The following is a 72,089-nucleotide window of genomic DNA, read 5'->3' as shown; positions in this document are numbered from 1 at the left end:
CATTTTGGGCATGGCATGGCTTTAGGTGGTACGGGCATGAGCTTGATCCGATTTTTTATTTTTTTTTGGCACAAACAAGATTTTTTGAACCAAGACTTTTGATCTCAGTTTTGCATTGGGCTTCCTAGCATTTGAGTTGAATTTATTTGGGTATCGACAATGAAATAGAACCCACTTTACTAAATATAGAAGAAATACTATTGGAAGTAGTAATACTCTTATTGGGAGAATTGTGAGATAAGGTATCGAATTATTTAGGTGTCAAATTGGGAGAATTGTGAGAATTATAATACTCCCTTATCAAGCAACGTTACTATGTCTTAAGAGAGACTTGTGAGATAAGGTGTCGAATTATCTAGGTGTCAAATTGGGAGAATTGTGAGCATTATAATACTCTTATCAAGCAACATTACTATGTCTTAAGAGAGATATTCTCCAGAAATGACGTCAATATCTTAAAAGTATTTACTTAAAACAACATAACAGATCCACATACCAAATTCATGTCACGACAACTAGATCGTCATCTTGAGGGGTTTTGAATATGATTGGTAGTCAATTGGCATTTGTGTCAGTGTGAGATTGTTAGATATATACCCTAAGGCCAATCCTTGGGTTGCATATATAATGTACTTTGTATGTATATATTTATCAATCAAGGGTAAACTTGTCTTTTGTGTCACATCCTCCGTATTCCTAATATATAAAAGAGGTCCATGATTTTAACTTAAGGATATAATAGCCTAAAGAGGTTATGAGTAGAAGACTTGTATCCTTTAGTACTTAAACCCTAAAACGTTTCTGGTCGTAGAATTGATATATGGACAATATGAATCCTGAGAGACCAGCATGATCTATCTTTGTTTAAGGTTTAGGATAATTGGTCTTCGATTATAAGTGTACGTCACACTAGGATCGAGAATATCATGGGTGTTGTCTTATGTTTCATTGAACTTGACCATAATATGAATACCTGTAATGGAGTTTTACTCACTTGTCAACAAGAATTCATAAAGTCTTGATAATTAATATAACTGATCTTTAGACTTGAGACACCACATTTGTTCTGTACCTTTGGTCGTTATGCTTTAACTGTACATACGATTAGGCTCGACCCACAAGTTTAACTAAAGATGTTGCTTAGGTATAGACTGTATAGTCACTAGCGTATGAGGGTAGGTATTTGTGCAATAAAGGATTTGTCACTCCTAGTAATAAGGGAGATGTTATACAAGGTAACCAATGTTCAAATTCAAGAATCTCTGGCCAAAGTACGTGATCAAGTCATAAGCTTCCTTGATCTATTAGAATCTTCACATAAGGGGTGAGCCTGCAAAGAATCATAATAAGGCTTGACGGATTTCCATACTCGATTGTATGACAGAGAGACTGTATATTATTGTTATCAAGGCTAAAAGGTTCTTTTTACTTCTGATTAATCTGGGTAGCGATGATATGCTACTAGGCGTCAATCGTGACTTCTGGAGACCCAAAGACAATGTAATAACCTAGTTTTAAGACCAAATTATTTTAGAGTTTAACAAAAATGTTTATTTTATAATTATATGTTTATTAATAATAAGTCTTTTTAATTTTTTTTAATTATAGTTATATGTGGGTTTATAATAATTTTATTTACATTGTATTTATAATTATATTATGCAGATATATATACATATTGTGTGGTGTTGGCCGGAAGTGTAGAAGACTCAACACTAATACACTTAGAATTTTTTGATGAGTGTGTGGCTGTGGTGTATAGTTGGTAGTATCAGGTGGGTTAATTAAAAGAAGAGAGTGGTTTATGTTGTTAAACCAAACCGAAAACAGAAGGAGGAGAAAAAGAAGAAAGAAATGGAGAGAAGAGAAGAGAAAACGGGAAGAAACATAGAGAAGAGAAGAAGAGAAAAGAAAGGAAAATCAAAGAGACAGAGAAAAAGAAGGGGGGAAGAACATAGAGAAGGAAAGTGAAAGGAAGATCAAGGTGAGTTTGGATTTTTTGCATAAATTCTATGTTTTTACTTAGTTTTGAACTTGGTTTTTATTTCTGGTTTTGTGAGGTTAAGTGAGTGAGTAGAGAAGTTGTTAGGGTCACAAACGTCTAAGGAAGTGAAAGAGAATTCGGATGGGGTGTCCTTAGTAAATTTTAGGGTTTGAGTTCTTGAGTGGGATTTTGATTTCTAGCTTGGTTTGAAGTTGGGTGTTTAATTTGGAGACTTTAAACATGTTTTTAGAAGCTTAAGAAATTGATGTGGGGTGTTAGAATTGAAGGAAATTAAAGTGAGTTGAAGTTTGGAAAATCTGGAAATTTTTTAGGAAAAATAGCAGTTTTCGGATAGCATACTTTGAGGCAAATTATTTGGAGTTTTACTCGTCCAATTGGAATGCTCTTTATATGGTTGTAAGGAGGAAATGCATAGCTTTAAAATGAGTATACGATTGTTTGATTTGGTGAAGATTTGATGTGTCGACAAAGGTTAGGCCAAAGTTGGGATAAACACTGAAAATTCTGGAAAACATGGGCTAAAGGAGAAAGATGATGAACAGTGCTCGCCGACCTTCCTTACTCGCACCACAGGCGTGTGCCGCATCTCCAGTCGCCGGGAAAGTCCCTCCCCACTGTATTTTCGATTCCGAGTCTGATGGTGACATTCGTTTTACGATTCGAGATCTCTAACTTAGCGAGTGCACTACACACACTAGGATTAGAGAGAACCACTTTTGTGCACTATTTAATTGTGATTTTTTGTTACTTTCTTGTACGAGATTAGGTTTAGAGGATGACTTGAAGACATGACGCTATTTCTAGAGGCATAGTAAGTTCGTATTCAAGGTAAGGGAATTTGGGGAACCTTCTAACTGTGAATTGATTTGATTGAATCTTTGTTGAAAAAATATTATATGCGTGCTACATAAATTATATGAATTATGTGAATTGTATGAAGTATATGGAATTAGTTTATTATTTATATAATAGTTATATTAATTAGTAATGCATTATTTGAAGGTGCATGTATTTGAACTTGTAGTATGATTCATTGAGAGATGAAGATTTCGATAATGAGAAGGGATTGAGAGTAACTTTAAATTTCATAGTGTGCATGGGTAGTGAAGCCCCTTCCATTGCATGCGAATAAAACGATCTATTTTTCAAAGGCGCATTGGGACCTTCGGTTGCGTATCAAAGTTAGGATGTCCTGCACTTTAGTTGGGGATTAAAGTGAAGACGTGTTGCAATTTACTTTTCAAGTGATTATTAGGGAAGTGCAGCATAACATTTATGCATAAGTAGTAGTATTATATATATATATTATTTGTTACATGTTGTGTGTTTTCACCGAACTTCAATTTACTTTTCAAGGAATTATTAAGGAAGTGCAGCATAACATTCATGCACTAGTAATAATATTTATTATATATATTATTTGTTACATGTTGTGTGTTTTCACCGAGCTTCAACCCAAATTGTCCACCAAGTGCTTGGTAGGTACCACCGAGAGATTAGAGATACTTACCGAGCGCTCGACAGATGCATCTACAACTTAACTTGCATCTGAAAGCTCCATCGGCGACCTAAAACTTGCATTTACAACCTAGAACATGTCATTTGCAACCTAAAAAGATACATCTGTAATCTAATAAGTTTTTTAAAAAAAAAATACAAAAATGGTCCATGAACTTTACAGTTAATTTCAATTTGGTTCACTAATTATAAAAAGTGTCAATTTGGTTCACGAACTTTTCAAGTTGTACCAAATCAATACAAACGTTAACTTTCAACGAAAAATTTAACAGAAAATTGTCATGTGCACAACAAGTGACCACATTTTCATAAGCATTTTAGTCCGTTCATCACATTTTTATGTGACCAATTCTGTTAATTTTCGGATGAAAGTTAACGTTTGTATTGCTGTGGTACAACTTGGAAAATTTATGGATCAAATTGATATTTTTTATAGTTAATGAATCAAATTGAAAATCAGTGTAAAATTTGTGCACTATTTTTGTATTTAACTATTTTTTTTTTTTTTATAGGAAATTAACTCTAGATTTCTTGTTAATCATAATTTTGTAATTAATTTATAAAGATGATGTTTGAATGGTGATATAAAATTGAACGTGACTTGGATTCTTCGTACCCTAAAAAATGGGCTCGAAATGGGATTGGATTCGAGTTGGTGACTGATGTCGTATTTACTTCCCATTAATGCCATTTACGACAGCCCAGACAAAATTGTGAGAACATATTTTATCTGCCAGATCCCACCGACACCCAATTATAAAATTTCCTGCAATTCCAAAAACTACCTCATTCTCATTATTTAAATTCAATCTTACACAACAGGCCAACATAAAAGTCTATACTTAACTTAAGCCCTCGACTGCACACCATGGATTCCGATAACCCTACAAACAATAACCATACGAAGCATAACTATGAGATTATGCTCGCCTAGGAACTAATTAACCCCGCATCCAAACAACCAAACATGGCATTTTCTGGAATTAAAAAAAGAAAAAAGAAAACAACCTTTGACTTGTTAAACAGTTGAAACCAAATCATTCGAAACGGACCGAATCACTTGGTGACGACGCTCCTTCTCCTCAACGTTAATCGAGTTACAGTAGTTCCTTACCGCGGTGAGCTCGTACGGTGACGTATCGGTGGCCAACCACTGCTCGATCGTGAAGAGCTGCTGGCTGCAAGGGATGTGGGCCCCGACTGACGTCACCTCGACGTAATTACAGTACCAGCCGTGGTTCGGACCCAACCCGTCGGAGGTGATGTTAAGAGAGCAGACGGGGCCTTCGAGGCAGGGGCCGCGGCCGCTGAAAATGTCGAGATTGCCCCTCTCAAAGTAGTTGTAATCGGGGCCCATCAACCCGCCCCAGGCCTCCAGGTCCCGGATCCGGATCCCGTACCCGTACGCGTCGTAGACTGTGACGCTGATGGTGGAGTCCGTGCCGCCCTTTATGATGGATCCGGTCCTAACGTAGACCGTGTACACGCAATCCGGGTCCTGCTCCTGCATATTCAAATTATAAAAAAAAAACATAAAAAGAAGAAAACAATAAGGATATAAAGGGTATAATGGGGATTTACGTCAGAGAGAGCGAGGGCGAGGAGGAGGGAGAGGAGGAGGGAGAGGAGGAGAGTGTCGGTGTGAAACGCCATTTTGCCAAGAGTGAAGCTCGTTGGGTAGGATAGGGTGTGAGGGTATTATATACAGCTTTTTATAGTACAATTTGTGTATTGCACACACGTTAATGGGTTTTAGGGATGTTTTCGTCATTTGCTGTTTGTCTGCCACAGGGTGGGCCCATATATTCTTCCCTATTATCACCCCTTGCCACATTGTAATAAAATAAATGTAAACTATTCAAAACCCCCTAATTAGAGTTTAGTTATTTCAAAACCTCCACCCTTATTAAAAATAATTCAAAACCCCCTATTAGTCATTTAAACTCTTCCAAAACCCCCTGGTCAACTAACATCCACTTATGTTTGACCTACATTTTTTTAAATATTCCTATTATAACCTTGTTATTCAAATCAGTTTTTTTTTTTTTAATTTCTCTCATCCTCATCCTCACGCTCTCTCTCTCTCTCTCTCTCTCTCTCTCTCTCTCTCTCTCTCTCTCTCTCTCTCTCTCTCTCTCTCATTCCCGCACCTTCTCTGTTCTCTCTCCTCCTCGCGCGGCTGTCGTCGGCGCGTGTGGTGTCGTCCGGCAACGGTTGCCAGCAAGACCACCACCATCAGCTTCGTCTTTCTCTCCTCTTTCTCCCTCTGTCATCACTCGCCCCGAATCAAGCCCAACAGCCCAGATCGCCGCGACTACGATCGGTGGTGCTCGCCGGCGATCTGCCTCTTTCGCCGGAGTTGGAATGCCGAACCACCCAAGTCTTCTTCCTCTCGACGTCCTGAGCACGATGGTATGCTCGGATTCTCCATCCGATCAGCCACGGCGGCAGATCGATGCCACAAAGGCCACGGCTTATCCGCCGGCGATCTGCCTTTTTCGGCGGAGTTGGAATGCCAAACCACCCAAGCCTTCTTCCTCTTGACGTCCTGAGCACGATGGTGTGCTCGGATTTTCCATCTGATCAACCACGGCGACAGATCGAAGCCACAAAGGCCGCGGCTTCTCCGCCGGCGATCTGGCTTTTCCGACAGCCATTTTCGTCGAGTCAGGTACTAATATTCTTCTCCTCATTGTACTCTTCAATGCTATGTGTTTGGATTGGACCAATTGCTGATGAATCAAAAAACCCCAAATCGAACCTCATTGTGTGTTGTTGTAACTGTGTATAGGGAACTTTAAGCCTACATTTATTGATTAAACAGTTTCAGTTCGTGAAACAGTTTCAGCTCGTGAAACATGAGTTTTAAATGAATTTTGAATGAAATTATGGTTCTGAAATATGATGAATCAAATTTGCAGGTAGAAACAGATCGAGGCAGTGGCGACTGTCGTGTACTCGTCGCGCGTGAGATGATCGGACGACGTTGTATTGTTGGCTACTCCTCTCATCTCAATGGCTTATTGTATTGTTATTGTTTTTTTTTTATAAGGTTGCTGTGTTCTTTTTAGTGAAACGGAATTCAGTAAAGGTGTAACTATTTTAGTGAAGTGTAATTGTTTTAGTAAAGGTGTAATTGTTTTTTAATTAAGGTGTAATTGCATTTTAGTCGAGGTGTAATTGTTTCATCACTTAATTCAGTTTCAGTAACTGAATTCTTCAATTTAGTGTAACTGAATTTCTGAAATTCAGTTTCAGTGTAATTGAATTCTTGAAATTCAGTTTCAGTGTAACTGAATTCTTGAAATTCAGTTTCAGTGTAACTGAATTTTTGAAATTCAGTTTCAGTGTAACTGAATTTTTGAAATTCAGTTTTAGTGTAATGAAATTCAATTTCAGTGTTTGATTTTAGTTTTAGTGAAATATTGAGTTTTAGCAAAAACTTCAATTCAAAAAAAAAAAAAAAAAAAAAACAGTTTCACCAAAATACAGTTACAGTGACGTCAGCATGTGTCAGCATGCGTCAGCGCGCGTCAGAAGGGTAATTTAGGATTATAAGTTTTAGGGGGTTTAGAAAGAGTTTCTAGATGGGTGGGGGTTTAGACAAATTTTTTTGGTGAGTAGGGTGTTTAAAATTAGGCACTAACAAAATAAATCATAAAGATGATAACCATGTTAGACTTCGTCCTGGTTTGTAGAAACTCTTTTTTCATTTTTTTGTTTTTGGAAAATAGTTGGAAGAAACTTACACTTTTGGACAATATTAGCATTAAATTGATAAATTTCAATGCACAGCAAAAAAAATGCTACCATATAAACATATATATAATATAGCCCACTAAACCATATCACAACTAGTATTTGATCGTACATTTGGTTGGTTGTACTTGATGTGGATGGAAGGGAGCTTTGCACCCCTAACACTTCTTCAAGTAAACAATCTTTGGTTTCCTTATGCACATTTTTTTTAAAAGGTGAGTTATTAAACTATAAAGTAGAATGGTGCTTTCTCAATTACACACTAAAAATATTTTAACACCAGTTTTTAGTAAAAAAAAATTAGTACTAATTTAGATATCTACAGTGCGTTTGGATGAAGAAATTTTAAAATATTAAAAATTTCAAGATGATCAAATTTTAAAAAAAAATTATTGAGATTTAAAGTTATAGCATTTGTGCAAATTTCTTTTACAAATTACTTAATAAATTCATAGTTTATAGTTTTTTATGCATCAATCTGCAAATAAGTAGTGTGGATAGCAATCACAGCAGTAGTGGCCATGACATAAGAGATATGAGGGATGGTTAAGACATAGATAACGACAATTCTAACAGTAGTTGTGGTGATGAAAATGGTGGTTAGAATAGTCGGAATGACGCGGTGGTGGTAGGGTGGGGATGGTGGTCATAGCGACCAACTATGGAGGCAGCAGGGGTTGTGAAAAAGAATAAAAAACAACGTGCAAAATTTGTAGTGGGCTAAATGACTTAGGCCCCGTTTGGGATTGCGGTGGAGGACCCAAAAACTGTTGTGGGTGACAATTCTCAATCACCTACAGCAGTTTTGGTGTTTGGTAAAAAAATAAAAAACTGTTTTTTCCCACAATTCTCAACTCCCCACAAAAAAAACAGAAAGCAGGTTTTTAAGTACTTTTGAAAGCTGTAGTGACTCACAGCAACAATGAATATTTTATTTTACCTATAATACCCTAATTGATTTCTATGATTTTTATTTGTTTATTTTAAATTAAAAAATATGTCCATTGTTAGTTATATTTTATATTGTGATAATTAATTATGATATTTTATTTATAGGATTAAAATTATAATATACCTAAAAAAATAATAGGCATACTTATTTAATAATGTTGTTCTTAGAAAAATTAATGCTAATAAAAATTTGTAGTCAAAAATTTCAAAAACAAGTAAAAAAATATATTATTTTTACCAAACAAATAAGTGAAATGCACTTTCAGCATCATGTCCATTTTAGTAATTATACACAGTCACAGCATTTTTATATTAACATTTACCAAACACTTTGATACTATTTTTTGCACTCACAACACTTTTGAAAACATAGTTTACCAAACACTCAACTGCTTTACTTTACAGCTGACTTTACTTCACAACTGTTTTACTTCACAGCTGTTTTTTCTCACAATAATACCAAACTGGCCCTTAATGACTAGCTATTTAGGAGTTAAAAAATGTTCACTCTTGCTGAAATTACAGGATTGGCCACGACAACCTCTTAGTACAATAACAATCATAATGGCAGTAACGGGTGGGGGACAATTGTTATGCCTTTGGAACGTACAGCGCGCAGCTACGCGACGAGAGAGTGGGCTTTCCTCTCATATTTACGTTTTTGATCGCATCTTCTTTATTACAGCCTAAACGGCTAAACTCCGAAGGTTTTTTTTTTTTAGGAGAAAGCTGTAGAACTTTGAATAATCAAAAGCATATTCTAGTTATACGATAAAGCCAAATGATTAAAGGTGCCAAGTGACACACGTGGTGGGTAGAGTGGTCTATCAGAAATTTGCATCTTGACCCTTAACATGAATATGGTCAAATGATAATAATTTGAACGTAACATTGTGAGTCGTGTGACATTAGCAAAGTAGAAAGATATAACATATTTTTATGAGTTAATTATAATTATATATCTCAATTATATACTACTTTTTAACTTGGCACTTCAAGTTTAAAAAGTTGCATTAGAGTACCTCAACTACGAAATTGTGTCAACAAACTACCTCCGTTAATCTTGCCGTTAAAAAAACAGTTATCTAATGATGTGGCACATGCGGAGGTAGTTTGTGAACACTCCACAGGAACCTCATATGGTGGCTGCCAAACGTATCCTTCTCTATTTTAAGGGCTCTCTTGGTTTTGGCATCACTTTCTCCCGCACACAAGGTCCTCTCCACCTCAAGGCCTTGTCGGATGCGGACTGGGCTGGTTATCCCGACTCTCATCACTCCACCACCGGCTATATGATCTTTCTTGGTTCCAATTTGATTTCGTGGTGTTCCAAGAAACAATCGACTGTCTCGGGCTCTAATGCCGAGTCTAAATCCCGCCCTTTGTCCCACGCTTATGCCGAAATGGTATGGTTATCCTATCTTCTTCATGAGCTTGGCTTTCACATTTAGTTTCCTATATTACTCTATAGTGACAGTCTTAGTGCTACTTACATGGTTGCCAACCCCGTGTTCTATGCTCGCACTCGCCACATTGAGTTGAACTATCACTTTGTGTGTGAGCGAGTTGCCACTGGCAGTCATTGAGTGCTCTTTCTACCATCCGTGGACCAAGCCGCTGATCTTCTCACCAAGACTCTTTACAAACAACGTCATTTGTTGTTCCGATCCAAACTTGTCAGTCTAAAACCGCTTAGTTTGCGGGGGGTGTTAGATGATATTTTTGTTTAGGCTTAGTCCTATTGTATATGGATTTTCTATGTAATTACTTGAACCTTAAGCCTGGGGCTTTACTTAAACTTGTATAAATACCTTTGTCACACCCCCAATTCGTGATTAAGAGAAAATTAAGGATTAAGATGTGAATCACACTTTAATTATAGAATTAACTTCTATAACCAGAATGTGAGTGAGAATAATAAAATAAAAGAAAAAAATGCATACTATTAACATACGAGTTAATTACACTTACACCCCATGAGGTTTATAGTTTTTTCACATACACCCCATGGGGTTTCAATAATTACACATACACCCCCTAAGGTTTCAAAACTATTGCTTATAACCCCCTGTATGAGATGAAAAATGATGAGAAATTATGCAAAAAAACATGTTAAGGGGTGAAATGATCTAATAAGATTACTTAAGGTGTAAGGTCCAACCTCAATACAAAGATTTTCTTTTTTGTTTATTTATTTTTTTCTCTTATAGGGGGTTATATGCAATATTTTTGAAACCTCAAGAGATGTATGTGTAATTTTTGAAACCCCATGGAGTATATGTGAAAAGACGATAAACCTCAGGGGGTGTAATTGTAATTAACTCATTAACATACCAAACTAAATTCAAGCTTAGTTTACAACACACAACCTGTCTCAGTAACTTAAGTTTAACAGAACTTCCAAAACAAAACAAAACAAAACTTTAAAGCCTCGATCTTTACACTTATTTACACAAATTTCTTATTGCTACTTCTTCTAAGGGTTCTAATCTTCAGTGTTTGCAAAGCCTATAAGGGGGTGACCTCTAACCAACAGCTTAGTAGGGACATTCAACCATATTATATAAAATTAATTATAGTGAGTCTCAATGAAACATATAATATGGAGCAGATAATATAAAATATAATAATATTATTAATACATGAATCATATGCTGCACTTCCTCAATTTAAAACCCTTGAAAAGTAAATTGAAAATCATGCTAACTTTGGTCTCTATCGAAGGTCCCAGTACGCTTTGGGGAGGTTAGATCGTTTTATCAGTCTCTAATAAAGGGACTTCACTCCCCGCACTCTATGAATTTAAATTAACTCTCAATCCCTACTCATCTATGTAACTCCATTCTTAATTGAATCATGTTTCACTTTCAAATATATGCACATAATTATATATAATAATTTACTAATTTATATCATGCTCAAATATTTTAAATAATTCATATAAATCACATATTAGCACACATATTTCATTTTTCAACAAAGATTTCATATAATCAAATTTGCAGTTTAAGGTTCCCCAGATCCCCCTTCCTCGAATATGAACTTATCTCGCCGCTAGAAATAACCTCGTGTCTCCGAGTCATTCTCCGAACCTAATCCCGTACAATAAAACCACAATTAATTACGGAATAAAGTTGCTTACTTTCTAATTCTAGTGTGTGTAATGAAAACAATAAGTTAGGGGTCTCATATCTCAAAACAGAGGCCACCATCAGACTCGAAATCGAAAATGCAGTGGGGAGGGACTTTTCTCGGCGACCAGAGCTACCGCACGCGCCAGTGGTGCGAGTGGGGGTGGCTGCGGCATTGTTCATCGGCTTCAACCTCCAACCCAGATTTTCCTTATTTTTTTCTCAAATTTGGCTCTTTGTTTATCTTATCAAACATTCACCAAATTGAGCAAAATTATACTCATTTTAAAGCTCTGCAACTCCTCTTTACAACCATACAAAGATCACACAAAACGGAGCTCTACAACTCAAGATATGTAGCGTCAAAGGTTGGTACCCGAAACTATCCAAAAATTGCAGAAATTTTCAGATTTTCCCAAAATTCAACCAACTTTATTTCTTTCAATTCTCACCACCTAAATCAATTCCTATGGCTAAGAAATGATAAATTATAACTTATATTTCAATTAAAATCGAAGAAAACACAATCAAATGGATTTAAAAATCAAAAACTCAAAACTGAAAATTGCTTAGTACACCCAACCCGAAAACTCTTTTACTTTTCCTTCAACTTTTATGGTATTTGTGCTCCAATAACAACTCTAACAACTAATAAACATCACCAAAACAGACTTCACAAATCAAATTCGAAATCCAAGAAAAACAAAGGTTTTATAAAACTTTGAACTTAATTACCTTATTTTCCTCTCCTTTCCTTCTCTTTCTCCTCCTTCTTTCTCTGTCTCTCTGTCTCTCCTTCTCAGGTTCTCTCTCATTTTCCCTTTCTTTCTTCTTCTTTCTTTGGTTTCTCTTCTCTCGGGTTCCAAAACAAAACAAAAGAAAACTTTAAAGCCTCAATCTTTACACTTATTTACACAAATTTCTTCTTACTACTTCTTCTAAGGGTTCTAATCTTCAGTGTTTGCAAAGTCTATTAGGGGATGACCTCTAACCAACGGCTTAGTAGGACATTCAACCTTATTATGTAAAATTAATTATAGTGAGTCTCAATGAAACATATAATATGGAGCAGATAATTTAAAATATAATAATATTATTAATGCATGAATCATATGCTGCACTTCCTCAATTTAAAACCCTTGAAAAGTAAATTGCAAATCATCCTAACTTCGATATCTGTCGAAGGTCCCAATACGCTTTGGGGAGGTTAGATCGTTTTATCAGTCTCTACTAAAGGGACTTCACTCCCCGCACTCTATGAATTTAAATTAACTCTCAATCCATACTCATCTCTGTAACTCCATTCTCAAATGAATCATGTTTCACTTTCAAATATATGCACATAATTATATATAATAATTTACTAATTTATATCAAGCTCAAATATTTTAAATAATTCATATAAATCACATATTAGCACACATACTTTATTTTTCAACAAAGATTCCATATAATCAAATTTGCAGTTTAAAGTTCCCCAGATCCCCCTACCTCGAATATGAACTTATCTCGCCGCTAGAAATAACCTCGTGTCTCCGAGTCATTCTCCGAACCTAATCCCGTACAATAAAACCACAATTAATTACGGAATAAAAGTCGCTTACTTTCTAATTCTAGTGTGTGTAATGAAAACAATAAGTTAGGAGTCTCAGATCTCAAAACGGAGGCCACCATCAGACTTCGAATCGAAAATGCAGTGGGGAGGAACTTTCCTCGACGACCAGAGCTACCGCACGCGCCGATGGTGCGAGTGGGGGGGTGGCTGCGGCATTGTTCATCGGCTTCAACCTCCAACCCAGATTTTCCTTATTTTTTCTCAAATTTGGCTCTTTGTTTATCTTATCAAACCTTCACCAAATTGAGCAAAATTATACTCATTTTAAAGCTCTGCAACTCCTCTTTACAACCATATAAAGATCACACAAAACGGAGCTCTACAACTCAAGATATGTAGCCTCAAAGATTGGTACCCGAAACTATCCAAAAATTGCAGAAATTTTCAGATTTTCCCAAAATTCAACCAACTTTATTTCTTTCAATTCTCACCACCTAAATCAATTCCTATGGCTAAGAAATGATAAATTATAACTTATATTTCAGTTAAAATCGAAGAAAACACAATCAAATGGATTTAAAAATCAAAAACTCAAAACTGAAAATTGCTTAGTACACCCAACCCGAAAACTCTTTTACTTTTCCTTCAACTTTTATGGTATTTGTGCTCCAATAACAACTCTAACAACTAATAAACATCACCAAAACGGGACTTCACAACTCAAATTCGAAATCCAAGAAAAAAAGAGGTTTTATAAAACTTTGAACTTAATTTACCTTCTTTTCCTCTCCTTTCCTTCTCTTTCTCCTCCTTCTTTCTCTGTCTCTCTGTCTCTCCTTCTCAGGTTCTCTTCTCATCTTTCTCTCTCTCTCATTTTCCCTTTCTTTCTTCTTCTTTCTTTGGTTTCTCTTCTCTCGGGTTCTCTTTGTTTTCCTACTGGGTTTGGTTAACAAACCCAACTTAAAACAACAAACACACACACACCACCGCCACACTCACTGCTCACGTCCACCTTTTCTAAAACCAATCAAACTGAGTTTAAAGAAAAAAAAAAAAAAACAGTAGAGTGTAGAAGCTACTTTCTTCTATACGTAAAAATTTTATTTATTTTTTAAACTAAATATATATATCCCATATATATATATATATATATACAGGCTCCTTCTGTTGAGGTATACCTCAACTTATTTATGTTATATATATATATAACAATAGAAATAGAAATATAAAAAATATTATAATATAATATAATTAAAACTAATTTAACCAAAACTTTAATGAATAAAAACTGAGTTATAACAACCTTTGTGATTAATGAGAAGAGTACGCAATTACACAAAACTTACACATATCATGGTGGGACTGGTTTAGAGCCGGATGCAGTGTTGTAGGCGGCGCGCTGGTGCAGCTTTGGAAGATTTTTTGCAGGTTTGTGCCTCTCCTTCCCTTCCTTTGCAGCTCTCCATCCCATGTTGGCATCACCTTCTTTTTTAAAGTGAACTTTGATGGTGCTTGTGACAATCAAAGTGTTGTTAATGGTACTGGAGTACTAATTAGCTAGGAATCAACTTGGACAATTTATGGCAGCTGCCATGTCTGCATCAGTTCCAGGTTACCTTTCACTTCGAGCTGTGGAAGTTAAAGCTCTTGTGGCGGCTTGATGTCATTTTAATTAGCTGTTAATTGAGAAGAGGAAGACCTTGGCATGAAACTATGAAAGAAAATTTAATTGAGGAGGCCAAGACCTTGTTTTTGTCCATTAAATATGTAAAGTGTACTCATGTATACAGAGTTTGTAATTTAGTTGCTCACGGACTAGCTAGGCATGGTCTTTCTTTGCCGTCGGATTTGTATTTGCGTGAGGAAGGACCTTCTTGGTTAGTTTCTCTACTTGATGCTGATGTATCCCCCTTAATATACTAATGTTATTTTTAACCCAAGTAGAAACAATTAAGGCATCCCCTCACAAATGAGATGGTACATACCTCATGAAGTAGAGACCTGGAAACCTCCAACAAATGTCTGTTTAATTTGCACTCAGCCACCCCATTTTGCTGGGGAGAGTGAGGACAAGATGTTTGATGGCGAATGCCAACAAAATGTAGAAACTCTGTTAATTCTCTATTAACATACTCTCCACCATTGTCTGATCGGAAAACCTTTATAGAAGAATCAAACTGAGTTAAAATCATCTTATGAAAAGTTCAAATATGGCCCACACATCACTCTTGTTCTGCATAAAATATACCAATGTTATCCTTGTGCAATCATCAATAAACGTAATGAACCAACGCGTGCCATTATTTGTAGAGAGTAGGAAAGGTCCCCAAACATCCGAATAAGTTAATGCAAAGGGAGTTGTAGCTCTAGTATTACTGAGAGGAAAAGACACACGATGACTTTGACCAAAGCACAAGTAGCACAAGAAAAATCGGAAAGATTAAATCCAGAAAATATTGTAGGAAATAACCTCTAATATAAGATCAATGATTGATGGATGACCTAGTCTCCTATGCCACAACCAAATCTTCTTGTTATTCTCCAAAAGAACAAGCAGTAACATGATGAGCAACACCACCATCATCATCTAATCGATCCTGCGAATTGAAACTACAATCCAGATAGTACAATTCACCCCTACGTTTACCAGTGCCAATATTTTCCTTGGTATGGATGTCCTAGAAAACACAATGAGTGAGAAAAAAGGTGGCAACACAATTATAAGATTAGGTTAATTGATTGATAGATAAAATGGTACAATTAAGTGAAGGCACAAACAAAGTGTCGGAGAGATAAAGAAAGTGATAATGAAATAGTACTAACTCCAATAATCGGGGAAGATACGCCATTAGCGTTAGTGATAAAGGTCTTTGGCCGAACAATGAGAAGACAAACGTTGGAATACAAAGCGATCACAAGTCATATGATCTGACGCACTTGTGTCAATTATTTAAGCACACTATCACACGTAAATTAGGGACTACTCAAAGCATAACTAGATGTACTTGACGTGGCAACAAAGCTGAAAACAGTGTCAACATTTTCTCTTGAAGCCAGCTCCTCTACGTTGGTGTCAAAAATTGCCAGAAATGCCTTCTCAGGAGTATTCAAGGAAGACATATCCTAAATATATTTTTTATAATAATAAGAAAGAGGAATATAGATATATTAATCAACAAAACACAAATGAAGAACCATGTACCACGCGACAAGGATGCGTAGCAACGGGTAAGAGAAGATTGACCGGACAAAGGTAATGTATGAAGAGCTATAATGGCGCGTGGTAGCGGCTGGTCGTGCAGATCAAGTCAAGGTGGCGGCGACAACGGTGGCCTGGTAAGTGTGCGACGACCTGGCGAGCACTTGGTGATCCGGAGAGGTCTCGGTGTCCCGACAAGGGCTCAATGGTTCCGGCATGGGATCGGTGGTCCTGGCAAGGTCTCAGTAGTTTAATAGTCTAATGCAGCGTGACTTCGTGACAAAACACGATTGTACGTGATGAAACAGTGGGCTTTTCACGTCTAGTGCAGCCGAATAATTTCGAGGGATCAAGAAATCTTAGGGTGCGTTTGGTAACGTTTTACAAAATGGTTTTTCATTTTACAAATTCAAAAAATGACAAAAATGTGTTTGGTTGCCATATTGAGAAAACAGTTTTTGAAAAACACAAAATAGAATTTCTAGTTTACAGTGTAAATTCAGAAAACGACTAAATGATGTTTTCAGTGAATTTAGAAAACATAGATAACACAAATACAAATAAAAAAAAATTACAACTAGAAAAAAAAAAAAAATGTGATCTGCACCTCCTCCCCACCTAGCCAGACCCACCTCCGGCTGCAGCCCTACCCCTCGTCGCTGCCCACCTCACCCATCTCTCTTCATCTCTCCTCTATTTCTCTATTTCTTTTTTTCTTTTTTTCTCTCTCTCTTCCCATCTCTCAAAATATATACTTTGTAATCCCTTTATAGTTTCCAATTCTCGCTTCAATAAACAGATCAAGACTCTCCGTAACATCCATGGCAGGAAGCTCACGAACCTTAACAACTTTTACATAGAGAAAATACATCTGTTCAACTAGATCATAGGTGCTTGCAGTGTTGTCTCCATTAATAATACGGCCACCAACAACTCTTCCACCTCCAAGGTAGTCGCGCCGGCCGAGGTGGGTTGAGTTTTATAAAACTTCTCTTCTTTTTAATTATATATTTTATGAAATTGATTAATAATAATTTATAATTAATATCTTTTGTGAATATAATTATTTGGTTGTAATAATTAGTTAATATCAAATGTGTTTTTCATTATTTTTGTTTTATATAATTGCTTTTTAATTATGCTACCAGACGCCTTCTCATATTTTGAGAATGCAAAATTTAATTTGTCATTTTCATTTTACAATACAATTTTTTAGAAAATTGTTCTATAAAACGTTACCAGACGGCCCCTTAGAAACCACGTACAATTTATGGAAAAAATTGTTAACCAAAATATATTAGTGATCAAGAACAACCTACAAACACAATGTACTTGCTCTGATTCCTATGGACAGAGATAGGAACTTAGAGGCGGCTCTGATACCATGCTAAAATACGTTTGAGGGATTTTCTGATATTCTATTCATCTCCAGATGGAGGTATATATAGCATATATTTACAAGATATACAAATCGTAAGAGTACAAAGTCAGCTCTCCACCAACCACCCATTAATTACAAATCTCAAATCTCATGAAACCCTCTAATGTTAAATACATAAGTTGACTCCTGCCAATACTAATTAATTACTTTTTTTTTGGTTACAAAGGGAGGAGGCCAAGGAAAGAGGCCTAGAGGGGGGAGGGGGGATCGAAACCCGGTGAGGTGGGGGCAGCACAACTGCTTGGCCAACTGGCCTACCCAAGTCCTCAATTACTTTAATTAAATGGTTAACTCACACCAACAAACACATCATTTGATATCAAAATTTGAGCTCCATCTCTAGCATTATTGTTTAAGGATTCATATCTCATTAGGTCCCATTAGCAGAATTGCTGTGTACGTCTAGCTGGTTTCCCTTTTACAAGTGCAATTTAAAGATTCAATTCGATCAATCTTTAGATTTGAGATATATGACCCAAATCAAGAATTGAGAAGACAAATAGTAGAGGATTCATATTAACACAAGACACTCCAGGGACAAAATTGAAGTATTTAACAAACTGAAAGGTATACTTTACTTTACATTTTTATATTCACATATGGCTCATTTGAAAAACTAATTATGAGAGGCTATGAGAGACTGTTTTATAAGAACCCTTAGTGTAATCCAATTATATATATTTTTATTAACTTAAAGTTTCACACTCTCATCAATCCTCATTTTATTACTCAATAACCCGTTTTAAATTAACAACCCTTCAAAAAAAAAAAAACTCACCCAAACCTATTTTATTCGTTATCCTGTTTTTTTTTTTTCATTCGCTAACGGGTTCACCATGTACCCTCCTAGTTAGGGTGTAGATTGGGGCCACTACAAGAAAAGTACTCATTTGCAGCATTCCATAAACGCTGCAAATTATCATTTGCAGCGTTTTCTTAAACGCTGTATATTGAGACGTTGCAAAAGATACCTTGTTTTTGCAACGTTTATTTCATGTTACTAAGAAATGCTGCAAATGATATTTTATAACATTTTTTCATCGTTGGATATTGACTTTTATAACAGTTGGATAACGTTGCAAAAGTTCCATTTACAACATATTTTTAACGTTGCAAAAGAGGTCTTACATCCCCCACAAATATTATTCATAACATATTTTTAACGTTGCTAAAGATATTAGATTGCAAATGTTGTTATGTATTACTCAGCTTGCAACATTGTTTAAATGCTGCGAATATTGGTTTTTTTTTTTTTTTTTTACATCCTTATTCTCTTGATTAACCATTATTGTTCAATTAGAAATATTTTAATACACCCACTAACTTCTAAAATGTTCCTCTCAAAGTCATCCATTAATCAAAATAGACATTGAAAAAATTAAATAAAATCAAGTGAATAATAGATCACATTCTTACAATTAATTATAAAATATCACATAGTAAAATAATTACATCATTTCGCCACCTTAGTTTTTAGTGGAAATTACAGAAGAACTTAAATACATTCAACTAGAAGTTAAATATATTCTACATCAGACCAACTATGTAGAACAAAATAAGGTCACCTACTTCTAACATATACCAAATGCATGTGTAGACCACAAAAAGGTCAATATATACATTATCAACTAGAGTCAAAATAATGGTCAAAATGGAGTTGCAAAAGACCAAATATGCACAAACTCAAAAAACATATCCTGCATTGGTATAGCTAGACCATGTGTAGAACCAAAAACACTTTAGTTAGACTTTGGACCTAGAGATCACCCCTCTGCATAATAGCCAAAAACTACATTGTTCTAAATTAAGTACTTAATTTAGAACAATGTAGTTTTTGGGCCAAGCAATAGTACTTCCAATTGCATCATCAACCACATTAAACTCTGACGTTGGACGATATAATGGAGCATCTTCTAATACTATAAGTGTCACCCAAACCTTCCAACAATCTGGTCCAAGACAAATATGGTGTACCTTTGAAAGAGGATCTTTTGATGCAACTGTTCCTTCAGCTACAACTTCTCCAGTTCCCATCCATGATAGTAATTTACATCGACCATTTTCCACATTCCTTGCATCTGATATAGTTGGATTCATGTGCTGCAAATAGAGTAATTACAAAGAAAAATAGAATGCGGTCAATTTTCTCCAAGAAGAAGATGTGACCAAATTGAATAAGCATATATATAATGCAAACCTGTGAAGTTTCCTTAGAATGTTGCATGCTATCCTTAGGAGTAGTAGTTTGATCCTATAAAGATTTTAGCATTTGTGTATCAAATTAAAATCACAGTAATACAGATAGTTGTTCTTCAAATCATAAGACAATTGGAATCTTTTACACACCAAATAGACACACACACACATACAACACCTGTAGAATATCTTCAGAATGCTCCAATGTGTCCTCTGTAGTAGTTTGATCCTAAAAAAAATTAATAAAATGTCATATATATGGTAATTGAACATGAAGTAATCATATATTTTGTTCATCATTTGGTGTCAATTAAAATTGAACCACAGCTCACATCACAGCAAACATGTAAGGGCCTTGGTTGTACATGAATTTAACATTTTTCATGCTAGTGTATTTCTATAATTAGATTAATAGAGTTCATTGCTTTTAGATAAAGAAAAAAAATAAAATTACCTTTTGTCTGCTGCCTTGTTTAATAAACAAGGCTTTCAGCTCATCAAATTGTGATTGAAGATCTTTAATCTTACCCTCAAGACATGCAACATTGGACCTATTATGTGCTTGTAAAGTGAATCTTGTTGATGTCGCTCCAAACCCGAGTGCTCGAACCCGCCCTGGTCGTTCAGCTCCAAATACATGGGTTAGAGCATCGTCCTTGAGAGATTGAGCAGCTTCACTTGCATGTTTTTTGTTATATTCACTCACTTTTTGCTGAATGTAAGCAAATATTTTGGTTAATAGTGTAAGGCTAAAAATTAACAAATTTACTGCTTGTATTTATATTGCTAACTCAAAAGGGACAAACAAATCAACACTTAGATGGAGTGGATAGGAGTTGCAAAAATCAACACCTCATATCCAAACAAATAAAGAACATATATTGCAGATTCGAAAAACTTTATAATTAAAAAAAAAAAGCAAACTAACATTAAATAAAAGAATAGACAATGTATAACTGTTAAGAGATTGAAATAAACCATTCCCATAAGGGATTCCAACCCCTTTCGGTCTATTAATTAATGTATATTACCGTTGCATCAGCAAGTGCCTCACTAATTGGCTTTCCTGTTTTCTTTGAATATCCACGAAGCCACACATCAACTCTAGACACTGATCCATTCTCTTCTCTCTTAAGAAACATAGAAATAATTAGTGGATAACTCATTAATTTCAATTTTAGAAGAACTAAAGATTGATAGACAATACAAGTTTTACCATTTCATCTTCTAAACGAGCAAAGCCTTTCCGACCTGTGGTGTGAATGAGAGTCTGGTTTGCCTTCATGTCTTGAAACTTTTTACTCTTTTCCTAAAATAAAAAAAAAATAGTAAACATGTAATTAAGAAGGCATCAATCTTTGTTTTACTTAATAAAAAATGTCAACATTTGCATTATTATATATAGAAGAACATGCTAACCTTGAAGGTATCAGACAGTCTCTCTTTGACAAACTTCGCCCAATGTTTTTCGGTAGTGCTTTTGGGTTTCAAGTCCTTGAATGCACCAATATGTCTGGAAACATCCTCACTTTCAGCTAATTCTCGTATTTTTCGTGTTAGAACAGATTTGTGAGTCCTCCAGCTCCTTCCCATTGACATTAAAACAATTTTTTTATGGCATTCCTCTAACTTGAATTGTTGCTACATTATAAAAGAAAATGATTTATGAAAAAGTTATAATGTAATAAACTTAATAATAGTAAAAAGCAACAGTATGCGTTACAATACTTACCTTAACCCAAATCCAAAGTCGTTCTTATGTTTCATCATCAAGACCATGCCAATTATCTAATGTTATGGGCACCACTTGTCGTGCCAAACAACCAATATAAGAAGATAGCTTATTAGAACTTTTCTTCACAGGTTGACCCAAAGGATTAAATTCAACATTGACAAGTCTTCCATCTTTGGGAGGACCGATAATATCAATCGTTGCAGGGCCCCTGGTCTTTTTTTTCAGTGGAGAGGAATCAGGTATCTCATCTACATTAGGCGCTGAATTATCAGAATCATCACGGATTCTAATTCCACGATTTTCAGTATTATTTCTAAGAGCTGCAACACTAGCATCTTGTTCTTTCCTTGCTCTTTTGTTCCCCTGTTTAGACGACTGTGTAATCATAGATAATGAAATTTAGAGACTTTTATATTATCAAAATTCCAATACTGATAATATGTGCAAATTAACTGTACAGTGGAGTTTACCTCTGGGTTGGTTTTGGACATCTCTGAAAATCTGGTTTCAATTACAAGATCCTGCATACATGCCAATTTAAATAGAGATATACCTTTTTTTTTTTCCAATGAACCTCAATAGATGAAGTTTATTAATGAAAAACAATAGGGAAAAAGATAATATGACATTTCAAAGCAAAAGCAACCAATAATTAACAACAAAAAGTGCTTAATCAATAGATGAAATAGTACCCTAAATATAATTTTTTTAATAAAAATCTAGGTTATTACACTAACATTAGAAGTTACACTAAGATTCCATCACAATCCTCCCTTACATACTGGACATCTTCACTAATATAAGTAGACTCAATTGTTTCTTTATCTAGAGTTGCGTATGGAGAAAAATCACTCTCATTGGACATCTCTACATCATGAATGCCTCTAGGTGGTGCTTTTAGTACAACATACCATGATGATGTATCACTTTCCCTAGAATAAAAGACTTGCTTCGCTTGTGGTGCCAAAATAAAAGGATCTTTTTCAAAGGCTGATTTTCCGTCAGGGAGGTTAACTAATATAAAACCATCTTCTACCTTGACACCATTTGAAATATTAGCCCAATCACACTTAAACACAGGAACACTAAATTTGTGGTAATCTAGTAAAATGATATCCTTTAGAATCCCATAGTAAGAGATGTTTCCCATAACTTGATTGGGATCTTTTGCACTAGATCTACAAAGAGTGTCAGCTTCAATGGATACACCGCTATTTTGTGTTGACTTCTCAGTATCCTTTGTACGAAAACGGAGTCTGTTAATAATATATCCAGAATAAGACATAGCATAACTTCTAGGTCCATATGCAAGCCAATAAAGTGTGTCACTGATCCCATCTTCTTGGACCTTAATCTGTTTAAGTAAAAATTTAGTTAGAGATCACTAACTAAATGTAAATGCAAAAGGCAGATTGGCAGCAAATTAAAAAAATACTCAACCACCTTATTTGACAACCATTCCCTAAATTGGTCTGTGTGCCTCTTTTCTAATAGGCTTTCATACTTTGGATTTCTAAGTCTGGCATCTTCTTGTTTCAACTCCTCTTTGTGCATTCTAATATATCAAACCAAATAGAAATTAACAAAATTAAAAAAAAAAAACTTAAGATAATTGTTCCTAAAATAAGGGTTATAGTCATCTAACTTACTCAAAATACGGCTCAACTTCTGCACTATTACGTAACACATAACAATGAGCAATTTCTCTCATATCATCATCCAAAATAATTGGTACCCCAGTAGTGAATGTATGTCCTCCAAATAATATTCTTTCATCATCCCAATCTTCATTGCGATCATGTCGAGTACCAATTATACTTGCTTGTTCCATGTATCCACTACAAAACCTCATACATTCTTCAGCTAGATAACGCTCAGCTATGCACCCTTCGGGTCGTGCACGATTTTTTACATACCCCTTCAATACTTTCATATATCTAGAGAAATGGTGTATGGGATAAAAATTATGTTAGTTAGATTTGAGATAAGTGAATTATAAATAAAAATAAAATTCAATAATGATAGTACCTTTCAAATGGGTACATCCAACGATATTGTACTGGACCACACCGTTGAGCTTCCCGTGCTAAGTGAATCGTCAAGTGAATCATAATGTCGAAAAAAGAAGGAGGAAAAAACCTTTCAAACATGCACAAAGTCTCTACAACTTCTGTTTCCATTTCTTCTAATTTATTACCATCAATCACCCTCTGGCACAATTCATTAAAAAATGCAGACAGCCTGAAGATTGCATTCCTTGTCCTATTTGGTAAGAGGCCTCTTATTGCTACTGACAATAGTTGCTGCATTAGAACATGATGATCATGAGATTTAAGGCCCATTATTTTGCATTCCTCTAATGAGATGCAATTCCCAATATTGGATCCATATCCGTCTAGTAACTTTAAAGTATATAACCTCTTAAGAAATGTTTCTTTCTCATTCTTGGAAAGCATGTGCATTGCTGCTGGCAAATACATCCTGCTGCCTCTTTCTACTGGATGCAAAGCATGCCTAATGTTCATCACTTGCAAATCTCTACGAGATTTCAACCCATCTTTTGATTTTCCTTTTATATTCAACAATGTGCTAACAATGCTATCACAAACATTTTTTTCCACATGCATAACATCCAAGTTATGACGCAAGAGTAATCCCTACAAAATTATCAAAAGAAAATAATTGCATCATGGTTTAAATTAACACCCAAAATAAAAACTGATGGTCTAAAATATTAAACAAGTAATATAGTGTTAAACATATACCTCCCAATATGGCAAGTCAAAAAAAATTGACTTTTTTTTCCACATTTGTACCTCTTTTGGGTCTCTCTTCCTTTTCTTCTTTGTTTTCTTTCCCCAATCATTCACAATATCTTTCACTTCTTGTAAGACTTGTTGACTGGTTAATGGTTTAGGCCTTCTTTTAGTTTCTTCATGTCCATCAAACCAACTTTTCTTTTTTCGAAAAGGATGAGTTGCTGCAAGAAACCGTCGGTGATCCATATACACCACCTTCTTACTGTGGAGTAAATATTTTGAGCATGTACCAAGACCACATATAGGACAAGCTGCTTTCCCTTTTGTTGTACATCCAGCTAAGTTTCCATATGCTGGAAAATCATTTATTGTCCACATTAAAATAGCTTTCAATTTGAACATTGCCTTATTGTATGAATCATACATGTCCACCCCGTTGTTCCATAGTTCCTTCAAGTCCTCTATAAGGGGCTCTAAATAAACATCTATATCATTCCCTGGCTGTTTTGGACCTGGAATTAATAGACTCAACATTAAGTTTTCCTTCAACATGCTTAACCCTGGGGGAAGGTTATAAATCACTAGTATCACTGGCCAGCAACTATATCTAGAACTAAGGTCACCGAAAGGGTTAAATCCATCAGTTGCTAGTCCAAGTCTAAGATTGCGTGCTTCCAAACCAAATTCAGGCCATTTCCTATTAATTGTATTCCATGCTGGTGAATCAACTGGATGACGCATCTTTCCGTCTTGACTTTGATTATTAGAATGCCAAGTTAACTGCTGTGCTTTTTCCACTGACTTGAACATCCTCTTAAATCTTGGTATTATAGGAAAGTAGCGTAAAATTTTCACTGGAACTCCCTTTTGAACCTTTTTAGTGCGTTGGTTTAACTTCCATCTTGAAGTGCTGCATTTTGGGCATGTCTCCATATCTTTTTTTTCTTTCCAAAATAAACAACAATCGTTGGAGCATGCATCTATCTTCTCATACCCTAGATCAAATGCTTTCAATAACCTTTTTGTTGAGTAAATCGAATCAGGAAGACTGTTTCCATCAGGCAGCATATCTCGAAATATCTGAAGATATTCTGTAAAACCAATATCAGACAAACCATGTACAGCTTTAAGCTTGTACAAAAGTACAACTGCAGACAGCCTAGTGTACTTTTTACATCCTGTATAAAGGGGAGACTCAGCATCTTCCAACTTTTGCGTGAAATCTTCCTCTGCTCTTTCACCAAATGGTTCTCCATGACGTAAATCTTGATCATACACATCTTTATACATTCTATATGTGTCTGATATATCAACATCTTCACATTCTACATTCATGTGTGGACTTTCCCCATGAAGGACCCATGTAGTATATCTAGGATCCATTCCTTTGATAACCAAGTGTTCATAAACAACATCAGCATGGTGAGAGCGAAGGTTTCGACATTTAGTGCAAGGGCATATGATATTACCAAAATTCCCTGCGCTTGTCTGAGCCATATTGACAAAGTTTCTAGCTGCATCTTGGTATTCTTTAGAACGTCTACACATAAAACTAATCATTATTATTGTTTAAAATTGACTATACTATGTTTTAGTATTTTCTATAACAAAGTAATTGGAAAGACCTTTCAAGATACACCCATGTCTTGTCCATCATATATAAAGCCTGCTCTCACGTGTGCACATATATCCTGATTTGAATATATTGGATCATATTATACCATGTACCAGTTAGCTTAACATAGATATCCATGTACTAATGAAGAAAAGGATGAGAGAATATGCAATTTATACTTTCTAACTATTGGGTTGCTAATATGCAATTTTGTGGTTGAAGCAATTATAAAGAAGCAAGTCTAGTTTAAATAAAATAGTGAGTATAATGTTGCAATGCCATTGTTATATTCAACAATTCAATTAAGGGCTTTCAAATGTTACCTGAGAATGGAATTAGCAATAATGAGTTTTATTAGCTGATTTTGTGCCCTCTGTTTTTTTCCTTCAAAAACCTGTAACAGAAAGGCAATTCCCAATTGACTTATTTCTAAGATATCACATAAAAAAGACAGCAACCAAAATCTATTTGATGCAGACAAGTATACATTCAATATTCACACATGTTTAATAAAAAAAGTACAAGAGAATGCTTGATCAAGACAAAAGTAGCCTCTTTATAAACATATATAGTCAATTTGATAAAACAGCCACAAGTACAAAAAATTATTTGTTATGGTTTTAATCAGTATATATAGATTACTCTATGAATAACAAACATTGTGATACAAGATTTACGAGGGTCTATCAAAAGTCACTCTATGATTAGTAATGAAGGTGCATGAGATAGAATAGTAATAACACTCCAATCACAAGAAAATTGCTATAAACCACAAGCCACCACAGATAGAATAGTAAAAACTTGAATGCCTTCAGGGAAAAATATCTCAAGAGAACATTAAAAATGTCACATTTTTATTTGTACACATCTAATTTCATTCCTCCCAGGCTTCAATCGAGGCTAGATTAATTGCATAATTCATTTAAAAGAGTAATTCACTGTTGTAAATTGTGTGATGTAGCCATATATACCCAAAAGAAAAGTTTATGGTGTATCATCATATACATCTAAGGCAATGAATCCAGGAGGTAATAGTTTATTGCTGAAAAATAGTATCTTATAAAATCTACCTGCCATCCTTGGTCAAGAAATAGTTTTTCCTTGCCTCTAATGTTGGTGTATCATGTATGCCCAAGAGTGCACAGCCTCGACTCTGAAATACAAACACAATAGCATTATTATGTGCATATCAAATATTTATTGCAGATAAGATGAGATAGTGTTGAGCAACATAGTTTCACCAAAAGCAATAAACGGTTAAAATTTTACAAGTTTCACAAGCAGTGACACAGACCAACAAGGTGTAAGTGTCTAGCCTAGACGATCTTCAAATGATAAGCATGTGTTTTAATTAATTTATCTATTCATTCTTTTCTTTACAAGAGATTTTATTGAAAAAAAAAACAGGAAAAAAAGAAAAAAGAAAAAGAGATGGTACAGTACACAAAAGGTAAACATTATTGCATTTATTTGCCCTGTTCTCAGGCAAACGCTGGCAAATGGGAGGAAAGGAAATTTTTTCCTGCTTATCACAGAAACACTTTGCAATCAATATAATGAGTCTAATTTTTTCATGATAATATTGGATTATAGCATCATTATAATCCATCTCCTTGAAAAGAATCGCCATGAATACATTAGACTCCATCTCCTTTAATGTTAGACTGCAAATCAAAAGCCTTACACATCCTTGAATATCTTCTAAAACTCAGGTACAATACAAAAATTCGTATGAATTTCAAGTTCCCATAGATTTGGTTCTCACCAAATTTCCAATTAAATCTTTTTTGGTTCTATGATACAGAGACATACAAACAGAGTGTGTGAGGGATTCATCAACAGAAAAAAGAAAGAAACAAAAGAGGGAGCAACAAAAAGGAAAAAAAATAAAATTGCTATCATGAATGATGATACCCACACCCATAAAAATTACTATCATGAATGATGATACCCACATCCAATTTCGTCTGATCCATAGTACCCACTACTCAAGCGCGATTGTCCAAAGCTCTAACCACTGGAACAGTGTGAGCTACTGAAACAACTGGATCGACTAGTGTGAGCTATTTCCAAACAAAGAAACAAAAAATGAAAAGTAAGAAGAAGAAGAGAAACGTACAGATTTTTTACTTCTTAACACATGCCACTGACGTCGTACCAAGATCACTGGGTAAGAGAAACAGAAAGCACCACTGGATTTTGGGTATTTTTGAAGAACCTCATACCTCTAAGGTTTAGGGTTGAATTCTAAGTCACTTTTGTACGATCATGATTTGAGAGATGATAACCCATTATAATGATGAAATTTTTGCGCGCGAAGAATGAAATTGGCGGAAGAATGAAAACTCATAAAAAAATCTGGAGTTAACAACATTTCTCTTGCGTGGTAAAGGTTAGGGATTTTAAGGCGTAAAGGTAACGTTGCAAATAAACAAAATCAGGTGTTTTGTTTAAATTAGACAAACTTAACATCTTATGCAACATTTTATCAAGTAAATGTTATAAATATTTATGATTAACAGCATTTATGTATTAAATGTTGTAAATTTAATGTTGCAAAAAGTTACTTTTCTTGTAGTGGGCTTGTGGGTCCGCTCAAAATTCAAAAGTTAAAACCTAATATAAAGCCGACAAATCAGTTGTCATTAATCTAATGGCTCTTATAAAACAATCTCTCACAGTCCCTCAAAATTAGTACTCCCTCATAGGAGTCAAACTATATATATACAACGTGCTTCCAAGTGTGGGTTCCCAATGTAGGGCCCACTCCACATTGTATTTCAAATATCCGAACAGTCTATTTTTTAAGTCTATATTCAAATATCATCTTTGTAAACAATTAAACAAATCATAAACCATTAAACTATTAAAATTTGATCAAATAAATAGACGAACAAAATATTTTCGATAAACACTTAAAATGGTGCTCTTTTAATCAACGGTGAAATTGTTTGAAATAAAGTGTACATAATATATGTTAATTTATGTTGTTTTTGGGCTAAGTTATTGCCTAATGGCTTGACATGTATCTGGAAACTAAATGCTAATGGTATATTTTCTGTTAAGTCTACCTTCTACATTCATGTCTAACGTGAGTAGAATGATGTAGCTGACTGTTTGGCTAAGCTTTGCTTTGGGTATGAACTTGATATTCACTGTTTGATAACCCTTCGGATTCTGCTGGTCCTTCTTTGTCTGCTGATGCTATTGGCACCGCAAGTGTACGTCAGAGCTGTTTTAGTGTTGCTTTCCTAGCTTCCTTTGGTCTTCGGCTCCCTGTATTTAAACACAAAACGATCTAATAGTGTTTCCTTACTCGATCACTTTAATTTCTTTCTTAAAAAAAAAAAAAAGACTGGACTAGACTCGGATCAACAAAAACAAATTCTTTATACCGGCATACCGAACTAACATTAATACTCAAAAAATAGATTGTAAAATGACAAAAATATAGGACATGATACCATACAAGGAATAACATGCAAAATTCTTGGGAGCTAGCAAACATAAACAAGGGTGCAGTTGTTAAGTAGGTTGTGCATTGACCCATTAAAATTAGCCAAAAATAGGATGTGATTGGACGAAGAATGGGTGCCCAAAGAGCTGTACTCAAACCCTTTCACTAACTCACAAAAAAAAGCCCCCTCCAACAGCAACCAAGGTTTTCTTTTCTTGGTTAATGTAAGTTGTAACCTCCTCTCTCCCTCTGACCCCTCAATAACCCAATCAAACTACATGCCAACTCTCCCCTCCCAATTTTTCCCATGCAAGCAATCATCCCTCTCTCTCCCTTTCTTATCCACCTTCACAACCCCACCTCTCCATTTGTGAACCGCTCCCCATTCTATAATGGAGGAGCGGAGCCCACCTGCTGCCGAGGACGCCGCCAGCAACGACGACCCTCCCCTCCCATCCTCCGAGAAACAATTAGTGCCCCTCCCGCCGCCACCCGGCCACCGCCCTCAAGAAACATACGTAGTCCAAATTCCCAAAGACCAAATCTACCGCGTCCCGCCCCCAGAGAACGCCCTAATCGTGGAACGCCACCGCAACCCGGCCACAAAGAAGAGCCCCCGATACAAGTCCCAATGCTTTGTGATTTGCATCATTGTGTTTCTTCTCTTTCTCATACTTGGCATAACCTTGCTCACCTTGTTCCTAAAGTTGCACCCTAAAGAGCCTACATTTTCCATCACCAAAGTCCTTGTAAAGCATCCAAAATCAAAATCTTCTACCAAGAATTCACATCCAAATTACGAGGTGTCCTTGAAAGTGAGTAACCCAAATGAAAATATGGGCATAAGCTATGAAGCCAATGGGGGGACTACCCTTTTGTTCAGACAAAGCAAAATTGGCAAGGGCAAATTTCAATCTATGCACCAAGACGAAAGCAATTCCAAAACTGTTCATCTTGTTCTAAACGGATCAAATGCAGCGTTGCCTCGTGAGGTTGAGAAGAGCATGAATGAAACCAAGTCCAAAACGCCTCTGCCTTTGTCTCTGAAAATGGAGATCCCGGTAAAGATTCGATATGGGATTCTCAAGAAATGGGACATGAACACAGAAGTTGAATGCAAATTCAAGGTGACTACGTTGGGGGAGGGTACACGTGTCCAACATCAAGAATGTGAAGCTTCATTCAAGCGCTGATTCAATGAAGGTCAATATGGTAAATTAATTAAAGCGGTGGCCGGTGATATATTTATATGTTCTTCTTAATTTCTGGTTTATTTGCAGGAATTAATGGTGGTGGTGATGTTAGTTGTGCAATGTTAAGGTTTATCATTTTAATCAGAAAGGCATATGTTTATACCTTTAATTTACATCTCGATCCTTTCAGTTTGTAAATTTTTTTATTTTTTTTATAACAGCAACATTATGTACAGAAAATTCGATCTACTCTCACTCTGTGAAAAGAAATCCTTATGTAAGATGATAATTCATCAAATTGTCTTGGATATTCTTATGTCAAATCCTTAATTATATCAAGATTAACTTGGGTCTTTCTTACTGTTTGGGCACTCATGTGTTGGATATTTCTCCCCCAAATACAAAATGCTTGTCTTGTGATTGAGGATGTCTTTGGGTTAATTTGCAAGATCTAGGGATGCCCTAATGATGTTTCCCTTTTTGGGCCTTTAGCCCTCCTATGATACGTCATTTATTAATTGGATTGCTCTGCCACTTAATACTGTTAAAATATCTAATTTGACTTGATTAAACAAAACAAGCAAAATAAACTTAGGTTTATGTTTGTGCTAACTTCATGGTTGTCAAGTGGTTGTCAAGCTTATAGCTCTTGGGGGCTTCAGTTAACCCAATTATTGTGCATCGTTTACATTAGGCTATAGTAGCATGCAGGCCTATATTTCTTTTTATTTTTGCCAAAAGGTAAGGTTTCTTAACCCTACTAATGCACATAATCTCTTGGTAAAGCAGGCCCAGAAATAAACCAAAAGTTGGGCCCATAGCCATGAGAAGGATGAGAGTGAGAGTTGAGAGAGAATCTGCCAAGTAGGTATGTGTGAAGCAACATCGATTTGCATCAAGAATTCTATCATAGAAACTTAGAGAATAGTTTTGAAATAAAAATTGAAAACTAAAAACATATTAAAATTAGTTATTAATTTTAATTCTATCTATTATTAGTCTACTTCATTCTTCATATCTAAGATCTTCCTATTATATCACACAATCCAACTACTATATATCAAGCTCATACCAGAGGGTTGGCTATGGGTTTCTTACATGAAGTTGAATGTGAGTGTTATGCACTGTAAGTTGTAGACCCTAACTATATGTCTTAGTAATATTATGTTGTTATAATATGTTGTCACACTATAACTTAAGACCGCTAAGTGCGGTGTATCACGTTATAATTATAACTGCCCTGTGCTGAAGCCAAGGGTTTAAATTTCAATTTTTAGGGGTTCTAAAATTTTAACACACATTCGGATAAATTTCGAAATATTTCGGCGAAATATTCAAAATTTCGCCAAAATTTCGAACACCCTAAACAGTCAAATTTTTTGAATTTGAGCGACATTTCGTCGAAATTTCGCTCACTTACCCAGAAAGTCAGAAACCCAGCCCAGCGAACCCTCACGCAGTCACGCCTTCTTGATCTCACTCGATCTACAGCGCGCGCCGCTCTCTCCTCTTTCCTCCGTCTTCTCCTTGGCTTGCTGGACTAGACTCATCTCTCTCTTCTCACCGGTTCTATTCTGTTATGTTCTCATCTTATCGAACTTCTCTGTCTTCTCACCAACTCCGGCCACCTCGAAGCATCCAGCCACCTAGCTCGAAGCCTCTGACCACGTCGAAGCCTCCGGCCACCTCTCAGCCTTTGGCATGTCTCTCTCTTAAGTCTTAACAGATTTAATATATTAGATATTTAGATTTAGACTCTCGGTCCTAAATCTAATAGATTAGATATTTAGATTTACAATTTTACAATTATAATTTTTTAAGATAAATTATTATCACCTATTAATATATTATCTAAGATCAATAACATATTTTGGGTTTACTTGTAAATTATATTGATCTTGGGTTGATTTATATAAGATTAATTATATTGATTTTGGGTTGATTTATATAGATTTGGAATTAATTGTATGATTTTGGGTTGATTTTGATTTATATAATTTGTATGATTTTGATTTTGATTTGTATGATTTGTGTAATTTATATGATATATAAATATTGATATGGAAGTTGAAATTGATGATATGATATGGAATTGAAATTGTATGATTTGTTAATAATTAATATTGAATTTGTATGATTTGTTAATAGTATCTAATATGTATCATGTATGGAATTGCCAAATTGATAATTTAGATTTAGTGAAATTAATATGGAGTTGGTAATAAATTAATAATTAATATGAAATTAGTAATATATAAATGAAATTGGTGATATGATATGATATGAAATTACAAATTAGTAATATAGAATTAACAATTGGTAATATCAATATGATATGAAATTACTAATTAGTAATAACTAATATGATATTAATTTCTTGGTGATATACTGATATGATGATACTAAAGACAGCGGAAATTTTGAACCGCCTAGAAACTCTATGTGGTATTGATTACTTTTGTAATTCATGTGACAATATTATAGTAAAAATAAAATTGAGGTGTTATTGAAGTAATTATTAATTAGTGAAGCATTTTTTTAACAGTATTTGCCTCCAGCGCACATTATATTCATCACATATCACATGAAAGAGAAGAACTTGCCTGCCCCCGTGTTAGGGGGACAGGTGGTGTCACAAGAGAGAAAAAAAACAGAGAGAGAGAGAGAAGAGAGAGAGAGAGAGAGAGAGAGAGAGAGAGAGAGAGAGAGAGAGAGAGAGAGAGAGGAGAGAGATAGAGAGAGAGGGATGCCAGCTGGTGAAACAGGGGGTGCAGGCAAGTTTTATTCCACATGAAAACTACCATATAATTTGGTTTTTTCAATATTTTTTATCAATGTAGTAGATAATATGGTAAAATTTCATTCAAAATTTTCGTATTTTAATAACAATTTCCGTCGTTTCCGTTGAAATTTAAAAATCTTCGAAATTTCCTCGAAACCCAAAATTTTATTCTTTGGCTGTAGCTCATATCTGATTTTAGCCCATAAATCTTTCTACAATATAGATTATGCACCAAATGCAGCAAGCCCAACAATAAGAGCCGATTTATCCCCATCTCATATGCACCAATTGAAGAAAGCCCAACAATAAGAGCCAATTATTCTTCTTTGGCCCAAACCCATTTCTGACTAATGCCTCCACTGGACCCATCTTTTCGCTGGAAGCCTGGAGTTCTCATATTCAATCTTTTGTTCTAACGCCCTTCATCACTCACACAGCAAGAGACAATAAAAACACAGCTAGAAAGCTAAAAAAACTCTTCCATTTGTTCGCAAGAAGAATATAGTTATTAACACTAAGATTTTGAAAATTCATGACAAATTAGCTATTACATTTGAAGTTAATGGTTAACCTTCCCTTCTAAAGCATCGTGGTTCCGCTCTTGAGAACTACAAATTCTGAGATGATTTCACCTAATCAAGTCAAATTCAAAGTCTGGCAATATATGGGAATGCAATATGCATATATATATATATATATATATATGTTTTACTCAATATATATATGATGGATATATATATGGGAGTACACTAAAGGAGATCTGCCAAAGTAGACCAATTGTTGTGCGCATGAGACATTTGTTTTTGCTAAAAAAGCAGGTGGCTTTAAGCTTTAGAGAGGTGGTAGTACTTTAAAAGAGAGTGTTTGGGAAAAGGAGGGAAACTTTAGTTGTGTATGTGTTGAATTAGAGCAGGTCACCTTCTTTTTCTCCTGAACAAATACTTTACAGCTTACTAATTATGCAGATCTCACAAAGACGCCTCCCATCTTTTTCCTTTCATGGAGTTCTAGCACATGGTTAGTTGGAACCATGCTTGGCGCTCTTTCTTGTGATTATTGTTTCGTTAATACTAATTAATGGTAACAATAATTGTTTATGTACCAAATAATCTTAATCTAAAGTGCTTTCTTAATTGAAACAGAAATTTTTCAGCTAACCTTAGTAGTACTGATCTTCTGGTTATATTTAAAACAACGTCATTTTTTGTATATTAAAAATATAATTATATCGATAAGTTTAAACCAATGTAGTTTTAGATATTAGCTCAAAAAGAACACGAAAAAGATTAATAGTTTGAGGATCCGAATCTTCTTATTTAGAGAAGATCATTGTACGTGTACATACCCATAATTAGAACAAGATACATTCCATGTTTGTTCAATAATCTCTGTCATTAAATAATCGTAAGTAGTGATCTTTACTGAAGAAAAGCTGACTGGGGTGACTATTATATGTTAACTTTTGTCCTTTATTTATTCTTATGAACTTAGTTAAAGGGAACTTAGAGATGGTAAAAACACTTTCCAATGCATATATAACTAGCTGCTGCAGCATACATTAAGCCTTTATATAATTAAACTAATATTAATAACTTGGGGATCGACTGGGATGAAGATCTACTAATTTATCGATACTTTAATAAATTATTACTTAATTCAAATGTTTGTATTTTAATCTAATTCATTCGATCTGTTTACTTTTCATACATTTTTAGTTCTCAAATAGTCAATTTTACTTTAAATTACTCATGTTTTCAATATACTTAACGAAATAAAATATTAGATCTAGTTGACTGTAGATTAATTTTTAGGCTTATTCACGCCAATGTCCTCGAAAGTAACTTCGATTTTCAATTTGCCCCTTGAAACTTCATTCCTCCCACTTTACTCCCGAACTTTACAAAATATCATATTCCGTCTAGTCCGTCACAAGCTCCGTCAAATAAGCGCCACGTAGGCTTTTTTGACGAACTCATAGACAGACTTAACGGAATATGGTATTTTGTAAAGTTTGAGGGGCAAAGTGGGAAGAATGAAATTTCATGGGACAAATTGAAAATCGAAGTTACTTTCAGGAGATATTGACGCGAACAAGCCTAATTTTTATAATTTTTTTTCACCAACTCATGTGGCAGTGTTCAATTTATCAACTGCTTTAAAAAATGAATATATGCTGATATATCATTTAATAAGCATGCCTAGCATTGTTGTTTCTTTTTTCCCCAACAAGGATACAAAATCATTAATTATCATTGTCATGGTGTTCTTCATATTTCTGTGCTTTCTGAAGCTTTGCTAAGTGACATTTATTGAGATCACGAAAGGAGAGACACTTCTTGACCCTAGCTAGCTTCCATATTGCAATTCAGTCAATCACCGACTCATTTACAACAACTCATACGTCCTCTTTAGCTACTCGCAAAAGAAAAATTGCACATATTCATGCATGCAACTAATTATACTCCAATACAATATATGTGTATATATATATATTTGACCCACCAATGACCCATGAACACCCACCAATTATTCATCATATATTCCTCCATCAATCTCTTTCATACATTTAAGTCAAGAGCAAGCAGCATTCTGAGTATCTGACAAGTTGGACCAATGACTGAATGACTCATATACACATATGAACTCTTCATTCGCTCCCCCACCACAATTGCAGTTAAAGGGCATCTGGGTCACATGTGAATCCATGTGACCAAAAAAGGGTTTGTCATACCCAACCAATTAATCACCATCTCCATACTCAATGCAGACATTGCATATATATGTATTTATATGTATGGTATTTATTAATTAACATTATTCCAAGACAGAGCCACCACCTCTGTGGTTCGACCTTCAATGCGGGGACCAATTCTCTAGGGCTAAACACGTGTAAAAAACTCTATTTCAAGCACACAATAAGTAGTCAACACGTATGTCTAAGGACCATTAATTGTCTACCCAACATCGATCACCACTGACACCTGCACAATGCTTGCTCCATAAGGTTCCTTTTCCTCTCCCACGGCACAACTGCACAATTGTATGTATACAGGAATCATAATTAACTCACGATTTATTTAAGTAATTGGTGTATATTATAGTCTCTGGTATTGTTAAGTACACATGAATCAAATTTGTATCATATTTTTTTATCCTATGGTTTGGGTTGGTGGGAGCAAGAGGGATTTATGCAGACCATATCTAAAATATGTGCCAATAATTAATCCATGAGACTAGCTAGCTTGCACACTTATATTATAATGGATGTAAGTCTAGCTACAAACAAGATCTAAACTAGGTTTCTTTCCAAGGACCTGAATAATGATGGAGAGGGGACTAAAAAGAATTAAAAGGAAAGAGAGATTTTTGGCTTGAAATTGGACACATTGGGGGGGAGTTGGGGAAGGAGGGTCCTCTTACTTTCCTTTTCACCAATAATTGAAGGGTTATTTTAATTGAGTTAAGGCAACAATGGTATGGGGTTGAATTAAGTGGACTTCATCTTTCCACGTACTAAAAGAGAGCCGAGGTTGTCAAAGGCTCAAAGCCTTGGAGGCATGTTGGTGTCTGCCTTTGAAGTGGATTCCAACTCCTCATTCAACCATACATAGATTCCCGTACCATGCTTGTTAGTGGTGGGTTTCACTTTCACATGCCTAACGGAAAAGGCTAGTGTGTAATACTTAAACACCAACTATTATTCGAACTTAAACACCAATTATTATTCAAATTTTTTATTATTAGCTGATTGATGTGCATATATTATGATAGTTGATCACTAATAATTATAAATAAATAAGGTTTTACAGTATGAGTTCAATTAAATAAAAAGATAATTAGGCTTACGTCTTTTATAAAAACAGTTTTTAGATAGAAACTGAAAGTATTTTAAAATTTATAAGAAAATATTTTTAATTCATAATAAAGTCTTTTAAATTTATAAGAAAATCATTTTAATTCATAACAAAGTCATTTCCCAATTTGAAGGATATTTCTCCTTATTTAAAGGGTATTTTCTCTCTTAGGGTGTAGAGTGGGCTTTGTAGAGACTACATGTTATGGAGTTAAAACCTAACATAAAGCCATCAAAGAATAAAAATAAAAAGTCTTAATTAAAAATCCTAAATCATTACCAGTCTTAGTTTAAAAAAGACTCATAAAATGGACTAAATTCTAAGTCTCCCTTTAAATAAATAAATAAAATTTTACCACATCAGTTAAGATTTAAAAAATCAAAATAATAATTGGTGACCTTAACATTATTTCAAAAGTTGTCCTATTTCTCCACAATCTCTTCTTACAAAGTTTTTTGTTTATAAAAATAAAGAGTTCCGAGCCCTAAAAATGAGACAGATTCCATTCATCTCTATGCATGGTGGGGTTTCTTCAAATCTAGCTAGGTACCCAATAGCGTAGACTTGTTCTTCTGTTTGTTAGCAATATCCAAAAGTGATCATGAACTGATTATTTTTTTCTATGTTCGTGGGTTTTTCAGGATGGTGTATGTATATATACCTCCTGCAAGGGAGTTTTGAATTGAATATGTTTGTTGTTTCAAGAACATTGGCGCAGCTTTTAGGGTGTGTAAAATATGCAGTCAATTCATATGATTTGTGCTTGAAAATCTATTATATTAATGTACATGTGTTTCCAACTCACATTTCTACTCATAAAAAAAGGAATTTCAAAAGCATCTTAAGTATAATATCCGATATCTTTTCTCTTTCTTTGTCTGAGAAAAGGTTGTCTGTTATGTATAACATGAACCCCGGCCTGCAGCAATTGGGTTAATTCCCTTTAATTAGTACTGATTGTACTTCATAATAATTAATTTAGTTGTCTTTTCAATTACCATGAAATTAACTAGCTGCATTGTACTATGGACAGTACGTACTTGGAGAATTTTTTGAATACTTGAAGAGCAAGTTAGCCCTTTTGATGACCAAATTGTAAGCGACAATAATTGAGAGAGATTTTCCGTCCGGTCACTCATGCTTGCATGGACAATCGTTTGTCACCAATTATCGATGTGGAACTCACACTGAGATCCTCAACTTTTAACGATATACAATTGTACACACATTTGTTTAGTAAAACTCGATCTCATAAAAAAATTCTATTTTGGAGTTGCCAACTTGCCATCACTTCATACCTTGAGCTGTCAGTCTTGTGATCATAAAAGAAAAGGTCCTTGCACACCAATTATTGATCATAGGGAGATGGAATAATCAATTGATATACAAGTTTCCACCAATGCATTGGAGATATATTTAGTTCTGCACATCGTGAGTACCATTTTAAACTTGATATATGCTTGCTTTAGAGATACATGCTTTTTTTCTTTGCTTGCATTATCTTTTACTTTTTTTTTCTGTATATATACATAATCGAAGGAAAGGAATCAGACTAATATTCATTGAAATATGCCAGCTGTGGTTAACTGATCAAAAGATGGATTGAGGGTGAAACTTAAAATGGGACTGAACTGCTTGGTACACCGCCTTTCCAAATTAACCTTAAATATCTAGCTCATATGATTACTGTACTATATAAAAATAAAAAGTAAAAAACTAGAATATATTTATATATATGTAGCTCATGAATCCTTTTGACTCAGCGTGACATGTGTATACGATCGATTACAGGCAAAGAAGGATCTTGGATCATAGTCAATGAGGGCCCTCACACTACCTGAATTTCAAATGGTCCAATCACTTGTATGGGTTCAATGTGTAATCTTATCTTTAAATACCAGATACTTCTCAGGGCAATTAAGGACATATATATATATATATATATGTATACATACAGATCGAATCTATATGTCCCTCTAGCTAGGAGCCTAGGACGACTTGCATTTCATTGTTGGTTAGTGGCTAATATGCATGGATTACATTATATCAGTGTTTATCATAGTACTGCATTGGGGATGCATGGTGATCGAAGCTTAATTTACCAGGCGAAGAACTGAATTAGTACGAGTTTATGAAACATATATGGTGCTATGATATTGTAGGACAAGTGATGGATTAATTTACTTATATTTCTTCTTTTAAGAAATTTCTACTGTAAGACTAAGCAGTATTTTTAAACCATTTTTGGTGTTATGTAGTAATTAATTTAGGGTTATCACCAAAAAAAATTAATTAATTTAGGGTCTTTGCAAGGCAGTAAAGCACGCAACCAACCTCCCTGTACCCGGTTCCTACAATATTGGACCCAATTAACTTAGTCACTTAGAGGTATAATTTTTCAAACAAACATATGATGCTATTAAGGAAAATTAAATATGGGCCAAGTTTAACTCATTTCAGCTCACTTAATCAACCAAATTAATTAATGTTTGTCCATTGAAAAAATCAACTAAAATAAGGACAATGTGAACAACTTACATTTCATATAATTGCGATTAGCTAGCTCCATTAAACTAAGAAGCATATATTTTGATAAAAAATAAAAACTAAAAAGCATATATCACCATCCCATTGAATTGATTGTATTTGTGATGATGACCTTTTTGTTAGGGGAAAGAAACTGAAAATCGGTGAAAATATCTTGTGAAGAAATAAACATTTTCTTATGTGTAGATAGCTAGGTGTCTAATAGTACGTGTTGGCTAGCTTGATATAACATTATTTGTATTTCTTTTCTTAAGTTCATATAGTTGGGTGTCTAATATATAGTGGTTTGTTTAATATACATTATTGGTCTAATCCTCACTTCTCCATTGATTATGTTAAATGTAGAATAAGACGTACTACACCTATATATTTCTTTCAGCAAATTTCAATTTAACTCCTGAGGTTTGGGGTGTTTCACAACTTCCACCATATAATTTCAATTTTTTCAATTTAGTACTTAACGTTTTGATTTACTTACAATTGACTACTGTAATATTTCTGACTGACTAATTATACGTTAATTGATAACTTCACAGTTGCGGATCTCATATTTTTTCCAACATAAAAGGCCGAATGACCTCTCTGCATAAGCAGTACATCAAGTTTGATATGAATTTTGAGAGGTCGTTTAAAAACCAAAAATCAATATCAAATTGGTACGTGAAGCACTTCTTATAGGGCAATCTAGGAAGTCGTTCAACCTTAAAAGTCAACAAAATAAGGAACGCGCAACTGCTACATCATCAATTAATGTTTGATTAGGCAGTCAAACAGACGACAATAATCAATTGTAAGTAAATTAAAATGTTAGGTTCTAAATTAAAAAAATTGAAATAATATGGTGTAATTAAGTTATAAAACTCCCCAAATCTTAAGAGTTTAAGTTGTAATTTGCTCTATTTCTTTCTTTCTATATTTTTCTAACTTTCTACACCATGGGACTGCACTTGACAGCACTTTGACGAATGATACATGTAGTTTAATCCAACCATATTTTTATAGTTATAATTAGGAATTTTTGAGAGAGAGAGAGAGAGAGAGAGAGAGAGAGAGAGTAAAATAACTATGCATTTATAAACTTGCAAAGTTACATATCCTTTTCCTTGTACACAGATAGTTACAATATGTACAAGGCCTTCAAGCCAAGAAAAAGTTACAATTTTTTTTTTCCTTTTTCTTGTCCTTGTTTTTTTCCACTTAACTCTGAACAGAAAATTACATTATCTAATTCATTCCACCCCTTTTAACAATTCTTGTAAGGGTGCATGGGATTATATATATATATATATTTATATATATCTTCTACTCTTTACAGCATGGCATGGCCCCGTACTGATTGTCGTTTCCACTCAACCAAACGCTGAAGAAAGTCCATAACCTTCAAAAAGAATTTTACAAATTAGTTAATACAATTATTAATTAATTCCAAACCATAAATTAAGCAATAAAAAAAAGGATACAAACAAGTTGCAAGTACAACAACACTGGACCCTCACCTCAGTTGGTTCCTGTAAAGAATAACTTGCGCTGGTTTCCTTTGGAATTTTTGAGACAAGAATGCCAAAACCTTGTCCTCTTTCTCTCAGTATCTGATTAATTAGTCAAAGCCAATTTACAATTAGTCTCTAATTAAAAGTATGTACAACATTAATTAATTTTCTTAACAAGTTAATTAATTAATTAAGCATTGGATACCTTGAATGCATCTTCATCTGTTCGATCATCTCCAATATACACAGGAAAGACATCCGCGCAATTGGCGTACCCTATATGATGAAAGAGAGAGGTTTACTATGCCAGTTAGTGATTAATTAAAGAAAACCATCATACATAATTACTTTAATCATCTTCTAGTTATATTATTAGTTTAAGCAAATAAAATAATAAAAAGGATTACTACTCGGGCTTGTTTTCTTTTAAGCACTTGTGATTTGCCAAAGTTTGGATTGCATATATTCCAACAACCAAACTAAGGTCTCACAGATGACTTGTGCATTTCTGATATATATATATATATATATATAGTAATAATATATGATTATTATTTTAACACTTAATGACTAAATTAACAAACAGTGCAATGCAAAATAACTTACCAAGTGACTCAAGCAGAAATTCAAGAGCCTTCCCTTTGTCCCATTTGATGGTAGGGCGAATTTCTAGCACCTGCATTAGACAAGTAGGCATTGAAAGTGAGACATCTATACCTCACTTACACCACACATATCAAAAAGAAAATAATTAATTAAACTAATAAATGCAAATGAAATTTCATGAAGATTTGACTGTGGCACAATTGAGTAATTAAATTAGGTGACCATAGCACCTACGTACCTTTCTTCCTTGGGTTAGTCTAAGCTTTGGGTACTCCTTCAGAAGTGATATAACTTGCAAGGCCAGTTCACTCCATTTCTGTCATGTCATGGTTTAGTTAGATTATTGTAAACGTGTATTACAAGATCGAATTGGACTGTACAGGACTTGACTATATAACGTACGTGGACTGTACAGGACTGGACTATATAACATACCTTTTCATCAACGCAACGAAAATGCACTGAGAGGCAGAACTTGTTGTTCTCAACTTTGGCTCCGGGAGTCGATTTAGTCTTTTCCACCAAGAGTTTGTAAACCTCGTCGATCATCGGAAGATATTCACTTGCTGGTTGGCAAAGAACACCTTGACTACCCTGAAGAGTTTAATAAAGAATTAACCAAAGAAACAATAAATTATTAGGAAAGAAAAAACAAAACAAAAATAATGTAATTTTTTTGAGTGATGATAAGAGTGATAAAACAGAAAAACACTCACTTCCTTGTGTTTGGAACCTTTTGCTGGACCTTTAATGTCCATGCCATGGCTACCAGCATAGTACAGCTCCGCCAATCGTACAAATTTGTACACCTACAGTCCCAAAATGTACACAACAATGCACAATTAGTACAGGAATAAATATAAAGACAAAAGTTAAATATTAAAAGAGTATATTGAAAATAAATGTACCTTGTCTCTGCATCTTCCACTCACTATCGCAGTGGGAAAACACCTAGCAAGTTTCTTCACTGTCTTTCTCATCTGTTTTTAGAAATAGTTTAGAAACAAGGAGCCAAAGAGAGCAAAGAAATTAACTATATATAGTGAATGAGGCATGAAAGAATGGACTACTTACTGAATCAGACATGAAAGCTCGATCTGGGTCTTCGACTATGGGGGATAGTGTGCCATCATAGTCCAAAAACATGACTATTTGCTTGCCTTGGGAAGCATCAATAATTTGCTCAAACATGTCCAAGGCTGATGGGTGATGAAGCTGTTTTTTTAGTCAATATCATAACCAAAAATCAGATTCATCATTCTCAATTAAACCAAAACTCAAAACCAAAAACACTGGAGAGTGGCAATTTGGTACTCACAATCCAAGAACTGTGGTCTTCTTTCAAACAAGGTAAGGACTTTATATGGGTGGGAGAAGAAGATCTCATTGAATCCACCCAGGTGTTGATTCTTTCTCCTCCATTGATAATTTCGAGGTTCTTCAAGTTGTTCATCAACTTCTTCCTAGAAATGGATATGTACCCGCCTGGCGCCACCGGAGGCTTCTCCGCCGCCGTCGCCGTGAAAATCGAGGAGTTGGAGACGGCAACCGATATGGCCATCGCCATGTTGATGCCGGAATCGGAAACTACCAGATTCTTCTTTGTCATTTTCGGTTAAAACTCGCTGCAAAACAAAACCCAAATCACATTTGTAATCCAGAGTACTAAGTGGGGTTCTCATCATTAATTGGGTCAGTTATGTTTCACCAAATCCAAAATTAAAACAAACCCATTTGAGAAATTTAAGGTATTGAAGCAATACCTTAAAAGATTTCGGAACTGAAAATGATAGACTAAGGTGTTTGCCGTAAAAGAGCAGAGAAAAACAGAGGAGGGAGAGAACAGAGTGCTCTGTATATGACACTGGGCTTGAAAATAGGCTCCTACAATATTGAGGATATATTGGAAAGCCAAAAACAAAGAAAGAAAAGCCACAAAGTTTTTTTCCAGCAAAGGAATGAGAAGGGAGTATGTATGAATGAATGAGTGAGAAGAGTGTGTATGGATGTGAGAAAGACAGAGGCTTGAATGGTCCATTTATAGCCGCAGCAAGCAGATACTTACAAACGAGAGACCAAAGGGGGCCTCCAAAAAACTCCCCAAGCTGGGACCCACCAAAGCTGGACTGGGTGGGGGCCCACACCCCCTGATATCAGTCCCCACCATCTCTGTGTAGTGCACCAATGGCACGTATACATTGTGTGTATATGTTATATATACTTTTCATGGCGCCGTCTTCGGCTGCAGCCGTCACCGTAACAGCCAGCGAACAGGTCTTGTATCCACGTGGCCGACATTCCTTGGCCGAATCACACCCTTGTGGGCTTCTGCCACGTGTACCAAACCATCACAGGTTGTGTGCTTTGCGTGTCTACAAAGACCCACCGAATTCTGGGAGCTGTATTTCCTAAAACGAAGATTCAATTGGGAGACTCCAGGGCTTTCAAAACCAGCTCAAGCCTAGCATCATCTCCCTATTTAGCAAGGCTTTAAACAATTGAACGCCCCTAGGAATCAGTTGTAACTTGTAAGTTTGAATGCTTGAGAGCCAAAACAAGGAGCTCAGACCTACCTGGTTATGCAACAAAACAAAACCAGCAGTTATGGCTTTCTACTGTTTCCTATTTTTCTAAAAGGTTTTGGGCCACTTCTACATAGGCATACACATAGCCAATAACCCATATATGCCTAAATGCAACTCTCATTGTTTAACGATATTAGAATCATTACAACTATATAGTGTTATGTTACTTATGTAGTGAGGATCTAAGTGTACCCTTTTTTGGTTACTCAAGTTTAATCCTCATTAAATCATCCCCAAGGTTACTCAAGTTTACTCGAGGTTGTGATAGGTGCTATTAATAGTGGGTAAAACTAAAGTCATTGGTATGTTTAATAGACATACAATTTGACTTGAAAATTATGCTAATAGGAAAACTATAACTCGCCATTCACGTACTCAAACCAACCAAAACCTAACCCACACTGCGAACCCATGTGAAACTCTGTTTATTGTCGCTCATGTCAAAATTTTAAATCCTGCACCCATTTGACTGAAATTTCTTGAACTTTCGCATTACTTAATGGAACATTAAATGCATTCGATCCTTTCATTAAGAGCTTCACGTGTTGTTCACCTGATCTAAAGCATTTTGTGTTACTATCAATGTAGCTATCTTATCCAAGGGTAACTAAACAAGTAACATATATTTCAAATCAATTATATATCATGCTAACTTTGAGAGTACAACACATATACAAATGAAAGAGCGAGAGAACAAAATATAACAACTGTAAGTCTGTAACACGTGTCCTCATAAACGACAACTTGGCTGTACTAACCTTTAATTATTGGCAACACCAAGGCCACATGATCAGCAGCCCCCTAGCCTAATACTTCGAATAAACAGTTCTTAATAAGCGATTGCTCCCCCTAAAAAAATGTACAGTTCTTTAATGAGCTTGAATATACTTTTCTACCATATGGATATGTATTTCGAACACCCAAAAAAAAAAACATATTGATAGTATGTATTTCGAGTAAGGCTATCTTTGGTTTGGTTTTTACTGAACCAACTGAAAGTTTTTTGTTTGGTAAACCAATTTTTACAATTCGAAATTCAAAATTCAAAACCAAAAGAATTCGAAAAAAGTTGATAAATCGACTGATCGATTACAGAAAATTATTACTGAAAGAAACCAAATCGATTATTACCGAAAAAACTAAAATATATATCAAAACAATTACCGAAATTTAGTTATATATGCTTATATAATATAATAGTATTATTTAGTAGTATTATAAATACTAAACTACTACTATTATAAACAAGTACTATAATTAAGAAAATATAATGTATAATGTTATTATATTAATATTATCAAAAGTGTGGGTTAAGATATAAAATGTCATTCTCTAATAAAGTGAATGTTATCATTTTTAAGAAAATAAGAACTTCATTGTTAGGTCGATCAGCAATGCATATATATACCATACATAGTACTTATATTTATCAGTATATATATATACTAAATTAATAGGATAGGTATGAATATATATTAATAAACTACTTTTACTAGTATATATTCTTTGAAATACTCATATTAATATTATTGTCATTAATACTAGTACGTACTATACTAAACTATCAATGCTATTCGTGTAAATATAGATATCCATCAAACATTATATGTTATGCATCATATTTAATTAAATTTCAATTTATATTGGTATATAATTATTAGTATTATTATAATTAAACAAAAAATGAACCGAAGATATATCGAAAATAAAGTAAAAATGAACTAAAAGTATTCAACACCAAAATTACCAAAATCGAAGCTTACCAAAAATTGCCAAAGTAAAAAATACCAAAACCGAAAAGGATCGAAATCGAAAAAGATGCATTTGCAAGCAAAAAGAAACATTTGCAAGAAAAAAAATTATTTTTGCATCTGCAAGCACCGAGCGCTCAGTAGTATATTTTCTCAACCTTTACGCGCGGATACAGACAGATTGGGATGAAACTTAATTCTTTATTTAGTTGGGTACATTTCCAGTTAAAAATATTTCAAAAACTGGGTTTATGAGTAATTGATTATTAGAACAATAGGAAAAGAGGAGAAATTCTCTCTCTCAAATTATTAATCTCAAAATAAGCCTACTATTACAATCACCACTTTGGGTTTATGTAGAAGATAAAACATTATTCAACTAGGAAAAAAAAACCTAATTGGTTAAGAAAATAACTAAAAGGAAAGTATTTGCTTGCAAGAAAAGACTCCCAAAACCAAGGAAAAATAGTAAGGAAAGTACTTAATTACACCCTAATACTAAAACTAAAGTCTTGGAGCAAAAGAAAGACTAAATTGTATTAGGAAATAAAACAGGGAAAAAAGAAGAAGCTGAAAATCGCATTAGGAAAGTGTTAGACGTAGTAGGCGCTCGAGCACATCAGGAAGACGGTCGAGCATCTCACTTGCTATATGATTGAGCTTACTTGCATGCAGTGGGCGCTTGAGCACCTCAGGGGGACACTTGAGCATCTTGCTCACTACTTGGATGTAAACCTCTACGAAAACCCTCTTCTTTTTCTCCTTTTCCTTAATTCGAACACTTTTCGTTCCTCAAACTCTTCCTTTTATTCAACCTTGTCGTTTCATTAAAGTTAGTGCCAATGCGCCCTGCATCATCCCTTAAAACATACTTTAAAAAAAAAAATCTAATCAACCCCACAAAATATTAAGAGATAAAAAGAAATAAAAATCAATCAGCAACTGTAGCCAATCGGTACCAAATCAATCAGCAACGAGAAAATTGTCCTTATTGCACGTAATGAAATTTAGTTGTCATTGTCTAGGTAACAAATCAAACTTAAGAGCTCTCAAGACCATGAGAGTAATAGATTATATATATTTGTACATGACAAAGATCTTTGAACATGTATATTGACAAATTGATCGAGTACGTACGTATTTCTTGGACTCATATAATGTACGTACACAAGTCCAAGAAATACTTGTTGGGCTTCTATACTGTTGGTCCTGAGTCAAACTGTCAAGATAAATAACAATAAAGAGAAAGAGAGGAAGATACCAGAGACTGGTTCAAAGGATAAGAGGGACATACAGATGTGGTTAAGTACAGGACAATTCGTCTTCACCCACTTGATAGCCTTCAAACTACCATATATGTTCTAGATCACCTTTTCAGATTTCTCCCATTATTTTGTGTGTTGGAGAGTGTGTGTGTGTGTGTGTCCAATAATGCAATTAGTGTGGGAAGCTCATAAAATAAAATGGACCAACCAATTAATTAAGGTAACTTGCATGCAAAGAATTAATGTGAATAAGAAAGATTCTTCAAGGAAATTAAAAAGCAATTGGCCGTAAGACTATTCAAAGACCATGCATTCAGATATACATATAATTGAATTGAATCTCATGGGTTTTCTGTTTATAATTTCTATGATTCGCAGTAGTAGAAAGAATTAAAGAAAGAGATTCTGATTTGTGATATCAGATATATGCATGGTCATCACATTAAGAATTTCTCACATGCTCCGTATTTGGTGGGTATCTTTGTATTAATAATATTATAAAGATGTTCACATTACATTTTCCTCATGAGGCTGGAGATCTTCGCTCACTCCAAATACTTTACTACAAAAACAGGAGGAGGCTTTGGAGTTAGAGATGCTCTCTGGAGACTGGAATATATACAACTACTGGTTTTCAAGTTTCAATCAAAACAAACACAAAATTCTAATAAAGAAACCCTTTCCAAATCCAAAAGTGATTCCCTGTTCTTCGCCTAAATCTGCGCGCTATTCTTCTTTGCTTTTTTTAATCCTCATTTAATATATTAGAAAAATTTTTAATCTAGCAGTCATCTCACATATATAGTACGACCACCTAATACTATAGTACCATGCATATTTTCTTTTAATTTTTAAAAATAATAAATTTTACTTAAAATACAACCAAATATCAATATACATTAAAAGTCGTGCCATACATGGAGCACAACTGTCCCAATGAAAATTTTCTTTATTACCACATTGTCTGCATTTTTCCTTTTTATTTTATATTTTATTTACAGCATTGTATGCATATTTTGTTAAATATATAGTTGCATCAATTTAATTGAGGCACTAAAAATAATTTCTTTTAAATAGCAGTATTAGAAAAGATTTTTGCGTTTGAGCTAATAACTTCGACCCATTTCAAATGCTAACTCAGACGTTTGAACACTCGCCTAATATTTTACAAATCGTATTGTTACAACATGATAATCACATCACATCATTGTGACTATATAATAGTCACATCTTACTTCATTTATTATTTAGTTTGAATATACATATGTATTATTAAAATATTCAGTTTGAAAATTATTCTATCTTTGCATCCAAAAAGCAAAACGATTGGCTTCATTTAAGCCAAAAAGCTACGGCCAGCAAATGCCAAGAAACCTTATCAAGCTAATTGGGCATTTTTAGGACTTGATATGTACATGACATAATTAGGACGCTACAGCAAAGGCCAAGAAACCTTATCAAACTAATTGGCATTTTAGAGCTTGATATGTACATTACATAATTAGGACGCTACAGCGAAGGCCAAGAAACCTTATCAAGCTAATTGGCATTTTTAGAGGTTGATATGTACATGACATAGTTAGGGCATGACAGCAAAGGCCAAGAAACCTTTTCAAGTTATTGGCAGTTTTAGAACTTCGATATGTACATATATGACATAATTAGGACATTATATATATACATCTTTTTCCCCTTGTTTGATATGCAGAAACACATAAAATACCAAAACATCTTTTCACAATGATTTATCTTTCTTTTTGGAAATCATCTTTGCACAATAATTAACCATTGTTTGTAAGACTCTAAAATTTATTAGAATGACCCATATCATTTATATCATCTGTATCTTATAGATTTTTAAATTATAGTTATATGAGTCCCACAAATAACGATTAATTACATATCTATTTCATTACTTATTCAGTATACCATATCAATATGGCGAAGTGGCCGGTACCTACAATTATTGTACTTAAAACACTTCCTCCATCAAATGCACCCTTGGATTGGAGTGAAGCAGCTGTGTACGTCCCTTTCCACGATTATCATAACCTACTCCTCCTATATAGATTGAATTTGAGAGTAGTAAGCATATATATACTCCTATTTCTTTCCCAAACTTTTCTTTTCCAATTTAAATGCAATGCACCTATTAGCTAGAGAGAACTAAAGCTACCAAACTCAAAAACAATAAATTAATTGAAACTTATGATATATTTGAGCATACTCTTCCTTTACTTATTCAACCTTCAGGGTGGTATCTGTTACATAATATTTTATTTATAGTAATCAAAATCAAGAATTCTTAAGTACGATCATTAAAGTACTCATAAAACTTTCCTTTTAGTTATTGAATTTATCTTACCATATTTTAGCAAACACACTATAGAAACCTTACAGTACACTTATTATGCCGTCTTTTCAGTTTTCACCACAGAAATAAAATAAATAAAAAAGAGAAACAGAAAAGTGTTCACCGTCTACCCAACAAGAAACAGTCACGGATCCCTACGCGGAATCAGAAGCCACGTGTCCGATGCAAACATACGTAGGCCCTGGCCTCTGTGCTACCTTAGGGACAATAGGCACGCACGCGGTGATATATAGGTGCTCCACCCCAGACACCACCCGTGTGCCCGGTGAGCGTTTCCCACATAAAAGTATCAGATGTGGCCACGTGGCAATCAGGCAGAGCTTATGCGGTGATACGTGGGGCCAGACAAGTTGACACGTGTCAAGAAGCAAAGCCATGCACTTGTGATGGTCGGCGGATTCGGAAAAATAAAAGAATAACGTACATATATTCACATTCATGCACGTAGATTAAGTTTTAGTACTATTATTGACCATGAACTCAAATACTCAATGCATGTGCTGGTTGTTCATGGTATAGTTTAGGTAGAGACATAAAACATTTCATGGAGTACGAGGTCACGAGGTGAATATTTGCTTAGTCTGGCTCTCCAATTGAATCAATCAAAGTCGTGCATGGGAATATGAATTGAATTTAATCAAATTATTGGTCCATGTATATATATATATAAATGCATGATGCTAACAAAACATGCAATGTGCCTTGGTGAGATTGAATGTTCGATCTTATAAAATAATGCAATTGCTCTTCAATGAAATGCATGTATTTATTACTTGAGTGAAGGACAAGCCAATAATCAACCTCTGACATATCTTGGAGCTTGCATCATGATGTAACTTCACATGAATTGGTGTTCTTGTAAGCAAGTAAAGATATCTACGTATTAAAGACTCCTACCCTAGCCTATATACCGACTTGGTATTTATATTAGGGTGATTTCGATATTAGTTTATTAAATTAATTTTTTTTAGAGTCTAACACTATTATTTTTCTTTTAATAGTTAGAGCATATATTCAAAATCCTCATCCACGTAGGATAACAATTAATATTCCATTAGATATCTATAAATATGTCACTCTTTAATTTAAATTAATTAGAAAATGAATCACTTTAATTTCATTAAAACACTTATTTTAAGACACCTTTATATATATATATAAATAGATATATCTTCTCATTTTATCATATATATATACACACACACACATATATCTACTTTAAACTATGATTGAGTCAAATAAGGAACCTACAACTGAGACTTTTTTGTAAGTTCATTATAATATATGTAGGTGTTAATTCATATAGATTCTTTAATTTTTGTAGGCTATTTATCACTAAAAAAGAATTATATGTTATATGTAGGTTCATTAGTTGTTGTAGGTAATTAATTTATTTGTTAATGATTTAGTTCATTATATTTGTATAGGAATTTTTTTTAGGTTTATTATTTATTATGAGAATTATTCTTAGGTTATTTATTTGTTTATAATTATTAATATAATTTAAAAAAAAATCATATATGTACATTCATGATTGACATTCGAAAAAAATGTCCAACAATGAATCATTAGCATTTAATGCTCAAAATATTGTTAAAGAGTAAATATAGATCCAAAAATAAAAAGTCAACTAAGGAAAAAAGTCTTAAATAATATATTGAGGGCATATGAGGAATTTACAAAATTTAAAATTTAAGAAATACTAATAAAAATCTAAAAATTGAAAGAATAATGAGTTGGCAAGTGATCGAAGGGATACGAAAAAATAATGACATGAGTTTTAGTGTAGAAAATATGAATTTGAAAAGGATTTTTCTAATTTACTGTTTATATTAAAACAATCCATGTCAAGAAACACGCAAGTTCAAACACTCATGACCACTAAATTTTCTCCAATAAAGAATGAAAAATGCGGGATGTGTGTGAGCATTCGAACAGGCGCGGAATCTCTCACATTCCGAATTCTTCCAACATTTAAATCCTGGACAAGAGAAGACCTTCACGACCACTCACTGCTTGGTGAAACTGTTCATCATGTCTATATGTGGACCGTGTCAGCTTGTGGCTCAAATTCAAACATCAAGCTATTAGCCGGCCTGCCATGCAATAATATCAAATATTCTCACATATGTACTGCGTGCCAAGCCACAAGTAATTTATGTGGTCTGAAAATGACTGAGTACTGCGCAACTAAAATAAGCAAAGTTTTGGGGATATATGGCTGGTCTCAAACTTTAGCTTGAAAGTCTTGGATACATAGATAATTGATAATTCAATATTTATGTTTTGGCTGTTAGTTACCCATGTACTACGTCGTAGTTGAGCAGTGTCTTTGTGGTCGATCATGTGTGGGGTTTACACAATGATTTTAATTGGGTCCAACAATTAATAATATTAATTTGCCAATTCATGACCCACATCGATCCATCAGTCATAAACAAAGTCTTCTTTTCTGCGCGTGCTTTTGGGTTGGCCTACAGTTTTTCACGTGGGTTGACTAGAGGTGACCCACTTGGAAACTGGGTTGTAATTTTAATTTTTACAAGAAGAATGTATAATTAATTTGTGAGATGCAGCTGTATAAAATATACCGAGGATTTGAGGCCAAAGTGCCAAACATCAAACATGTATTCACAAATTAGTCATATATGTATACAGAGTTGATGTAGAAGATCATAATTCATGCTAATATTAGGAGGGAGTTGGTGTTGGTTGACAGCCAATTGCCAGAGAGAACCATATTAGGCGCATATATATATATATATATATGCTTTCTTTTAATGGGAGTGTGACAATGATCGAGTACGTAGGACCCAATATTTTCTCTTCACATCGATATGTTGAAATTAAATGACATCACCTTAAATGTCATTAATTTCATTTGATTCATTTCTGTTTCTTATTTAATTTGTGGCATCTGATACTTCTGATTTACATACATCATGACTAAAATTGACGATTCAGATTATTTTTTTTTTTTTGTGTACTTAATTCTATCTAATTTTAATTATAGCCATATATTTATTATATTAAATTATTTTCAAAGACAAAAAAAATAAGATTATTAATTAGAAATTCACCTAAAAAAAATTAAGTCAAAGCACGCCTATTCACGTGTGCGCGGTTGACAATGTAAAAAAAGTTGCTGAGCACTAGGCATATGCAAATATATGCACCCTGTATTTGTAGCTTTTTGAAATGCATATGCAAGGCTAATTTTGGAGTTGCATTTGTATTTTTTAAAGCATTTTGAGTTTGCATATTTAGATGCATGTGTTTAATTAGGGTGATGATGCAGCATACATATGTAGCTGCCGAGTGCTTAACAATAATTGTCGAGTGCTCAGTAAGAATTGTCGAGCGCTCAATAAAAATTTCATCTTGAAAGTTAAGTATTGGGCTAATAAAATGTAGGTTAAGTTTTTTTCTCATTGTTACCTTCTAGGTAAAGTACTCTATATATTATGCAAGAGTAGTACTATTTAGGGTAAAATACAATTTAATACTTTACCTCGGATTTCAAGTTAGTACCTCAAGTTCAAAAAGTTACAATTTCATGCTTCAACTTTCATTTTGTTTCAAGTTAATACTTCTGTTAGTCTTACCGTCAAAAAAGTCGTTATCTGATGACGTGACACACCATTAAAAGGCTTTATTTCAGTTTAGTACCTCAACTTTATCATATTTTTCAAGTTCATATCTCAAGTTCAAAAACTTGCAAATAAATAAATATTTTTCAGTTTTTATTTCAACTTCACCCATTTTTTTACCTATCAAATCTCTATCAAAATTATCAATCTTATACTCATTTTGAAGCTATGAATCTCCTCTTTACAATCACATGCAAAAAAGAGTTATGAAACCCAAGATAATTTGTCACAAACTAGGCTACCCGAAAGTGCCAAATTTTCCAAACAAATTGACAATTTCGGGTAGCCTAATTTGTGGCTATGTATTTCGCGTTTCATAGCTCCTTTTTGAATTATTTTTATATGGTTATAAAGAGGAGATTCATAGCTTCAAAATGAGTATAAAATTGTTGATTTTTGTGAAGATTTGATGAGTCAAAAGTTAGGGTGAAGTTGAAATAAAAACTGAAAAACATTTATTTATTTGCAAGTTTTTTAACTTGAGGTATGAACTTGAAAAATATGGTAAAGTTGAGGTACTAAATTGAAATGAAATCTTTTAGTGGTGTGTCACGTCATCAGATAACGGCCTTATTGACGGATAGACTAACGGAGGTATTAACTTGAAACAAAATGAAAGTTGAGGCATGAAATTGTAACTTTTTGAACTTGAGGTACTAACTTGAAATCCGAAGTAAAGTTGAGGTATTAAATTGTAATTTACCCTACTATTTATAACACTTTTAGTGAATTTATAGACTAACTAGCACTAAAGAAAATTTGTCTTTGTTTGAATTCTCATCGAAAACTACTATTATAACTTTTATTTTATTCTCTTGCACTCATAAAATAACATTTTAAATAAATAAAAATATGCGTGTCGTTCTTAAAATAACTGGATTTTTGCAAAAAAAGATATTTAATTTTTTTCGTTTATTTCAAGTTTTCAAATAAATGGACAAAAATTTTGGTCGAACTATTATTTTGAAGCTGCTTTTTCTAAGAAAACTTTCTAAATGTTTTTACGGATAAATGATTTTGTAGAGTTTAAAGTTTAGTTAGCAGTTATTGATGTTTATTAGATTATTATTTAATATGGTTTAGAATTCAGATTTAGGATCCATTCAGGATCCATGCATGGCGCTCTAACTCTAAATCGGAGAGACTAAACCTTTAAATCCTAAACAACATCATTCAAAAAAATTCAAGAAAGGTTGTTATAAAATTTAATGGCTTTTTATTAGAAATGCAGTGAAAATAAAATTTAAATTTTTTTTTTTTTTTTTTTAACACCATGCATGCAATGTTTATTAAAAGTGGCTCTAAAAGGTCACACACATGGTATTCTGTAGGGCTTGTTTGTTAGGAAAATATTAATCTATTTATTAATATTATTTTTAAAACTACGCACTTCTCAGAGTTTTCACAAATTGTGAGTGATACTTAGCAACGTGCCATGGTTACTTCATATAATCAAAATTGGAAGTGAACCTATATATTATGTTATAATTGAAAGGCAATATATATAGTAATCTATTAAATGGTTTGATCTCAATGATAGGAAATGACTATTTATTGTCGAGCCTCTTTTTTTATTGCACACTACAAGAAAAAAGGGTTTGGGAGAGGAACGGAATTCGTCGCCCAAAGTAGAGTTTCGTCGCCCAAACGTTTGGGCGACGAAATTGGTTCGTCGAGCAATTGGACGCCCAAGATGCGTCGCCCAAGAGTTTGGGCGACGAATCCATAAATTTCGTCGCCCAAAGACACCAGGGGGCGACGAAATTTTTTTGTCTCCCAACACATAAAATTTGTCGCCCAAATAACGTTTAGGCGACGGACAAATTTCGTCGCCCAAAGAGGGTTTGGGCGACGAACACCCTTATTCGTCGCCCAAAGCATGTTTGGGCGACGAAATTATCCGTCGCCTAAACAAGATTTGGGAGAGGAATAACTAATTTCCTCGCTGGAACGTTCTTTGGGCGACGGAATGTTTCGTCGCCCAAAGCATGTTTAGGCGACGAAAAATTCTTGTTCGTCGCCCAAAGCATGTTTAGGCGACGAAAAATTCCGTCGCCCAAACATGCTTTGGGCGAGGAATAGATTTATTCGTCGCCCAAAGGGTGTTTGGGCGACGAAAAATTTCGTCGCTCAAACATGTTTTTTTTTTAAAAAAATTATTATTTTTATTTAAATATATATTTAAATTTAATATTTTTAAAAAAATTCTTTATTCAAAAACTATATAAAACAAAATTCATAAATTTATATATCGAAATATCCATACAAAGTAGTAATTAACCCTAATATATATAGTCAATCTATTCTAAACTAGTAGCATCATCATCATTCATATCTGACGGAGGTTGATGAGAAGATGGTGGCGGGACAAACCCAGGTATCGCCTTGGTCAATGCAGCATACAACGCCTCCTTCTCCGCTCTCTCAGCTCGTAAGTCCTTCTGCAACTTCTTCACTTGAGCGGACAACCCTGCGACGACTGCAGATGGCTGAGACGAAGATGAAGACGAAGACGAGGATCGAACATCACGAATCTGCCCATATCCCATGCCGCGTATTTCCTTACCGGGCCTAACACCCAGTGAGTCTATCATAATACGAAGTCCGACATCGGGATCGGGTACTGGAATCGACTCCAACGGAGTACCCGGAGGGTGCTGCTCGGCCAAGCTCTCCAAATATATTCTCGAGTTGGCCACCATCTCATCCTTCAAAATGTTATATATACAAGTAACCAATTAGAAAAATAAATATAAAAAATTATATGATAAATTTTAAAATATAAAAAACTAACATGTTTTGCCTTGGCCGCATCACAACCGGGATGAACATAGATATCTCCGAAAGTATCTATCTCCGGGAATTGCGACCCACGCTGAAAAAGAAAATAATTTTGTCAAAGACCCAACCAATATTAAAGAATATATATGTATTAAATTAAATAATGACGTACCCGACGTCGCGACTCCACTCGATATGAGATGGGCGTCGGACCACTATGATGGTTAAACGGCTTCCCTTTCCGGTTTCTGGCGTTGGCGACCGACTTCTTCTGTTAAATATTAAGCAAATTATAAATATGTTAGTGTATGTATACAATAATAGAATAACAAAACAATAATCGATTTTTTAAAGTCTTAAAATGATAAAACGTACCAAAAACGACGGACTCATGAAATGATCGCACAAAAAACGCCACTGGTCAGACCGCTCTACCAACTCCATAGGGGGGTTCGCCAATGCCTCAACTGCCGACGAAAATCCCTTGAAATGCACGTGTAGTTCGTGCTTCCACTGCCTGTAGGACTTGATGAGTAAATCTGTCATGTACGTGACAGTGAGAGGATCATCCATCTGAATGTCAAAGTTAACCTGAAAAAAATATTAGATTGTTATGAATGATCAAATTTATCATTTTGAATTAATTATTGAGCTATATACTCACTGAGATGGAGCTGATCACTTTGTGTTGAATCTCTGCCGGCAATTTTTTCCAAGTGGTTGCAACCATGGCGCACTCGGCACGAATAATAGCCCCCACATCATGCGAGAACAAACTGTCAACGTTGGGATCTAACGGTCGTCGGCCGTTTTGCACACACATGACTGGAATCCGCGCCCCAGTACTGCGCACGATCCGAGAGGACTTCAACCCACTACATGGTCCCCTCGTCGCAGTGGATGACGTCGCAGTAGATGAAGCGGAAGCGGAAGCGGTGACCTGACTAGAGCGGTGAGATCGACGGGCCCTCCGTGGCATAGAGGGGCTCCCAGTACTCGAGGATGGCTGAACTACATCATTGGGAGCTGACTCCATCGCCTTTCACCTTATAACTAAATTATATTTCTCAAACTAATTAATCTACATTTTGTAATTAAACTAAATTTTATATTTAAAAACTAACAAACTAACTAATCCACATCACATGAACCGCTAACCACAACACATAATTGTGCACTCCCAAACTGTCCATGGGTAATTTGGACAATTCAAGAATCATATTGGAGCGCAGTCACGCCCAGCGCCCATCCGCGCGTCCAATAGACTCTCGAACGGGTCTAAGGTGAATTTAAATTTAGTGTACAAAGTTATCCACTGATAACTTCGCACGACTAGTTAAATGTACAAAGTTATCGATTGATAACTTCGCACAAGCGCTTCGTGCCACATGACCTCATCCAGTACTCGAGGAGTGCTGGACTACGTCATCGGAAATTTTGCAATTACAACTAAACTAAATGTAACATACAAACTAAACTATAATTAATCTAACAATATACATATAAGCATACAAACAAACTATTAAATTTTAGCATATAAAAACATACAAATTAATTAATCAATTTTGTAATTAATTTTAACATACAAACTAATTCACTCAAAAATTTAATACAATTATATATGAAACATTAAATACTAAATCATACAAAAACTTAACTAAAAGATAGATTAAACACATACCTCACCAAAAATGCAATTATCCTTCACAACAAATGCAACACTATTCTTCCTTCACCAAAAAAAGAAATCATTGTCAAATATAAGCCCAACATCAATCTAAATTCAGATTTCACAACCAAACCACTAAATTAAAAAAACCCACAACATTAACTAATTACCACTAAAATCAGAAATTTCACAACCAATTTATGCAAAATCCACAACAAGTACAAAATCCACAATATTAGAAAACATAAAAAACAGAAAATACCATAAAAAACAGAAAATACAAAAAAAAAACAGAAAATACCATAAAATACAAAAAATACAAAAAATATCCAGAAAATACCATAAATTCAAAAAAAAAAAAAAATACCTGTTTCGGGGGGGTGTTGATCGAGGTGGTTTCGGCTTGGAGGGGGGGTTTTGGGTGAGCTGGTTTCGGCTGGGGGGGGGATAGGTTTCGGTGGGGGTGGGTTTTCGGGGGAGGGTGGGTTTCGGGTGGGGGGTGGGTTTCGGCGGGGGTGGGTATTCGGGTGGGGGGTGGGTTTCGGCGGGGTGGGTATTCGGGGGGGGTGGGTTTCGGCGGGGGTGGGTTTCGGTAGGGGGGGTGGGTTCTCGGGGGGGGTGGGTTGCCGATGGGGGGGGGGAGGGGGTTTTGGGTTTCGGGCAAGGAGGGAGGAGGAGGAGGAGGCGGAGGGAGGAAGAGGAGGGAGGAGGAGGAGGAGGAGAAGGAGGGAGTGAGAGCTGAGGGCAGGAGGAGGCGGGACTGCGCGCGGCGCTGCGAGGGTGAGGGAGTGAGTGAGGAGAGTGACTGAAGTGAACCAGCGTTGGGTATAAACTTAAAGACTTTGGGCGACGAACATGAATTCGTCGCCCAAAGTAAGTTTAGGCGACGAATTAAGATGTTTGTCGCTCAAAGTCCGTTTAGGCGACGAATTTATATTCGTCGCCCATTGATACTTAGGGCGACGAACATAAATTCGTCGCCCAAACTGACTTTGGGCGACAAACGTCTTAATTCGTCGCCTAAACTTACTTTGGGCGACGAATAGTGCGTCGCCCAAAGTCGTTGACTTTAGGGCACCGTTTTATCCCGCCATAATTTTAGACTTTGGGCGACGCACTATTCGTCGCCTAAAGCTAAATTTCGTCGCCCAAACTTGAATTTTTTTATGAACCATGATCGTTCATACGTTCAAGCTCCAATACCAAACTTCTAGATCTCCAATTGACCTAATATTTTAGAGGAATGATCTTTGAGTGACAAACTAATAAATGAACGGTTCAGATCATTAAAATCACAATCGACATATAAGGTTCTACATATAAATCAGTGGTTTTTGCATTTGAAGAATAAAATTATATCAACTCTTTCGTTAAAACCTTGTAGCTTCAATAATTGTGAAGACCACAACGTGATTATCACAATCAGAGCCATTCTTCATATATGTTCATACTCAAAGATCAACCCTGGAAAAAATCGGCTCAATCGGAGTTCATCTACCCGTTCGATTATTATTATAAGAATCAAGATCGTTCATACATCCTAAATGCTAAACCTAACTTCTACATCTCCAATTGAGTTAATTTTTTGCATGGATGATCTTTGAGTGAGGCACTAAGGAATGATCGGTTCGGATCGTTAAAAACACAATACAAAAGTGATCTTCTACATACAAATACACTTGAAGAGTATAATTATATTAACTTTTGGGTAGAAATTTTGGTGATTCAACAATTTGTGAAGACTACAATGTGATTTCAACGATCGGAACCGTTCATTCTATTCGTTTATACTGGAAGATCATCCTTGCAAAAAATCGGCTAAATCGGAATTCATCTTATACTTCGATTCGTATTAGAAAATTTACAATCGTTCATAAGTTCAACCACCGTTACCTAACTTCTACATCTCCGATTGAGCTAATTTTTTGCATGGATGATCCTTAAGTGGGGAATTAAAAAATGAATGGTTATGATCTTTGGAAATACAATCGTATAGTATGCTATTACATATATAAAATTGTAAACAAAAAAATATGCTTACTTTGGGCGAGGAACTACATATTTCGTCGCCCAAAGTTATCTTGGGCGAGGAACCTCACAATTCGTCGCCCAAAGTTACTTTGGGCGACGAAATGTTAGGTTCGTCGCCCAAACCATTATTACAAAACAGGATGACCCTTTGGGCGACGACCAGGTTCCTCGCCCAAACATAGTTTGGGCGACGAACATAATTTCGTCACCCAAAGAGTCTTTGGGCGAGGAATATGTATATTCCTCGCCCAAAATGAGTTTAGGCGACGAAATATTTTGTCACCCAAAGTGAGTTTGGGCGACAAAATTTCGTTTTCCTCGCCCAAAGGCACTTTGGGCGACGAACATGTATATTCCTCGCCCAATGTATTTCTCAATTAATTGTTTGTTGTTAAGGTTTAGGCGACGAACACATTTCGTCGCCCAAAGTAACTTTGGGCGAGGAACGTGTAATTCGTCGCCCAAACCTCCTTTGGGCGATGAACATATTCGTCGCCCAAACCTTTATGACATTGAGCGACAAATTTTCTTGTTCGTCGCCCTAAATTGCTTTGGGCGACGAATATATGTTCGTCGCCCAAAGTTTGGTCGCCCAAATATGTTTTTCTTGTAGTGGCATGTCATCAAAAACTAAAAACTTGAAGCAATTAGGTGGAGTATTTATGAACTTATTAGAGGCTTAGCCCATCTACTGTGGGACTAATTCTCAATGTACACTCCCCCATGCGTGGGAGTGGGATCCCTTGTTTAGGTAGTCATACACATGAACAAATGATCCCTGTTTTAGCTAGATGACCTAAAAGTTATTATGTTTGATCCCTATTAAGGTTAATCAATATGTGGTGGCTGTGATACCATATTGAATATCCAACCTAATAGCTTAAGCTATTAGGCAGAATGACTCAAAAATTATATACTTATAATGGCCTTAATTATTAAAGGCTTAACTCATCCGATGTGAGACTAACGTTCCACATCATACCCAATTGATATATTGTGCATTTAGTGAACATTTTACTTCTTTAGCATATCTTAAATTGTTGCATAGGACATTTTTCTTCTTTACCGACACTGTTAATAGATTTTTGTTTTTTTGAAAGGAAACGTCTTTACTAGAGTATGACTGTATGCGTATATTATTATATCGTTTAATTATAACAACCCAAACTATATAGATTAAAATATAATTTATCCTTTTTCTAATGTTCATATTTTTAAGTAGCGCCACATGTTATCCAATTACTTCTATGCTTGTGACACCTGTACGTCTAAGTCAAAGTCTCGACCAAGAAGTGGCACTTGTCATCCAACTTCTTACTATAAGTTAAAGTGTCAACTTCTGATGTTGAAAATATTGGACAAAATTTCAAGCATGGGTTACAAATCAAAATCATATTAGACCAACTAATTAGACTGATCGATCAGTAGAACTCATAAGAAGTTGGTCAAACTGCTCAATCTTAATTTGAATTCAAAATTCTTTCAGACATGATATTAATCATCGATACACACACGATCGACTGTCGACAACCTTGTACGTACATAGATTCCAAGACTTTGAAGAACAAAAAGAAAACAAAGCATATATTTTCATAAAAGAAAGAATCCGAATTAAGCTAAATGACAGTTGACAGCTAAACGGAAACTAACTACCACTTTCCAAGCAATAAGCCAATAACCATATCTTCAAATTAAACTTTCGGTTTGCATGGGTCCATAGGCCTCGATCATACGCGTAACTTTCGACTTTGTTTTGCCAAGTCAAGTTGAAGATGTGATAACGCGTCTGGGTTCCACCAGTTAATATGACCAAAATATCCCTTTTTAGGGGCCAAGCCAGGAATCGTAAACCTATTATTGCATGCACTTCTACGTGTACAATTCTCATGTCGGCTGTTGGATGTCACCGAAAAAATTAACGTCGGTAGAATAACATCTAACTCTTATCATGAATATATGATTATATGTGATGAAAAATGAGAGGTTTTGTATTTGTCTTGTGTGGGTCTACTGGTAGAGTGTTACTATGATCATTAATTTGTATGTAATAATAATTAATATCATGAACCTTTTTTTGCATATATTCCTTTCAATTATGAACTATACATCCATGCAAATCGCATGCATAAATTAATAATTTTTCATGTCTTGTAAAATGAAAACAACATACAATCTAATTGTTCTTCTTCGCTAATAGTAAAGTTTGAACTTGAGGATATATTCGAGGATGCCACAGAAAAAAAAAAAAACAGAACTAAAGAAGGGATTATGAAAGTAGCATGCCTGAAGATTTCGGGATGGTGCATGCATGGACCCATTACCTTTATTCCTATCTATATATATATATATATATATATATATATATATAATATTGTCACTTCCTAGTTCGAAATATCTTACCTTTTAATCGATTAATTAATTTATGTTCTTAATAATCAACTTGATTTATTTAAGAATCCAGATGATTAATTTACCGTATAATAATATCCAAAACCATAAACATTTATGGATACATGAATACATCACATCTATAAATGATCTCATTCTTGGAACGTATCCCCTATAATAATATCCAAAAGCAATAACATTTATGGATACACCACATCTATAAATGATCTCATTCTTGGAACGTATCCCCTATATATTTGTTAAATAAGTAATATAATATTATTTCATGTCCAGACATTCAAAATTTTTAATCATCTGAATTCACTGTCGTTGGATTCACAGAGGAGGTGGATGAATCTGCACATTACTATTTCAACAGTCGTAAGCACTGTTGCTTTGATCGGCGGCCATTTGTTATATTTTGTTCCATTTATTAATTTCATTATTGACAATTTTTTATTTTAGAGTGTAGAATCATAATCATCTAAAATTTAAAAGTTCAAATTAAAATTAACGTAGTAGATAAATAGATGTCAATTGATCCTTGGCTAATCAGTTGACAGTAACATTGATTGATCGACGGCTGCATCCGAAAACAGAATCAAATAGGAGAATGAGGTATATATGTATTTATATATAGTAAGTTAATACAAAGTTAATTACTCTTTAAACCTATTACATGATTGATCTTATAATCTGAATCGTCCATTTTTACGACACACTTCAAAGATTTTCATAATAAAAAATCAACCAAATCATATGTGAGACTTACTCCGTATTATAATTTCACGATCAAAACCGTCTAATTTCTAAGTCTCTATATAAGGATCATCATTGCAAAAAATTAAGTAAATCGAAAATCATTAAGACATCTAATTGTGATTTAATAAATAAACAAACATAGTGATTTGATAAACATTTGAAATGATTTAATCAAATGGTTAAACGATTTTCAATTTGTCTAATATTTTGCAAAGATAATCTTTTTATAGATACTTAGAAAATTGAATCCTTCGATCATCAAATCACAATATAGAATGGGTTCCACAATCCATACATCATCATGCTTGAGATGAGATATACTTCAATCAAAGAGTTCTCTATATATAGTGCATATTTAATGAGGATAGTTGTTTGGGAACTTAGCAAATTGAAGTTCAATCAATTTTCCATTTCAATATATATCGTCTGGAAGAAGCTTAGCAAATAGCAAATTGAACCCTTAAAGCTTTGATAATATATATATGTTGACAAGATCGTATCACGTACATCGCACACCAATATTATTTGTATATCCTTCTTCTATCTCTTCTATCTCTTCTATCTCATATACCCTCTTCTTTATTATCATATACTTTTTTTTTTTAAGTTTATCTTTCTCATCTTTTCTAATGCTTTAATGATTAGGAAATATCCTGGAACCAAACTACCACGTACGTAAAGAAATGACCCATCAGTTTTATCAGCATATATCCCATCAACTCGATTTTTTTTTAATGATTTCCCACTAACTCGAATTGTTTGTATATATTACACGTACTAGCTTTTTGCTCAATTTTAAAGCCCTTAATTTATTAAGGACGGAGCTATTAGTTGACTCGTACTACAATATGGTCTAGGCCAAAAAGGATTCAAAGTATATTTTGTAGGTCACATATATCTCAGACCCATCTCTAGCACACCTTGTCCGTTTATATATTCCAATAGACAATCATATAATTTGACATGAATGTTCTATCAGGCTGTTGGAGTAGATCATATATAACAATTTGCATAATTAATGAATCAAATTGTTCGTCTCGTAAGATAATATTTTCTACATTATAATAATATTGTCAGTGCTACATTAATTACATTGACAACGAAAATTAAGAAATCTTTGTCGATCAAAATTAACCACAGCCCTAGGAGAAAACCGTATCAATGTCGTTGAATACCGACCACAATATTAAGGACCTTTTATTGCCTGAAATCTATTTGGATTCCAACTTGTGGGGCTTCCTTTCGAGTTAACTTGAAAAGAATATGCTCAAATTAAATTCTAGTAATTGATTTGAACTGAATAGCTATACATGGCAAACTTAGACTTTTGCTAGAACAACAATTAATTGATCGAATTTCTTGTAGGACATCCATTGGGGGCCCTATATTTAAGCTTAGGCCTTATCCCCTCCATTGGCAACACTTACTAATCATGCATGATCATCGATTCATCTCCATCAATCATCATCCGTACTAATACTATAAGACACCATTATCATCATCTTCATCATCAAGATTCAAGAGTGCAATTCAGTGCCTTATCTTATTCATAGTCGGCATATAGGTCCAATTTTGTCCACATAGCTACAACTATATATATCTTCATGTCATTTTGAGCAACTTCTGTGCTCCTCCTTTTGTTCCTTTTTATCGTGTCTTTGCATGATCTCTCATCTCCAACCTTCCATGTGTTATTTTCCTTTTTATCTTCATTTGGCTTTGAATAATATTGAGATCAAGTTTTTGCTATCATTTAGTGTAAAAGGTGAGATGAAACTAGATTTGAGATAAAACCCTACTTTTTCTTTTTAGCTTTGGCATATCCATTAACCACTTTCCAACTGAAACAGTTGATGATGTGATGTGCCATGGGACCTAATTCCACATAAGGTCCAGGTCGGCATGATGGACTTCCAAGTGGCCAGCATCCTTGTCCTGATTAAACTAGATATAAAATTCAAATTGGAAAACATGCATCATTTTAAATCAACTCAAATTGCTTGTCCCTAATTAGTACTTTATGTAAAGTTAATTACTAACATTATTTATATGATTTTATCCCCCCAGATGTGGTATTAATTAGGCTCATATTTTACTAAAAGATATCTCATAGTGACATGCATCCTCATCACATCTATGTTCAATTATTTCTAAAGGCTTTAGGCTGAACTTTGTACACGGAAAAGGAAAAGAAAAATAGAGAAATCACATAAAAAAAAAATATTATAATTAAAGTTACTTATATATAGCTAGCTAGAAACATTTTTTGTTTTCTTCGATCATATGATGAAAAGGTATGACTTTGAAGGGTACATGCATGGTGATGTCCCATAGGATATGGGGACTTATATACTACTGAATTTGAATAAGCATCAATAATGTTTGTAGATTGTTGTGCTACTTTTTTAATGTGAGATTACATTCATTCACATCTATTATTTATATCGTGTCACATAACTTCAATAACAACAATAATATTGATCTTGATTCCATTCTCAATAATAACATCATACAACTTAATAACTACCGATCGATCAACTTTAAATTTAAAAAAAAAAAAAAAAACTTTCTTATGACTAAAAGTAATAAATAAATGTAAAATGAACAATATTAAAGGGGCCGGGATTTTAATGAATTGAGTGTGATGTGCAAGAAAAACAAAAAGGTGAAAACAGAATCCCCAATCTAAAAGGCATAATATATAATATATAGCCTATACTTAATAATTTTAGGAAGGTTTTTATTTTTTAATTTAGAATTCGGGAAACTATTTTCCTACATTTTTCCTAGAGATGAGACAATTATTTTCTATGATATATGACAGATCACTCAAAGATAAATGAAAGCAAATGCAGGTAATCAAAATCAAGGAGACAAAGTTGCTGGCTGGTCTGACCACAAAATAAGGCAATTCTATTTCCAAAAGCTGCAATACAAAGAAGGCTCATAGCCTATATAGTCATTTTCATACACATGAAGCACTACAAGAAAACAGAACAACCCCAACCTTTTTTTTCCAAGCTCTATTGCCCACTAAACAACCATTTAGAGTTGCACAATCAATTGGCAACTGTGCAGCAACACTTAAGCCAAAGGATGTAGGGGTTGGGGTCGCTAAAGACTTTTTGCACCACCTGTTTTGGTAAGGTGGCTGTGTAATCTGATGTCTGACAGTGAGTTGACAGCCACAATAGAAACTAATGTGTTAGTCAGTGCTATTCTTAGGCTACACTTACAAATTAGTTGGGATATTGGTTTGAATAGGAGAGTTGGCAGCTACTGCAAAATGGAGTTGCTTAACAAATAAGGATTTCCAAATTGAAAATGGTTTTGTTTGTAACATCCATATGCATACCAGAATTAAAATTTGATTGGACCTCATGTAGCTTTGGACATGGTTTCCAAATGTGCTTCTTGCTAACCAATTAAAGAACAAGATAATAATGCAGTAATTCATACACAAGAAAACTCAGAAGTTGATCCAAAAGCAATTACATGTATATTAGAGATCATCCATTACAAAACACCTCTGGTGTTCCAAATGTGCTGCTGTACAATACACTTAAGCAGAAAACTACATCCTTATACTGATCTTTGTTCACCAACCTAAATTCACACCCCCCACCACATTCACAAAAACAAAATAATCCACTTTACAGCACTATCATCCCCTTCAGTGTCATCCTCTTCTGGATCCCCTACACCAAGCTCAAGATCCTACTAGTAATGTAAAGCTCACATAACTACAAAATGAAATTTGTTGGACTGTACCACAAAAATATGAAAAAAAAAATTGAATGTGAGTACTTACAGTGAGCTTAGAAAGTCCTTAAATTCCTTTGAGGGTTTGCAGTTTATTTTGGGCAACCGATAACCATCCTAATTCACACATGACTTCAACCCCTGTTTTTTTAATAAGAACCAACACATATAATTATATAAACATTTTGTATTCAGTATAGTCACAAAATTCACAACACTAAGTCACTAACTTCTCAAATTGATTACCAACATTATATAAACAATTTGCATTCAGTATAATCAAACAATTCACCACACCTAATTCTCAAATTACTTACACAATAATAAAGTAACTCGTGTAAGAGATAAACTATAACAGCTGAAAATTTAAGTAACCAAACCCCAAATTGAACACACATGGCACTATAGAATGTATGGAAGAGACAATTAAATAGACTTGTTGTTGTAAGCATTTCACCATGGCACTAGTATGAACATAAAATGCATAAAGAAATATAAAGATAAAAACAAAATAAAATGAATAAATGTTTTATTAAGAGTGAATGAAAGTGAGTGTGTAAATGAAACCTACTTAGTTCTCGAATTGTTCAAAATTTTCTTCCTCAATTATATGTCATAACTCAATTGACCCAAGAGTCTATCAATGTATTACTGTAAACAGTCATAACCATCAATGGTATACAAGGGTCACATCAATAATAAATTCAACAAAGAAAGTGAAATTTACATTTACACTTGCGAAAAAAAAAACTTACAATTTCTGTACAAGTCTTCGAAGATCCAAGTTAGATGATCCAGAGAATCGGGTTGAGGTAAAAGCTTAAAAGTCATGTTAACCATAAAAAGAAACATAGCAAAGCCAATATAGGTCTACAATATGGTAATTGAATTAAAAGAGTAAGTCACCCCTACAAAAGAAACCAAAAGGAAGAAACAAAACTTGTCTAATGGTATATATAGACTTACAAGGAAAGCAACCTGGTTATGTGCCCATGTGAGAGAATTGCCCCTGTGAGATTGTGTATGCACAGGCTAGTAATCAATCACTTGACATCAAAATAAATAAATGAATATTCTATGGATAGAAAAAAAAAAATTACAAAACACAGTAGTATGATCATAGAATTTTGTCTTTCAATTAGAAGTATTCCATGTTGCATAACTAACCAAGTTCAGCATGGATGTACCTATTTTACAAGTGAAAATACTTTATGTTATAAAGGAAGTGAAAGTTGTTTTAGCGTATTTGCTATACACACACACGTCCATAGAGGAAAACTGATAAAAGCTCAAATGTCTCTATTTCTAAAAGAGCAATCCACTATTTCCTTCCTTTTTCTCGTAAACTAATAAAGATATGAAGCAACATAAAAAAATAAATAAAAGTAAAAAAAAAAAAAAGCAAGAAAAACATAGAGAGAAATACTGGGCTCATCTGCAAAGAAGCACAATGAATTAAATTGAAATTAGCAAATTTTCTACTTGAATTCATAAATAAAGAAGCATCATTGCAAATCCATAATGAGAAAGCTAGCAGTACATACATGCATGAAGCTGAAAGAGCTCCTGCAGAAAAAAAAAATGTGGTTTAGCCCTTACCTAATTTCACAAATGTAGGGCTTAATTGAGTGAAAATTCTCCTCATTTGGGCGGCTCAGTATTTGATCCACCAACACTTTCAACACAAATGAACCCAAAGTTGGCAAAATTTGCAGAGTCCTCCGAGTACCTAACAAGTATTATGTTGATACAATTAGAGGGTGTTGGAGACTAGTCCGCGTACACACACCCACACAAACAACAAGAAATCAACTAAAAATGAATTTCAAAAGGTTGTTGCCATGACTGGACAAGAACTGTACTTGAAGTGAAGAAGTTCAGGATTTTAAACAGAGGAATTTTTGGAATGGGCCATGGCATAGCTCAAATCAAAATTTTTATATAAAAAACATGAATGAAGACAGATAAAACTAAATAGAGAAATTCTAAAAAAAAAAAAAAAAAAAAAAAACAAAGAAACCTGTTTGTTTCTGGGCTTGGGTTGAGTAGATCTGGCTGATTGAAGTCGCCAGAAAATGAAGAGAGTGGTCGCGGCTAGGGTGGTCGTCGAGATGATCTGAAAGCACCCATAAACTCAGAGCAACGAGGAGGTGAAGATGGGAGTAGTTTGACATGCCTCCATCGCCGGAATAGTGAAATCGCCAGCGACAGGGGCGTTTTGTGTAACTTTGAATCATTTCGATGGCTGGGTGTTTGGATCGACGAAGACCAGAAGAGGAAAGAGGAGAGGGAGACGAGCGTTTTGGTGGTGGTCTCGTCATCATTGGCCGTCGGACAGAGATGGTATCACCGGAGAGGACTCTCGGCAGAGGAGAGAGAGGAGAGAGAAAGAGAGGGAGGGTGCGGCTGTGTTCAGGAGGAGAAGATACAATAATGTTGGAGCTGGCTGTTTATAATAAAACCCTAGTTTGCAAAATTACAATTTTGCCCTCACAACTTAGTCATCTATAATTTCACAATACAGTGTAAACTCCTCTTATTTCATTTCCAACTGTTTAAGCAGCTGATGCTCAATAGTTGCAGTAAGTACCGTTTTTAATAATGGTTGGTTAGCATAATTAGTCACCGCATAAGCCATACCCACATACATTAGTTAGCTTTAACAAACTAAAAAGGGGGTGCCATATGGAGTCAAAGGCAAAATAGTGTATATTGACCAAATTTTTTAGCAATTGCAACCTGCAGCAAATTTGGTTTAAAGAATAGTGAGCATTGCTCACTTTTCTTGTAGTGAAGGCTCTAGAATCAGCCACTTAGAATATGTAGGCATTCTCTTGACATGTGTGAAAGATATATACGGAAAATGGCTTGGAGGACACAGATTTCCCATTACAAAACTAGACATTATATATGTCGTTAACTTACACCAAACATGCATGTAAGCAAAAAGAAAAATCGATCGATATAAACAGAGCACCCTTCTAAGAGACACAATGATAACCTAGAAGCTCTTGTTAATGATTTTCAAACATGTCCTATAACTCTAACTAAAAAATAAAAAACCCTTATCAAAATCTTGAAAATAATTAGTTATATAATTGTAGAAGACGATATTAATTGTAGAAGACGATATGAAACCTTTAAAGTACACAAAAGATGTATGCCTCTTTTTGGCATTTGCTTGGACATGCGACCTCCCACATGGGGGAGAGATGCTACGAGTCAAGTCACACTTTGCAATTTTGTTTATGTTTGGCATTGGCGTGACATATAACGTCCAATTATGGACCATTTCCGCATCCAACAAATATAACAAGAATAATGCCTAGCTATAGTCTATTCTATTATTAAGATAAGAGTATTTGTCAACCGTTGTATGGAGAAATATCAATTATGTCGCTATTTAAAAACAAAAGTTATTATAGTAATTATAATTATAGATTACCCCACTTTATATATATCCATCTACTTTATCTTACGTAATAAGAAAAAACTTATCTATAACATGAATATGGGCTAACTTGGTATTCCATGAGATATGTTTTATCTTTGTTGATGCAAAAATCCGTCCGGTGATACAACAACTTAAAGTAGATGATGTGAATGATGATTCAGCTTTCTTGAAGGATGAACGAGGGTGATGATGATGAGCTAATCTTGCTGATGATCTCCAACACAAATAACCTACATGAACAAGAATCAAAAGGAGTAGTACCGGTGTAGTACCAGCCGACTACCTTCCGATGATCAAGTCAATAAAGAGCAAGAAGGAGATGTATGAGCAAGAATCATCAAGAACAAAGCGATGAACTTGGGAGGAATGAGAAGAACAAGGTAAAATGTTCTGGGTTAATCTCTCAAGTAAGTGCATGTGTGTTTTCTTTTGTTTTTGTGAACCCCTCTATTGTGCAAATAAGTGAGTTTATATAGGCAAAGGGATAGTCAAAGGTTAAATTACCTGCATGAGGATGGACGCTGAAGAAGAGGCTACATCGAGGATGGACGCTGAAGAAGAGGCTACATCATGAGTTCGGAACAGTGGCATGCATAGCTACTGGAGCTAGAGTGTCAAGGTTTGTAGCATGCCCTATCACATACACTCAAGTGTGGCGGTTCATACTAACTTGATATTTTGGAATAGCGGTGGAGCATTAATTAGGTCTAAACAGAACTGAACATAGACTTTTCTTCCAGGACATCGCATGAGATCTGATAGATGTGCTCAGCAACGTTCATAAACAGTCTAAGCCGAGCTGAATACACAAGTATCAATCCTTCCAAGTGTGAAGTGGTCATCTTTGGAAGATCAGATCCGTGGAACGGTACCCAATCCGAGCCGAGCCGAACTACCGTATTCGAAGATGATCCTTTGAGTGGAAAAATGTAACCAAGGTGGGAACTCAGTTCAGACAGGGATGTCAAGTCAGAGCTGATATGGTGACATGGGCCTTTAATTCGACCAAGTCAACCGTTGAAAGGTCAAAATGCCAAATAGGATTTGTTAGACCACGTGAAAGCTTGTGGTTGGTTATTTGAATCCATGTGGTTTTATCCACAAACAATCTTGAAATTGGAGAAAGTTTTATGTGATGAAGTATAAGAGTATATGTGTCATATGTTATTGGGTTGAGATACCAAATCAGTCATATCCCTATTACAAAGAAATTTCTCTCTCTATATATACTAATAAAACTTCTAGTAACAATAATAATAATAATATAATAGCAACGATGCTAAGTAGAGACTGTAGAGCACCACATAGCCCAGACCAAATTGTTTTATATCTTTTAAATTTTTCTATGTTACTTTAGTCTACAACCCAACCTATCCCCAACTCCAAGCTGTCGAATAAGAAGTTTAGTCCAGCCCATTTTGACATTCTGGTTCCCTTTCCTAACAATAATAACCAGTGGATCTGTTTCCATTATTAAGTGGTTACTAGGACAGTGGATGAGTAATACTATTGAACATGCATTATGAAATCAAAGTACAATTGCACCAACTGGTTGGTAAGAAAAGAAACTGAACTTGGAATAAAGGGAGTGATCGATCGATCAATTAATAAAGAATGAAAAGGTCAAGCTCTTAGAAAGTGGTAGCTTCAATGTAAAGCATTAATGCCTTTTTAATTTGCTATATATATCGACATGACGCTCTTTGAATTGAACTCCAGAATAACTCTCCAAATGCAAGAGAATCCACAACCACCCAAATTAACTCTCAGCAAGTCCACGTACGGTTCTTCCGAATATATATATGGTTTTTATTCTTGGCAGCC

At 34.7% G+C, this 72,089-nt stretch overlaps 6 protein-coding genes across 10 annotated transcripts; 1 reads left to right on the top strand and 5 right to left on the bottom strand.

The window, feature by feature from the left end:
• Window positions 1-4,291: 4,291 nt before the first annotated feature.
• On the bottom strand, window positions 4,292-5,242 carry LOC147284014 (PLAT domain-containing protein 3-like). Of its 3 annotated transcripts, XM_086244746.1 has the most exons (3): window positions 5,105-5,242; window positions 4,532-5,027; window positions 4,295-4,407 (listed from the first exon to the last, which is right to left on the bottom strand). In XM_086244746.1, exons 1-2 carry the CDS (start codon window positions 5,174-5,176, stop codon window positions 4,542-4,544), a joined length of 558 nt encoding a protein of 185 aa, XP_086100872.1. In that variant the 5' UTR covers window positions 5,177-5,242; the 3' UTR covers window positions 4,295-4,407; window positions 4,532-4,541. The 3 variants fall into 3 exon arrangements, with proteins under 3 accessions (XP_086100871.1, XP_086100873.1, XP_086100872.1); XM_086244745.1 differs by having other exon boundaries at window positions 4,292-5,027; XM_086244747.1 differs by having other exon boundaries at window positions 4,292-5,021; window positions 5,105-5,229.
• A 16,269-nt stretch (window positions 5,243-21,511) lies between these two features.
• LOC147284013 (uncharacterized) lies at window positions 21,512-25,746 on the bottom strand. The gene is made up of 7 exons (XM_086245640.1): window positions 24,256-25,746; window positions 23,519-24,147; window positions 23,140-23,427; window positions 22,934-23,045; window positions 22,269-22,844; window positions 21,961-22,011; window positions 21,512-21,865 (listed from the first exon to the last, which is right to left on the bottom strand). Exons 1-7 carry the CDS (start codon window positions 25,744-25,746, stop codon window positions 21,512-21,514), a joined length of 3,501 nt encoding a protein of 1,166 aa, XP_086101766.1.
• Window positions 25,747-29,713: 3,967 nt separating this feature from the next.
• LOC147284012 (NDR1/HIN1-like protein 13) lies at window positions 29,714-30,514 on the top strand. The gene has a single exon (XM_086245639.1). The coding sequence runs from the start codon at window positions 29,714-29,716 to the stop codon at window positions 30,512-30,514; it is 801 nt and encodes a 266-aa protein (XP_086101765.1).
• Window positions 30,515-40,745: 10,231 nt separating this feature from the next.
• Window positions 40,746-43,785, bottom strand: LOC147284011 (putative trehalose-phosphate phosphatase J). Its single transcript, XM_086243010.1, has 11 exons — window positions 43,557-43,785; window positions 43,112-43,418; window positions 42,868-43,008; window positions 42,702-42,773; window positions 42,510-42,602; window positions 42,229-42,387; window positions 42,032-42,109; window positions 41,794-41,863; window positions 41,393-41,463; window positions 41,194-41,286; window positions 40,746-41,075 (listed from the first exon to the last, which is right to left on the bottom strand). Exons 2-11 carry the CDS (start codon window positions 43,400-43,402, stop codon window positions 41,007-41,009), a joined length of 1,137 nt encoding a protein of 378 aa, XP_086099136.1. The 5' UTR covers window positions 43,403-43,418; window positions 43,557-43,785; the 3' UTR covers window positions 40,746-41,006.
• A 516-nt stretch (window positions 43,786-44,301) lies between these two features.
• On the bottom strand, window positions 44,302-56,772 carry LOC147284010 (uncharacterized). Its single transcript, XM_086245638.1, has 5 exons — window positions 56,575-56,772; window positions 56,372-56,470; window positions 56,213-56,293; window positions 55,985-56,126; window positions 44,302-44,366 (listed from the first exon to the last, which is right to left on the bottom strand). The coding sequence occupies exons 1-5, from the start codon at window positions 56,770-56,772 to the stop codon at window positions 44,302-44,304; spliced, it is 585 nt and encodes a 194-aa protein (XP_086101764.1).
• Window positions 56,773-66,575: 9,803 nt separating this feature from the next.
• On the bottom strand, window positions 66,576-69,210 carry LOC147284009 (uncharacterized). 3 transcript variants are annotated; one of them, XM_086245455.1, is made up of 6 exons: window positions 68,832-69,210; window positions 68,411-68,540; window positions 67,778-67,820; window positions 67,567-67,681; window positions 66,861-66,952; window positions 66,576-66,792 (listed from the first exon to the last, which is right to left on the bottom strand). In XM_086245455.1, exons 1-5 carry the CDS (start codon window positions 69,133-69,135, stop codon window positions 66,879-66,881), a joined length of 666 nt encoding a protein of 221 aa, XP_086101581.1. In that variant the 5' UTR covers window positions 69,136-69,210; the 3' UTR covers window positions 66,576-66,792; window positions 66,861-66,878. The 3 variants fall into 3 exon arrangements, with proteins under 3 accessions (XP_086101581.1, XP_086101580.1, XP_086101582.1); XM_086245454.1 differs by having other exon boundaries at window positions 66,576-66,769; XM_086245456.1 differs by having other exon boundaries at window positions 66,576-66,766.
• Between the last annotated feature and the right edge of the window lie 2,879 nt (window positions 69,211-72,089).

Source organism: Dryas octopetala, chromosome 5 (assembly GCF_963921425.1).
Source record: "Dryas octopetala chromosome 5, drDryOcto1.1, whole genome shotgun sequence".
Lineage (NCBI taxonomy): Eukaryota > Viridiplantae > Streptophyta > Magnoliopsida > Rosales > Rosaceae > Dryas > Dryas octopetala.
Note: the sequence above shows the minus strand (reverse complement) of the source record. Positions and strands in the feature narration are given on the sequence as shown.

Coding starts and splice junctions, on each gene's coding strand:
- LOC147284014 (XM_086244745.1), bottom strand. CDS start 5,176: ATGGCGTTTCACACCGACACTCTCCTCCTCTCCCTCCTCCTCTCCCTC. Junction 5,028..5,104: donor TCGCCCTCGCTCTCTCTGAC/GTAAATCCCCAT, acceptor TTGAATATGCAG/GAGCAGGACCCGGATTGCGT.
- LOC147284013 (XM_086245640.1), bottom strand. CDS start 25,746: ATGGCTCAGACAAGCGCAGGGAATTTTGGTAATATCATATGCCCTTGC. Junction 24,148..24,255: donor TTGACTTGCCATATTGGGAG/GTATATGTTTAA, acceptor ATAATTTTGTAG/GGATTACTCTTGCGTCATAA. Junction 23,428..23,518: donor TGGATGTACCCATTTGAAAG/GTACTATCATTA, acceptor CCATTTCTCTAG/ATATATGAAAGTATTGAAGG.
- LOC147284012 (XM_086245639.1), top strand. CDS start 29,714: ATGGAGGAGCGGAGCCCACCTGCTGCCGAGGACGCCGCCAGCAACGAC.
- LOC147284011 (XM_086243010.1), bottom strand. CDS start 43,402: ATGACAAAGAAGAATCTGGTAGTTTCCGATTCCGGCATCAACATGGCG. Junction 42,603..42,701: donor GTGGAAGATGCAGAGACAAG/GTACATTTATTT, acceptor TTGGGACTGTAG/GTGTACAAATTTGTACGATT. Junction 41,287..41,392: donor CAGATGAAGATGCATTCAAG/GTATCCAATGCT, acceptor CTAATTAATCAG/ATACTGAGAGAAAGAGGACA.
- LOC147284010 (XM_086245638.1), bottom strand. CDS start 56,772: ATGGATGATCCTCTCACTGTCACGTACATGACAGATTTACTCATCAAG. Junction 56,471..56,574: donor TCATGAGTCCGTCGTTTTTG/GTACGTTTTATC, acceptor AATATTTAACAG/AAGAAGTCGGTCGCCAACGC. Junction 56,127..56,212: donor ATGCGGCCAAGGCAAAACAT/GTTAGTTTTTTA, acceptor AACATTTTGAAG/GATGAGATGGTGGCCAACTC.
- LOC147284009 (XM_086245455.1), bottom strand. CDS start 69,135: ATGATGACGAGACCACCACCAAAACGCTCGTCTCCCTCTCCTCTTTCC. Junction 68,541..68,831: donor CCAAGCCCAGAAACAAACAG/GTTTCTTTGTTT, acceptor AATACTTGTTAG/GTACTCGGAGGACTCTGCAA. Junction 66,953..67,566: donor CGAAGACTTGTACAGAAATT/GTAAGTTTTTTT, acceptor TTAAAAAAACAG/GGGTTGAAGTCATGTGTGAA.